We start from the raw sequence: 71,796 nt of genomic DNA, 5'->3' as shown, positions 1-71,796 counted from the left end.
TGAAAACACTTACCGTGCTTTTGATTCCTTATGAAAACGAAATGATGGCTATGCATAATAAGAAGCAGCCACATGTCTCGTGCGTGATAAAACATCTTAACGTTGAATCCAAAATAATGATTACACAGTGGCTGGATGTGATTACTTGATATGATACGCTTTATTTCTGGATTGCTAATTTCTGTTTTTTAATCATTAACGGCACATCGACAAATTCATGAATCTCATTAAGCTGCCGCATTTCCACATCGCTAATGTTTGTAAGTGATTGTCTTTGCGAGTGGGTGTGTGTGTGCACAACGGATGAGTGTGTGTGTCTAAGTGTTTCTCCAACTGGACATCTCAGTGTGCAGCAGGCACGTGTCCCTGTGTGTGAGGTTGAGAACAGGATGGACGTCAGCAGCTCAGTAGGCTAGTTACAACGTAGCTTTCATGTGCTCCACAGAATGTTTTACTCCGGGTGTGTGTGATGTGAAGCACCCAGCCTGCTACAAGGTCCGTCCTCTGGTTTTGTATTCGGGCACTCTGCGAGGAGGATGATTCACAGGAGCTATCACTATAATCACCTGTTGTAAATGCTGCAGGGTTCCATTTGCATATTTGTTAGTTAAATGGTGTTTTCATCCAGTCTGAGAGGCTGCTCGCACGCTTCCCAGGCAATATGGTGATACAGGGTGATTGCAAACATTCAGTTTTACAAAATGTTCCCAACCCAATATCCTTTTTACAATGTGTTTCACTAAGTGGTGAACCTCAACCCATCCTTAGATCGGACAGCTGAGCCTTTTGAGGATGCACCTTTTATACCCATTCATGGTACTATCACCTATTACCAGTTAACCCATCTACATGTGGAACGTTCAAGAGCAGGTGTTTTATGAACGTTTCTCAGTCTTTTCTTTCCCCTGTTGCAATATGTCTGAAACCTGTTGCTGGCATCAAATTCAGAATGCGCATATACTTACAAAAATCAATAATTTTTATAGTAAAACATTAAATATATTGTCTTCGTACTGTTTTCAAATGAGTATTTGTCAAAAAGGATTTGCACATTTTCGCATTCTCTTTCATTTATGTCTTGAACCAACCCAATCGCCAGGATAAATGTTTGCTGAGTACATTTCTGCAAAACCACAGATAAGTTCAACAGTTAGGTTTCTTTATTTTGCAACTTTGTATGTTTAGGTTGAATTTTCCATTTCTCTCTTATCATAAAGCTGTGCTCGTGCTCTGTTTAGGTTTAGACACCAAAAAACACACACTGGGGTTAGAATACCTGTTTTGGCAACCACAAAAAAAGCCTTGAAATGATTATCATTACTAATGTGGCTGCAGTATCATGACGAAGCATGTAATGCACATGCTGATCCACAAAAGGATCCCGTGTCACTGTCACATTTTGCCTCATTTAGGCGTGAGAAGTACACAGGTGACTGGCGTGTGTCTTAATAGCGGCCAGAAGATATTGTAATCATAATGTGCGCGTCCAAAACTAATCATGAGAAGTGAGCACTGAATAAGCATGACGCCTACAGTTGTTTCTCAAGTCAGCTGACAATATTCGTCAGTCAGCATAACCATGGAATAATGGCTTTAATAAACCAGTTAATCCTTGTTTGTGATTATTAAATGAGAATACGCTTTCATGAATATGTTTTAAGAGGCCATGTGCTGAAAAACTTCCATTGCTCTAACAATGTGGAACTTTACCAGAACTCCAAAAACCACAAACAGCCTCACGTGGCATCAGCAGGCTGTTCAGTCACTCATAATGAACTCAGCATGAAGTCATTGTCCAAAGACTATGAAAAATCATTCACAGCACTGTAAAAAAACTGAAAAATGGACTAACAACCCTTGGAACACTTTCTTCTCAGAAAATGATCTAGACTGTCAATGGAAATGTCTCATAAATGAGAGTTAATCTACTTCAAGAACTTGTCTCGCAGTGTTATAAAAAAGCACAGTGGGTCTGTGGGCCCAATCCACAGCTCACTGATGTACAAGGTCGTATCCCCATGTGCACCTAAACATGCATGAAAATGGACTGAAACAAATTGTCAAGCTGCGTCTTCACATTTTCTGATCAATACCTCAGCTGTCACATTGGTTAAGTGGGAGTACGGTGCTTTGAAAACTTTTGAAAGTCTTTAGTCAAAACCTGTAAAACCAAATCTGCATCATCGCTTCGGTCTGTTGCACCGCCCGGTTCGTCAGCTTATAGCAAACAACAATCAGCGCACATTTGTGATGATTAGTGAGAGGGAACATTGCATCCAAACATTGTCGTTCTCTTCCACTGAACTCATTTGTCAGGGGATTTAAACCAACATCCTTCCACTTCATCATATCTGATTTTTTTCAGATGTGGTGATTATTCTAACAATGACTCTCTCACATGTTGTCACATGTGTGTACAGAGAAATGGGCCACATTCGCGGAAACATTTTTCTTTTGTTCTGATCCTCCTGTGACTGATTTTCTGTGGCTTCGTTCTGGACAGGAGCTGTGTGACATGAAGTGAAAAATCATCAGACATAAAGGGAAAGAAAGTTTTTTAAATATTTCACTCCCAATTCTATGATTTTTGAGGGTAGGATTTAGCTCTATGTGGGGAATTAGTTTAACATAAGAGGGAAAAAAATACATGCATTGGATTTACATTTCAGATGAACTTTTCACCTCATTACATGTCTGTTGGCTGTAATAAATTAAAGCTATACACTTTGAGCAGGAATGTGAAGGAGTTTTCCTTCAATAGTTCTCTTTTAACATGAGAGTAGCTGGTAAATACCTATGTATGATGGAGTAATGAGCCCGACCTTTTAAAAATGTTGTATAAATGTTTATACATCAGTTATTTCAAACCTGCAGTGCGAGATTTTAACATATAAATGAATGTTTGTTTTAACAAACTTCCATCTGAATTGATTTTTACTTCATAATCTGATATCAGGCCATTTATCATAAAATGTTAATACAAAATGTAAAATGCTCATGTATAAGTGAGGATTTAAATATTTTTAGAATGGCAAGAAATAATGAGGGGGGATGCACACCCAGCTTTGGCCCCCCTGATGTTGACTCCATGGCTACGGCCCTGCTTTATTATTTTCATTTATGAAATACTTTCTAGAAAACTGCTAACTACCAACCTGATGATGAAAGACGGAAAAAAGAGCCAAGGTTGTGATAAGATGTAAAGAAACCAACAAGAATATGTTGTTGTTGTTATTATTAAAAAGAAAATTGATTAAATGATGCCCAGTGTCAGAGGCTGATGCTTCTTCTGCCGTTAGCAATCTCAGACAAGACGACAAGATGTAATGAATGAGCAAAAAATAATAAGAAAAATTATAAATATATACAGTAATCTGTAAGAGGAACAATAGTACAATGTGTGTTTTTCTGAAATTAGCTTTTTTCTATTCCATGCCACCCACCACTAACTCATCTACACTTCAACAAGATTAGCTAATATAATGCACACTGAAGCAGAAGAGGAGCATGTTTTTATACACAGATGGAAGGTTTTTATCATCGGATCCTTCGAAACCCTCCTCCTCTCCCTAATGGGAAGGACAGAAACATCGTGATTAAAGATGCTACCTGTCCCTGCATATTACTGACGGGGATTAAAAGAGATCTGACTGTGCAGTCTGGGGAAAAGTACGTGTCCTGAGCGGCGAGAAGAGGGGAGATCACAGTTTTCCTTTTCTGTCTAAATAATGGAAAAAAGGATTCCGTCTGTGCTAAATGCAAACAAGAACAGTATGTGTATGGTGTGTGTGTGTGTGTGTGTGTGGGTGGGTGTGTGTGTGTGTGTGTGTGTGTGTGTGTGTGTGTGTGTGTGTGTGTGTGTGTGTGTGGCTCAGCTGTTCTGACTGGGAGACACAAGAGGGGGAAAAAAAAGCAAAAGCTGAAAACAGGAATCATCAAGGTGTAAAGATGTGCACAACAAGAGTGCGTGCACACACACACACACACACACACACACACACACACAGTCAGGCTGTGTTTGTCAGAGAACAGCTTGTCCAGTGTGTGTGTGTGTGTGTGTGTGTGTGTGTGTGTGTGTGTGTGTGTGTGTGGGTGGGTGGATGTGTGTTCGCGAGCCAGATCTAGCCGTCCTCTCCTCCTAACCTTTTCCACTACAGGCTCTACTTTTGGTCTGGGCCGTGCTAAGCGCCTGGGATAATGTTCTGCTCTTTTGATTGCACTTTTACTGCGAAGGCCTCAGCATGATGGTTTTGTGATACGGCCCCCAGGCTTATGAAAGTCAGCACTTTTTCTCATTTGTTTGCGTCTCTTTATGCTTTATTCCGCTTCCCTCTTGAAAGAACAGAGTGTGATGTGAAGGTGATTGTAATTTTCATGGTATTTCCCTCTCTACTTGTTGTGAAAGAGATTCATCATGAGTGTCTGCTTCAAACGTTTTCACCCTGTGAGAGTATTATATACAGTAAATAGCCTACCTAATAATGAGATAAGGGCTGAGAACAATCTGTTCGTGATTGAGCTGGATAAACAGTTTTTCAGAGACAAGCACGTTGTGTTATGTTCTTTTTCCAGTTAAACCGTGTTACGTACAGAACGTATTCAGACCCCTTCACTTCTTTCACACTTTGTTCTGTTGCAGCCTGCTATGCTAAGATCATTGAAATGATTTTTTTTCCTCATCAACCTACATTCAATACACCATAATGACAAAGTGAAGAATTTTTGAAATTTTCGCAAATTTATTAAAAAGGAAAAACTGAAATATCAAATCGCTTTAGCTTTTTTTATTCTTATTTTTTACTTTTTTAACCATGGCTTAAAGTTTAATGTATAGACAGCTCATCATGCGTAAAGGGAGATAAAGTTTGGCACATTTAAAATACAAACAAGAAAAAGATTTTTTTCAGACTTACTATATTTTTTTTATATGTTTTATATCATATTATAGTTTATTTTATTTACTTATTTATTTTTTCCCTATTTCTAACCTTGTCATGTCTTGTCTTGCATCACTTAGTGTATGTCTTGCTCAAGTATTTAAGGAAAAAGAAACACACTTTGACAGACACATGCATGCTCAGACACAGCAGTCTCAAAGATACACAATACACTAATAATAATAATAATTTTATTGAAATAGAGAGTTAATGTTAAGAAGACAGTTGAGGTTAACATCCTTTCATCACTCATCAAACTTTCATAACAAGGAGGTGAAGCATGGTGCACATTCTGGCTCCAATGCAACGACTACTAATCCTCTTACACACTAGTGAAATTCTCTATATTCACTTGTTATGTGACCCAGTTATTGTCACCAGGTCCAACAATAACACATATACCAGTGGGGGTATATATGAGGGCAGGTGTGCCCTTGTCTCTAGCTGTACTGAGGGTGTCCATGTCTTGGATAACCCTCCCAGCTGCCGCAGTGGCTGAAACTCCTGCGTATGTTCCAGCACTGTCCTACTTAGTCCTTGTTAATGTTAATAACACCACAAAAATGTTGTGTTCTTGATTATATAAATAGATTTGAAGGTGAGTGTCACAGTGGGAATGGGGCAAAATGATAACCAAGGACAGAAATAAGTACAGCCAACACTAAAAACTAACAGGTTTCGTGATTTCTTTTCTCCTTTTCTCATAGAATATCAATTATACTTCTGTTTAGACACAAATTTTTATATTACTTCCCATTTTTCTTACGATAACAAGTAATGAAAATTAATGCAAATTGTTATAAAAGTATGAAATGATGTTTTGCTCGCGTGATTTCATCTGCAGATGTGCCAGAAACGCAGTCTGTGGTCAGGGAGTGATCATGCATGTCATTATGATGATTTGAACGATCTCTCATCGCATTTATGGTGCATGATTACAGCTCATTATGAACCCAGGCTGCTAATTGTTATGGTACATCTTGTACGTACATTTAAGAACACATTTTAACTCTCTCATGCTCTAGAGACGGGCAGTGGGTAGATGGATGAGTGTTTAATTGTATGTGTGTTTGCATTAATATTTGTTATGCATTTGTACAAGGGCACCATGAGTATGAGTGACTGCGTGTGCATGCAGTCTTTACAGTATACCACTGTAAAAATCATGTATTCAAACATTATACTGTTGGATATTTGCTTTGGATAATGTTAATACTAAGGCTCACATTTTGTTCATGGCCATGTGCCGGAAAAGGCTTAAAGGGGCATTGTGTAGTTTTGATGAATTGATTCAAAGTCAGAATTGTATTTATTTTTATTAATGAGGAAATATTTAATTTCTTTCTATAACTGAACTAATTCAAAAAACACAATCAGTTCATTTGTATTCTTTTTGTCTATTCTTCAATTACTTTTAAACTCTGTTGTTTTGTGGCACCGGCTGCTCGTCACACACACCTGTCTCCATAGAAGTCCCTGCAATCACTTCCTGAGAAACTTTGGTTCATCTATGTGTTGAACATGCATAAAGCAGACATCATAAAGGCTGTCTGACATCAGCTTCAAAGTTTGTCTAACCTTGATATAGGCATACACATAGGCTGTAATACCTGGGTTGGGAAAAGAAGACCAGCCCTCTTCTTTACATTCAAGCGACAAACCCCCATAGCAGCTGTAATTATAATGATGGGAGCAGAGGAGGAAGCCATGCGATATTGTTACAGAGCGACTAATTAAAGATCAAGATGAGGTCGGGAATGGCTCATCTTACTTTAAGATGACTTACCACTGTTCGTTCCCCCGTTTCCCACCTGTCAACCACATCAGTTACATTTAACATAGACATCTGTACTTTCTACACCTTACGTTTTCAAAACAGGCTTGTTACTTAAGTTTTAATGCATTTGAGAGGAATTATTGATTATTTTTAGATTGCGTCATTGCACACTGCCTTCCAGACATCCCAACATCCCAACACGGCGGACGTAGCGAGGCCAAAATGACGTGAAAGATGTAACGAGACGGAAACAGACAGAGAGGGAGACTGGAATGGGGAGAAAAGTTGAATCAGTACTTCTATTTTTACCTTTCTACAGTATCTGTCATCTACTTGAGTAAAGAATGTGTGTACTTTTGCCACCTCTGCTAAACCTCAGCAAACATTAACCATAGCATTGTCATGACCAATCAAAAAACAATTATATATTTGAAAATAATATTCATAAAATACTGTGATGTGTGGCAGTGAGGCAGTCAGTGACGTTAGTGTGCGGGATGTTGGATGGGGAGCGTGGAGCGTCTGGATGATGTCACTGGGAACACTAGGCCCAGGTGTTCTCAGTGAATGATGACAGAACCACACTCACTGGCACCTGCGACCCAAAACAAAGACAGAAGATGCGGGGCTGTCACAGTCGTCACATCATAAAACAGATTCCTCATGTGAGATACGACATGTTTTGTGTGGACTCGTTGCATAAACAGAGATACTAATTAAAATCTGAAGCGTCCAATCAGGTGGCAAAGGTGTTACAACTGCAGCAGCTATTTCTTTCTTTGATTACAGTCGGCAAAATCAACATACATCTGAAGGCCAACCTGCAACTGCTGTGAACTTTCTTTCTAACAAGTGGTGCGTTGTTCATTTGCAGTCCGTCCCTGCAGAGTACAGACAGTCCCTGGAAAAACGCTCCTCTCAGGGTCAGAGCAACAAAGTGTAATAACTGTGAGAACTTTGCTAGCAGGGACACAAAATATGCAATAAGCAGCACAGTGTGTGTTGATATGTTATGGTTGCAGAACAGTGAACGAATGGGAACAGTACGTACACGATGCATGTATAAGCAATGTGAAACACACAGCGACAAGCGAGTGTTGACTTGTGCAGCCCTCAAAATAAAAATTTATTTATCATGCATGCTGGAGGTGTTATTCAATTTTGTGGTCTAATAAAGCAGCAGGGGCTGGTTTTTTATTGAATTGTTATGTAATCTTCTTTTCAGCGTGTAGCTGACAATCAAACAATGCTTTCAAAGACTCTTCAAAGACGCTGCGTGAAAAATGAAAGCAGACGGAGGCGTGACACAGACAGTTTCGATTACCTGTTACAGGACGGCCCCGCTAATCGCATCCGAGTGTAAGATAAAACACATCCTCTCTCCGACTAATCCACATAAACATGCTTCTCCGGGCATTGCTAAGCAACACATATCAACTGTTGCCATTGTAACACAAAAATGCTGAATGAGGTACCTGCCACCTCTCCTCCAGTTCGATTACACAACATCTGACACATTATAAATGCACTGACAGATGTTAAACCACTCAATATGTGAGCAGGGTCCAGGGTGACTGTGGGAGGCCAATTCCTTTTCGCCATACACATTACATGTATGCTGTATATACTCAACTAAAAAAAATATATATGACCATGCATACATGAAGGTGTCAACAAGGTGGCCACACTCAACGCGGTGAGGGAACACTGCGTTATTCAAACCATCTCACCATCTGCCTTGCATCACCCGGCTGCCTGTCGCGGTCTGTGCTTGCGACAGAGGGAGAACACGCAGAGCGTAGTGTGAAAAAGAATTTTTTTCAGTGAAAGAAGATCTTAATTAAAGCTCAGTGACACATTCTCTTTTTTGTCATTTCTGTCAATGTAACTGATTTTCCAACAATTGAAAAAATTACCTTTGACAGAGCTTCGTCCAAGCGCTACAGATGTTTAGCGACGCTAAGATTGACGTCAGTAAGCGACAGTCACGAACATGATGTCGCCTTACCGCAAATTATCGGCATATGCTAAATGTTCTCGTTCGGTGGGTTACATAACATCTACTTCACAGCTGAGAGGAAACTGTGAAGGCAGCAGGAATACAAGCTCACAAATCAAATGGCTACTTACGGCTGTGTAGGTCTTTATACTGCTTCTGTGAATGCTATTGAAAATTGAGGAACAGCGCGTACTTGTGTCTGTAATTTGGCGCCCTGTGACCATTGACTTTGCCGCCGGGAGAGATGTCGACTTCAATAAATTGGTAAGTGTCAATAAGTGGACACTTCGAGGTCATGAATACCTAATTTATTTGCAAAATGACAAGATAACAAAGGGACAAAAGGTGGCACATCAGCCTCAAAGCTCCCCACATCTGTCAATGTGAAAGGACTTCTCTACAGGGCCATGAAAAGACCACTGTCCGTTTAGCCTCGTCTGTCAGTGAAAATAACAGCTACTCATTTTCACCTTAGTCAAAATCAATCCACTTAAAAAAAAAAAAGTTTAGAAATTGATGCGTTCACAAGAACTTTAGAAAGGAAAATGATTGGGAAGTTCTGGTTTAATAGAAGTCTCCACAGCCAATAAAATGACTCTGTGTTTAAGCATTTGTAAGTCTGACACCACTTGATATTTTTAAGGAGATATAGGGACAATTTCCAACTGCGTTTGTGGTGACAACAACAGGTATTTTAAAGGAGAGTTTTTTTTTTCCCTTCAGTGTTTTGTATTGGTTCTTGTGCATGTAAAAGGTCAAAGTCTGCACCAACAGAAGCTCCTCTCTCCCACAGAAAACACTGCTCCTGAATCTGAAAATGAGCATACATCTCCTTTAAGCCAAAACATGATGTTTTCCTTATGCCTAAACCTGACCAGAGCATAAGCACAGCATTGCAACATGAAGAAATGTAAACCCTTAACTTATCTATGATTTTGCAGAAACTTTGCCAACATTAATTCCGCCGACTGGGTTAGAAATAAACCTCCTCCTGGCAGCAACAGCAAGGTATTCCCAGGTAATACGCAGTGAAGTCAGATACTCACCACTGCACTTAATAAAGCATATTTAGCAGGCTAGGTTCCCTGAGGTCAGAGGGACAATGGGTGCACAGGGTTGCTCATCGCAGATGCTGATGACTATCTCCATAAACATGGTGGGTCAAATGAAGATATGAAGGATACCCTGGACACAAAAGTTGCCATGACGCAGAGCGAACTGAGATGGCTCATGGGTTCAAGTGAGAGCTCAGGTAAGAGACTGCAGCAAGGTTCAGTTTTTGCATGTGTGAATGAGCTAATACAGATCTGTGTGGGCATGTGTATGTACATCGACTGTATACCATTGCACCTGTTCACCTCCGCATCCACTCTCACCTTAACGAACTGTATAGCTCCTCCATAAGGTTCGTCCCCGCGGCCATGGTGGGCCATGAGCCTCTAATGCACTCGGAGAAGCCGGGAGAAATTACACATAATTAGCTTGTTGCAACAGGATGTCAGTATTGACCCAGAGTGTAATTTAGTCCGCTCTCTGTGTGCTCCCGCTGCACACAGATTGCAGGACGTGGCCTTGTGTTCCCTCATCTTGTCACATGGTCCAAGACGCTACCACACATTAGCCACATTTAGCAACAGGAACATGAGAAAATCTATTTTGGTCATTTCCACGTGGAACATTGGATCATTTTGGCTTTCCACACCTCCTAGCACCCGTACTCTCATGCATGTGTGCCCTCACTGGTGTTTACATAGAGTGTCCTTGCATTTATCAGCACACTGGATGGAGTAGGTGCCAGTCGAAGGGCAGAGGAAGTCATTCGCTCAGGGATGTCCTTGTCTTCTATCACTTTGCTCACTGCTGCTCACTCTCATCCTTCAGCATCCTGCACTTACCATGAAAAATAACTGAATTCCTTTATTTCGGTGCAACCTATCACTTTGTAAAAGCTGTTAGAAATGGACCTGTATCTCCAGGAAAAATGGTCGAAAGTTCTCATTTATAATTGCAGTGTATTTGTGTGCAATCATAACCATCAAGGTTTTTTACCTGAATTCACTGCGGCAGGCTAATTCACGGAAACAGTAGCCTTTGTGATTTGTATGAACTCCCTGTTCCTGACAATTGCCTTTGTACTCAGTCAACCCACACTATACTTAATAAAATCATGTGATTATAGATGCAACTTTTACAGAAACAGAAACCACACAGATAGTCTGTTCCCACCATGTCTGTGTTCTATACAGTAAGAACACTTCGGTCAGCGATTGATCTCCACTTTTCTGTTCTTCGCTTCCTTGCGTACGATCTGAATTCAGTCACTGCACATTCAGACACGGTACGACTTTACATAGAACCTTTTGTTTCTGAAGAATTGTTCACGGCTGGAAGAAAGCCTCGGGGATCATTTGGTGGGTAATGGCAGTAATTTTCTTCTCTAATAACTTTGAATTCAGCGCTTGTGTAACAATGTTCTGTTCTGCCAACTCTCGACCACCTTCTGCTGCCAGACAGCATTTCCACAGGATATGTTTTGACACATGCCAGTGAGAAAACCTCCCGTGTACATAATAAAATGAATGAAGGCCCTGGTATTTTGCATGCTGACTCCCTGAACAGAGCAGTCGTTAATGAGATCATAACACGTGTGCAGCCCAGTTGTCAGAACATGTACAAATTTAACACATCTGTCAGGACACATATGTTAAATTTGTATGTTTTATAGGTATCAGCGTAACATTTCTATAATATGTGTCATATCATGTTCAAACCTATGTATGAACTGGCTTTCTTGGCAGGAGATGGAAGGAATTTTCTGTTTCTTGACCTTCGATATTTTAGCTCAAACTATGTTTAAATGGTAATATTACAATATAAATGTTATCTAAATCAAATTTCAGTATCTTTTGTGGGCCCACCTGTGATGTTTCCTCCCTATCTGCTGTTACTCAAATGACCAGTTGCCCTCTTTCTGCCCAGCCGTTCTTTGTTCAGTCATTATACCCATCTACTATAAATAGAAGACTGTTTCCCCTCCTTGTTCCCCGGATTGTTAATGTTGCACGAGCGGACTCGCCTCTACAGCGTGCCACCTCACCATCTCTTCCCGTGACATTCAAAACTTCCTCACTCCTGTGTGTCAACTTGAGGGCCGTGATGTCCCCGAACAGTCACAGTTCAACAGGCTGATTGGCACAGCAAAATTAGAGCAAGGTAGTAACCATGGACCGCAGAAGTGGTTGGTATGCAGGGCTTCGGGCTGCTGTCTGCCGGGTACACTCGTCCGCTAATTGAAAGCTACACGTGTGTGGAAAGGAAAAGTACCACAAGAGGAGAGTGGCCTCGCATTATTATAATTACTACACATGCTTTTTTCATGAATAATATTTGGTTTCTACACGTCTGAATTATAATCGACATGTGAGAAAAACAAAATCATGTATGAATGAGTGTAATTCATGGTTATAAAGTGGTAATAAATATGAGATTTTACACACAACAAACTGAAGTTTAGCTTTGCAACCAGCGGGGGAACACAAAATGATTTATTGATGACATTTGGCAGGAACCCAGCGGCTGGATGGGGACAAGACTGAATCGGATAAGGAAGCCACACTCCCCCCAGCGGAGGCCTTCCACTGCCGGTGGTACAAAGGGAGGTACAAAGGTGAAGAGCCTGGCTGTGAACAGCAGGAGACAAGCTTTTCTCGCTGTGGACTAATTAGCTGGCCAGCTTTTTTTACCCGCCCACCATCAGCACCCACTGGCAGCCTCTAACGGTGAAAATGTTACGCTTGATGATGAAGGTGAGGTAATGACGATGCATTTCTTGAGAACATAAAAGGCGTTGTGGTGACTATTCAAAAAACAAAACTTGTCACCTGTGGTGGTTTGGGATGGTTCGTTCTTGACTCGACTCCAGAGCGAATAAAAAAGAAAAGTTGTAAAAGTAATATCTTTGGGTGAGGTTCCCGTTTATTTGAACAAAAAGGATAAGGTAAATTGACAGAACAAAAAGCGATTCTACTGTTTCTCTGGCTGCCGTGTAAAAACTGTGTGTGTCTTCCACCACCACTCCACTCAAACTAATCAACACTTCTGATCGACAACAGCTGGGGCAAGGTTTGGGGTAAAAGAAAGTAACTGAAATATACTTCCCCTAGTGGAAAAACAAATACCTGCACAACATAAAAAATGGCTCCTACAGGCGTGTTGCTCTGATCATGATTTTACAGCAGATAGCTGTTCAGATTCATTATATGTTTTGTCTTTTTAACCCCGTAGAAGTGACAAATCAATCACAATTAACCCTGCTCAGACTTTCCTCATATTATATACTGCTGCAGTGGAGGGGTGCTTCGTGAAGCTAGAGGGGTACCTACAGCGTCAAACTGAAGCGCTAGGGCCACTCACTGCAGTTTTTGACGCACTGGGAGTGAGAAAGGGCTAGATTTTGACTCTTATTTTACTATTCATGAGTCACACTTCATGTGGTTTCACAGTCACAAGACCTGTGATCCATATTCTTAATTTGCTCTATATGAAGACAAAGGCCTCTAGCACCAGCACTGAATGTCCTGAATGAATTACTATTCATTAAATACATTTTTAATTAATGATTTTCTTTCATTAGAGTCTTGTCATTGCAGTAACCTTGCAGGGATGACTGTTGATTGTTGTACAGATCACACAAACAGCATGACTTGCAATGTTCAGACATTTCTTAGAAAATAAATGTCATTCACTGTTTGTTTGGTTTTTTAAATTAGTGTGTGTTTGAGTTGTGCGTGTGTGTGTGTGTGTGGTATGTTGGGTCCATGTGATAGCTTCCTGTTTATATCGTTTCAAACACCAAAAGAGGACAAAGTCTGTCAAAGCAAAGCACCACACACACACACACACACACACACACAGAGAGAAGAGTTCATTAAGAGGGCTATCATGTGTTCAACTTGAAGACCACTGTACCAGCACAGAAAGCATGGCCGCGCATGCCGCCTATGTAATTACTTGAAAAGAACGTGCATATATCCGTTATTAGTCGAACAGTAGGAATGTCCGCGTTTACCGCTGAGAGCTAACCGGCCCGGCAGTCGGTGGGATTGGCATCACACTGAGCCAGAACGGGCGCTGGTTTCACAGAGTAGATGGAAACAAAAACAAATAAAATGGAAGTACAGGCCATGTGTGTGAAGGGGGCGTGCGTACGATGTGGTGTGGCTCATCATGTGTTACGAAATCCTGCTTTAGCCGCGTTGAAGAGATATTCTCTCATGCGGGAGTTGAATGTAAGAAATTTAAAAAGCGCCAACGGTTGGTGAAACTCTCACTCTTTGTAAATAAAACATGCCTATTGTAGTATGGTGACTGAAGCACCCTTTATTTGCTGATTTTTTTTTAATAAAATTGCATGGATCCTATTTTTCGCTGACAATATTTGAGTCTTACAGTTTTCACATCCAGCCCGAGGAGGTTTTCTCTGGTGCTTCATACAGCAGCTCAGGTGCCTGCTGGGGAGTTTATGTAATATTTGCTGGGTCGGTGCGACATCACTGCCTAGAGGGTGGTTCCACTGATGTTGTTAGTACGAGGTGTTGAAGGCGTGTGTGTGTGAATGTGTGTGTGTGAGGTGAAATTAAACATATCAGTCCGTGCCCAAGACTTGCCACCTTTCTCCCTCCTTTCTTCCACCCCTCCCTCTCTGTTTTCGTCTCTGCGTGAAGCTATTAGGGTTACGTAAACAGTGCTGCAAAGGGCAGCAGCTCACTGACGTCTAAGGTTAAGCATTTATAAGATCACTCAGTGGCGGCCGCATTTACCAACTACGCTGCTTGGTGAAGCAACAAACGTTTGGAATTGACCATTACCCCTGATCGAAGTCTCCAGTACGCCTCATGGAAACAGTCGAGCACGTACAGCCAATTTTCCGAACGTGTTTCACACTGAGCTCCTTTGTCTGCCGACTCACGGGGAAGAAAATCATCATGTTGGGCATCTATAGCATACAGTTCTGAATAACAGGCTGGTTATCCACCTTAAAGTGTTATTGTGTGTCTTGTTTTGACCCATTTGTTAAATGTCATATTGATATATAACAATTTTTGTAGACAAATCATTTTTTTTCATAATAATACATCTACAGAGCTTGTAGAAAGGTGCAGAATAAAGGTATGTTCTCCTTTAAAACATTATGATTGTGAATCAATAATATTACAATGTTTGCCTGGTCAAAAATGATTGTTTTGTTTACCTCTGTGTAAGAATTCTGACGGTTGTTTCCAGCTTCTAACAAGGTTTGTGAGCCGTTAGCATAACGCCGCTGGTATCACGTGGTATCTGTTTCGTCAGCGAGGGAGTCTCGGTACCAACTGTACTGCCACATGTTAGCTAGCTACTGTTAGCGACGTTAACATAAGCTAGTTGGCGTTAGACATGTTAGGCATTTTCGATAAACTGGCAGATGAGGGGGTAGATGATTCAAACAGCAGCGGCGATGATTCAAACAGCAGCGGCGGCTGAATGTTCTCGATAACACCTCAAAATATCACACCACTCCCACAGAGACAGTACAGGTGGGCATAAATTGAAGCTTAGCTCAGGGAATTATGGATCTTAGTAGACATTTTCTTTAAAAAACATAATTTTATTAGAATATAAAACATTTTAAAAAGGTGTGCTGTACATATCGTGACCGAAGACACTTGTTTGTCAATTGTTTTGTGAAACCACATTATTATTAAGTTTATTGTATTTATTTAGGAAAAAAATGCAAATTTGACAAAAAACAACAAAATGGAAAGTTACAAAGGTTTTTGAAGCGAGTACCTAATTTATGTTATATCATGACAGAAACTTGCCAGACTGATGAACTTATAGACTGGCTAGCTAGGCTATATTGACATAGGCTACTGTATCATCGCTTTTTAAATGTTACAAGGTGAACACGGCTGTGTATTCATGCATCCAGCAGTCATGTTTCTGGCCACCTGATGAAAGTTGGTCCAATATTCACTTTCTTTCTACCTCTGTTTTGTTCTCCAGTAACTCTTGAGGGAAACATTTGTCTCTTTAGCCGCTAAATGCTGCACCAAGCTAGCTCTGCCTGCCTGTTGTTTGATGCTAAGTTGTCGGTTTATAAAAACTTTTTTTGCTGAAAACATGTCTACAGCTGGCAGCTTGAGAGCGGAGAAAGTGAATCAAATCAATGAACTTTTAGTTGAAACATAATAAAGCTCCGCAGAGCAGAGCGGAGGCCTGAATGCTACTTGATAGTGTTGAGGATTAGCCTGTCCTTGTGGTTGTTTCAAGAGGGGAGCATGTTTATTGATCTGATTGACCTCCCTCTGTAAGGTGAGTCCAGGTCTCCAGGTTCACATAATCAGATGTGTTTGTCTGCGCGTTCCCTGCTCTCAGTCCATTAGGGAAATAACCATCTGTTCACAAGAGTCCTAGTTCAGACAGATCAGATGAGGGGAACCCTCTGAACCACCATGTTCGGTGTACATGGGGTTATCAGCCAGCGCCAAATCATTACCAATAACTCACACAAAGAGGCTGGAAATCTGAAAATACACTGCAGATAGTTCTAAGCTGTTCTGTCCAAGAGTCTGAAATTACATTGGTGTCTGAACATGGTGATTTTCTGGTTCTGTTTACCTTAGACTAAGATGAACTTGTGGCCCGACATCATCATCGACAGATCGGGAACATACAAAAACACAGGTGTGGTAGCTGCCATAGTCATGCAGGGTAATGTTTTGCTACACATATTTACAATCTCATGTTGTTTACGTCATGCAGGGGAGTACGGCATCATGATTGCATGTCACAGAGAATAACACAGTTGACAGATTGCTTGTTAATCAAAACATCCAGGTGGCTGGCAAACTGAACCTGGAGTAAAGCCAGGACCCTGATTGGCTCCGAAACCTGAAACCTTTGTATTGGAAACGGCACGCTCATGCTTCATTCAACAGATTCTCTGCAAGATGGCCCGGCCTGACACGCAACAGCCCCGGGTCTCACGCCATGTGGACACAGAATGACCCCCTCCTTCCCTCAGCATACACGGTCAGGTGGTGTCTTCTGCACCAGGAATTCATCAGACTGTTTTCCTCATAGTGGCAGGATTGAGCTCATTAAATTAAACTGCACTGTTCTGCAAAGTGAAAATGAATTCTTAGAATTTTCTTTGCTTGATTGTTCCAATAAAAACAGCTGGACATGCAGACCAGACACCTCATTATCACTTATAGTCGTCTTTGGTTTGAGCAAGGGCAGTAAAGTTGGCTTTAACAGCTTCTTTTTTTTGTTTTTTAACCTTAAATCTTGTGAGGTCAGAGAATTTGAATGGAATAAAACAAATCATGCAATGCAATAGACTTACTCTTTGCCACAGTGTACATTGTACAATGTACTGCACATTGCATGTGACTAGAAGGTCCCCCGGGGAGCACAAACCTCCCCGATGCTGCTCAAGACTTTTGAAAAATCAGAAAAGGCACCTTCGTGCTTTTACCATCATGTCAGCATGTATGCACCTGATGTAACTGGGACTCACACCTGTGCTGAATCAGGCGAAGTGTATGTTTGTTTTTTGCTGCACCTGATAAAACATTAGGAGGTGCATCAACTATTTTGTTACCATATACAGTACCGGTGAAAATAAACATTTTTATCTGCATTTAGATCTGAATGTATCATAATTCACACACTGCTTGTATGTTATTTTTGAAGAATGTGCATATTTCACTATATCACCTTGATTGCAATTGCACGAATAGACAAAATATAAAAATATAATGTAAAAATAAGTGATATCAGGGTGAACCATCAAGATGTAACCATGGTAACAAATGCTCCACAAAGTAGCACAAACTAAGTGCGTCAGCTGACAAATAGGGGGCAGCATATCACCAGAGTAACTGCTGACCACTGCTATCTGTAGTTGCTGTTAGCTAGTTAGCACAATTAGCCGTGCAGTTAGTGGTCCAGAGGGGCATTACGATGCAGGACTAGCCGAGGGTTAGTTGCTAAGCATGCCAACTTTAGTATATACCTCTGCAACACAATACATAGCCGTCTTTGACATAACTTCAAAGATGTTGATAATTGTAGAAGGTTTTTTTTTAATTCGTACACATTGCACCTTAAATTGCGTCACAGTCTCTGTGACTCACAATCACACAAATAAATACACCTTTAAACACACTTAACCACACACACACATATGCTCCCACTGAATGCAAATGTTTCTCAGCAGCTGATGATGTGTGAAACAGATGGCTCCTTGTGTGTTTCATGCCATCACAAGGAGCAGGGGTGATGGCGCCTTGCCAAAAGTGTCACTCTCCTGTTTTTTTTTTTTCCAGATTAATAGAAAATGTGCTTTCGTAGCAAATGTGTAACTGCTATCTGTCAGTGTGTTTCTTCTACCATTTTGCAAAATTAGAAGAAAAACAAAAAAAACAAATTATTTTAAAAAATCTCCGTAGCTCCTGTCAGCAAAAATACTCTCACACTGCTTCTCCACAGTCTGCCTCAGCTGCGTCCTCAGCCTTTTCACTGAGGGTTGGTTCCTTCACAATAAAACATGGCTTTGCCTGCACTAAAAACATCTAACATGTAGATTTATTGTCGCTGCGTGTCCAAATCAAAAACAAAGTTTTGTTTTCACACCAGCTGTGAAGCACCGTGTCCCCTCAGAGGGCCAAAACATCTTTTTTTTCTCCGGTCATTTCTGTCCTCTTTACTAATTGATGAAGGCAAACAATGGCTGAGAAGGAAATTAGTCTAATGCGTATGATTGGCCGTGGCCTGAGTGGGCTGCAGCTGGTGTGTTTACTCTGCTTGAGGGCCACGTTGCCAGAACAGAGCATGAGTCGAGGTCCGGTCATGTAACAGAACAGGCTGCAAACAGAGATTGGACACACAATACATAATACAAGACAAAAGACTTAACAGGAAAGTACATCAACAGATAAATTCTCCCTATACTGTACTGTATGCTTGTGCTGTCTGGGACTGACCATGAGCTGATTCTCAGGTGTGTATCTGTCATTGAGGTTAAGTGAAAGTGTTTCTCTTTCTCTGACCAAACAAACACAGGAACTCTGCTGGCCTTGCTTTTGCCATGACCTGTTCTCTGTCAGCTGTTTCCAAGAAATGTAATCATTTGTCAAATATCCATTAGCATCTAAAAACATGCTTTTGAATCAGCAATTTAACTTTTATGGAGTTGACTTTTGGATATCCTAAAATGCATGAGACAAGGGAACCGGAAGAGCAAAGATGCCAACTTATTTGGACTTACTGGACTGCTTTTAAAATGTGCTGTCTACATTACCCACATTGCAATTTAGCCACTGAGTGACATCACTGGAGGCCCATAACTAATTTATCAATTTATTTATAAGTTTCCTCTGGAGCCACAAAAGGCTCACATGTGCAGAAGTGCTCCTCAAGACATGTAAACACACTTTAATGTGTAAAATTGGCGGAGTTACCCTTTAAATCTGTGTAAAAAGAAGAAAAAAACGTCTTCTGATTACAGCTATACAATGCACAGACATACAGTACGTACAGACGGGCGAGAATATACCTGATATTCCCTCCATTATGTTTTGTGCGGGCAGTGTTATGGCAGCGCCTCGCTTTACAAGCCATTCTGCACGTGTCCTCTTATACGCATCACTGGGAACACACTGGCTTAGTTACTGACCAATAGTCAAGGGCGAAGCACTGGTCCACTCCACCCTGGTTACACAAACCCATCGTTGAAGCCTTGAACAACCGGGCTTAAGTACACCTATCTGATTTCATCCCCAATGCCCCACAGAGGGCTAAAAAGGTCATCAGTGTTGGCAAGTTTTAGGTTTCACACTAAGTCAAGTCTGCGACCTGTTGTGAATATTGTATGAAAAATGATTTTTTTTAATCATTATTTCAAACGTTGTTAGAGCAAGGGAGAGACGGAGGGAGCGATGAATAATTTAGATGTCAACCTTGTGAACCCCACTGACAGCTGTGTTGCTTTGACTTAATCCAGTGACGAGGAAAAACCTGACACACTGACAGAAACGATCAGAAGATCTTCAAAAAACTAGATAAACAAACTCTCTTCCTTTCCGTGACTGAATAAACAAACTGACCTTAAAGGTGCTATTTGTAAGAAAAGTTGATTTTTGAGTCTCATTCCCAACTCGTTAAAAATAATGACGCACTGGGTTTCCCAAATCGTCGAAAACTGACGCTTTGGGATGGCGGCGGACCCATCCTTTATCCCAAAGCATCAGTTTTTTGATGATTTCATACTGTTTTACTTTGTTTATATGTGGCGGACCCTGCCAACTTTCTAGCTTTAAACAATGTTCTGGGGAGCTTATTTTCCTCTGAGAACAGCTTGTTTATTCAGTTATGGGAAAGATAAATATTTCTGAGTTTGTATTATTGCCTCAATAATACTGTAAATATTAAAATTTTGATTTTGAATTCACACAGTGCCCCTTTAAAAGAACAGTTGATGGATATTATCTAATCTATTTTTAACCCTTTACTAACCATTATTTGTAAAGTACGCATAAAAACAAGGCAGGCATGATAAAGCGACAGTAAATGCCGAACGTAATATGAAAAAAAAGTTACTGAAATAATAATACTACAGTTCCAACACATTAGGCACAAGATTTTCTCTTTTCGGAGTCATTGTCTTCTTACGCTGGTTCACAGGTGAGAAGGTAAGTAATAGGTGATAAAGGTGGCAGAGTGGGTGAGCAGAGTTTGAGTCATAAACAGCGGGTGCTATCTTTAGACTGTCTGTGGGGTACTGCAATTAACGCTTACGAGAAAGTCAATAGAAATTGGATTGGATGGCTCGCAGGCACAAGCTACACCCAGCTGTTCCTCGGTTGTAGAGCTTTCTTTGTCTCATCCGTGCACATTGTGTCTTACATTCATGACAATCCGACCTTTTGTCTAACCCAGTTTCTATTTTTAAATGTATTAATGGAACTGTTTTCTTCTCACTTTCAGGAACTCATTTCTGTTTATTCCATCTTAAATGGATATTGTCTTCATTGTTACGGTGTGTGAAAGTTGCAGTTATCGTTGTAACAATGTTTTTGGTAAACGCTCTTGAAAAATAGCTTTTAATCCCAACAACACTTAACGTAATTCGTTTAATTGTCATTCTTCATCAGAGGGTTGTACAACAAAGTGCAAGTTGAAGTTTCCTTCTGCTACACAAGAAAAGTTTTTAGCAGAAACCTGTCCACCCTAAGGACAGACCACCCAGGTATAAGCAGAGTAATGTAGTTAATGCTGTTCAGTGCAGCCAGGACTGCACACATTTGTACACTGGGGAGACAAAACAACCTCTCCATAAATGAATGGCACAACACAGGAGGGCCAACTCCTCAGGTCAACACCCGGTCCACTTACACCTGAACAATGCTGTACTGAATTCTCTCCCCAGACAGCTTAACAACCATTCACACCTGGGCTCACCTAGCTCTAGCAACCCACACAAAGGCCAATTGGGTCAATGACTCACATGCGGCCCTAACGACTCTGAAACTCTTGGATGAGAGGTGAAACGTCTTCAAGAAACTGAAACACGTCCAGTTGCCTACGATACAGCGCTTAGAATCACCAGAGCACTGTTTGATGCTAGAAAGGTGGCAGGGTCCGCCAAATATAAACAAAGTGAAATAGCATTAAACTGCATTGTCCTTTAAGGTCAGTTTCTTTTTTCAGTTTATCCAGTCATGAAAACGAAGAGAGTTTGTTTATTCAGTTTGTTTAGGCATAAAACGTCAGTCAATAAAGATATTAGTGTCTTACCCAAAACTACATAGTGCACCTTTAAAAATAAATGGACAGAGGACAAGTAAAATCGACAGGAGGAAATAAAACATTAAAAAAAAAGAACATTAAAACAAAATGATAAATAAGCCCAGGAATGAATCAGTCTGTAACGTCTTAAAAGGCTGACATACAAAGTCACACATGTTGCCAACAGTTTGATGATTATAAAGGCGCACAGCACTTTCTTCCCCTTTAATGTGCCTTATTTGTGCTCAGTTGTGAGCCACTGCGCCCCCTCTTCTCTCCTAACCTCACTTATTCCAGCTGCTCTCTCCTCAGGGACGGTCTGTGTGTACTAATTGCTGGTGATTGAGTAAACAGATGAAGTCGATGTTCCACAGCAATCTGTTGCAGAAGGTGCAGCTGCAGAGAGAAGCCCAAAGGATGTTTCTAGTTTGTATGCACAGATTTTAATGCAAGGTACCTTTGGCTACAGCATTAAAACGTCGTGCTTTAATATGATGCACACACTCCAAACATTCGCGTGCAAACTGTGCGTAATTCTCATCTGACATGATCTCTAATTTGTGTTAATTGCGCGTGAAAACATTGTGAAATATTAAAACATTTCTGCACGGTTCTCTGTGGATGAGGGCTGGACAGAGCTGACGCACACACACAGCCATAGTAACATTATAATTTCGGGTCTTGCTCCAGCTCCCCCAAGCTGGATCGTGACGCATGACGCTTTGGGGAGGCGCGGCACACTTCCCCTATATAATCCCAGCCTGCTGCTACTCTCGCTTCAGAGAGCCAACGAGGTTAGACCCCTCACATCGCTGGGAAAGGATTTTAAAACCGTCACCACCTCTTACCACGGCACCGTCCACCTCTGGGTGTCAACAGCTGCAAGTATGATTAAGAAAATGCCGCCGTCCGAGAATGGGTTCGACATACCGGCCAAGAACTGCCACAGGATGGTGATCCTGGGCTCCACTAAAGTTGGGAAGACGGCCATCATCTCTCGGTTTCTGAACGAGAGGGTTGAAGACCAGTACACACCCACCATTGAGGACTTTCATAGGAAATTCTACAGCATCAGGGGAGACGTTTACCAGCTGGACATTTTGGACACATCTGGAAATCACCCCTTTCCTGCAATGAGGAGGCTTTCAATTCTTACCGGTGAGTTGAGCTTTAAAACCTTCCCGAACCTGCAGCAGTCGAGTTCGCTGACTTTTTAAAAAATATGATTATTATTTTAATTATTATTATTATTATGTGGCATTGACCCTGTCTTCTTCTCTTGTCTTCTCCAGGTGATGTGTTCATCCTTGTGTTCAGCCTGGATAACAGAGACTCCTTCCAGGAGGTGCAGCGCCTCAAGCGCCAGATCTACGAGACCAAGTCCTGCCTGAGAAACAAAACCAAGGAGAACGTGGACGTCCCGCTGGTCATCTGCGGCAACAAGTGCGACAATGGCTTTTACCGGGAGGTGCAAGAGGACGAGATCGAGCAGCTGGTCGGTGGAGACGAGCACTGCGCCTACTTTGAGATCTCGGCGAAGAAGAACACCAACGTGGACCAGATGTTTCAGACTCTCTTCACCATGGCCAAGCTGCCCGACGAGATGAGCCCCGATCGGCACTGCAAAGTGTCGGTGCAGTACTGCGAGGTGCTTCACAGAAAGTCCTTCAGGAGCAAGAAGTGCAAAGACGGCAACGCGTATGGGATTGTGGCGCCGTTTGCGCGCAGACCCAGCGTGCACAGTGACTTGATGTACATAAAGGAGAAAGCTGTAGGAGGCAGCCAGACCAAAGAGAAAGGCTGCGTAATATGCTGACACTTTCTTTGCCTGCGCGTGTGAGACTTTCTGAGACTTTTTCCAGAGCTGAGGAGGAGATCAGCCCCTCGGCGCACAGTGGCGCATGAGCCCATCACTGTAGACTTGAGCCGCTGAGGCCACAGAGACACATGGAAGAAGCTGCCTGATGGTGCCCTCTGAAAATGCTGTAAAATCTGCCTCTACAGAAAAAAAAATGTTTACACAAAAACTTGCTGGAACTTGAATGTTTGTTGCATTATGAACAAATTTGACTCTGAAAATGTATTTATTAAGTCTGCGTCGACTATTTTGTATAAAAGAGAATAAAACCACTTGTTACTTTCATAATCTGTCTTCCTCTTCTCTTTCCTTTGAAGCAAAACACCATGAAGTCACATTAAACACTGCACACTTCATCCCTGCAGTAGAAAATCCCCTCCATTTGTTAAAACACATCATTGCCCAGTAGGTCCTCCTGTCACCTAACGCTCATTCAGACAGACTATATTAAACTGCAACATCCTGACCCGAGGGTCGAAGCACAGCGCCTTCACTCAGATTTAACCAGAGCTGCAATGAGTAATCGATTAGCTGGAAACTACCACATTAATTGCTATCTAATTTGATAATTGATTAATCAGCCTGATCTTTTAAGAAGAAAACACAAAAATTCTCAAATACAGTTAATTTTTTCTAGTTTCCTAACCCCTCTATGACAGTGAGCTGAATATCTTTGGGTTATGGACAAAAAAAACATATTTTGGGATGTCATTCTGAGGCTTTGGTTGACATTTCTCACAATTTTCTGGCATTTAAAAGACCAAACAACTAGATTAATCAAGAAAATAATCAACAGATTTACCCACAAATCAATATAATTGTTATTTGATTGTTAATTTCCCTTTCTGCCACAAGCTATTAAAAATGGATGCACGTGTCCCACTATTTGATCTTTGGATACTGATAGAATCTTAATTAAAAAAGAAAGCTCAATTAATGTTGAAGGCCACAGACTTAAATTAAGGCTACCAGTTGTGGGCTAATTAAAACAGCTTTAAGCCAGTCAGTTCTTAATCTGTTACTTTTATTACAATATATCATAAGATAAGAAAATTAAACGATAAAAAAAACACTTTTATTACAAATACTTCATAATAAAGTTTCCATTCTCGCAAAGCAATACTAAAGGAGAGAAAGAGGATATTGTCTGGTGTACAAAAACATCTTGCATTGCGATGCAACTGAGGAAAATAAGTCCTTGTTCATTTGTTTAAACGTCCATCCTGTATTCTTGAGTCCCACATGTATCTGCTCCACAGGCGAGGGAGTCAACAAACACACAAACAGTCCTCCCTGCCCCAATCACAGCAGTAATCCGGCCTTCAGTTTCACGATGCTTTGGGCACGTCAAACATACACAAACTCTTGTATTTCTGCAGCAGCTGGTTCTTGGTTCGGACCTGCTCCCGCAGCGTGGCCAGCTGCTGCTGCTGCTCCGCCGGACTGCTGTCTATCCCGGGCATGTTAGATATCTGCTCCCGAGCCTCCTGGATCTTTGTCTTCAGCTTGGCCAGCTCTTGGTGGACATCCTGGCTGTCCTTGTCCATGCTTAAAGAGAGGAGGGCGTACAAGACAACGTGTTATTTCCATGACGTGATGTTATTTTGGACTTTTTTTTTTAAATCAGCCGAGCTCTAACTAAAGGCTAGCGTTAGCTTAGGCTAACAACAAGCTTAGCAACTCCGAGAAAACGGCTGTTAGCGACGGATAAAGATGAGTCCGCAGAGCCAAGAATAGAATTACAACACACAAGAACCTGCAGGTGGGCTTACCATTTGATAATATCATGCACTAAAGGCAGCAGAGAGCAGTCATCGCCCTCTTTCTCGAGCTTCGGTTGAGACACCGCCATCGCGCTCCCAGTTTAGCGTCGCAGATAGTTGACGTCAGGCGTCGCGTGATGACGTCGTTTGACAAGAACTTTAAACTGACAAAGTAGGATGAAGTTTTTCCTTGTCCTCAGCTGGTGTTCATGCTCGTGACAAAAAAATAAATGAATAAATAAAACTATTTCAACTTCATTAAATCCCTATCCCTATCCCAAATGTGTATATGCTTACATACTAAATATTTTACCAAATAAAGCAGATGAAAAGTAGTTATGGCACAACATGCTACGGCCTTGTTGGATTTATTTGTTTATTTTTTAATTTCGGTGCTAGGTCATTAAAAAAAGGTTGTCAGACAGGCTGAATTTCACTCTTATTTCACCACAAAAACTGACTGACACCTGGTAGAGGGCATACCTCCACCAAGGCCCCAAAACAGCCCCCTTTAATTCAATCAGGACTAATCCAATATCAAACTTGATAGCCCTGCCTCTATCACAATTTTAAACTACAACCACAGTCATAATCTCCATTGTGTTGAAGAAGTATATATTTTTATAAGGGTATGTTTTTTTTCCCCCCATTAATATCCATGCATTATTCTCTCGGAAATGAACCAAAATGTTTAAAAACGCCCTTTCTTGCTATGTTAAATCCAAGATCCATCCTTTTATCTGGATCCACACCATATGTAAATGGTGTCCATTCTAGGCCGAGACCCACCCTCCATCCAAGTTGCATGGAAATCTGTTCAGCAGTTTTTGTGTGATGCTGCTGACGAACCAACCAACCGAATTGGATAGCCTATATTTCACCCGAAATAGGCCACAGATAATCTATTAATACACAGAACAAACAAATGTGACCTGCGATGGCCGGAAACAAATGCTTCACGTGCCACTACCTAGCAACCTTATAAGCACCTATACCTTAACTCGACCTCCTGCGTCTGCTAGTGTGACACCACACGTGGTGTGCACGTTGGGCGAAACATGGCAACCTGTGCGATCACGGGTGTGAATGACGAGAGCAAATATGGTCTAATGGACTGCAGTGAGTCGTGCTATATGTCTATTCTGTAGATGAGTGAAGAGTTGTATTCAGGTCATGCGTTTCTATCTGGGTATCACCCGCTTGTTTGCACACATGGCTGCTCGGTGTTGAAATAATGGGCTTCATGATATGGGATGAAAGCAGGTAACTTGTACAAATGCATTGTGTTTTTGCAACCCAATACAATAAGCAAATGAAAAACCTCTTTCTCCCTCTTCATTGACCCATATTCCTGTGATATCAGGGCCACGGTCGCCCACAGGTCTCCATCCTCTTACAGCCACGTTTAAGACTCATTAGCCTGGCAACTTTAACGATGTTGCAAAGGGCTCACTTAGTGTTTGAACACTGATAAATCAGAGTGAGTTAATATTGGTTATGGCCAGGTGCAGTGTTTATTGAGTTGATTATCGTCTGCCTGCAGATGGGGGGATTATGTAGACACGTCACCACATCACAGATTACATACCGTGTTCATGACGTGGTAAATTCACCCGAAAGTGTCAGAGGTGCCTTTTTAAAATCACTAAACCACATACAGTAGCAGGGTCTCCGCTGTAGATGTCTTTCGATTTTTACCTCTCGATCTTCAGAGCCTCCCTGACCTATATATCCTTTCCCTGCTATATGTTTACATCAAAGGCTAGATTCGACCGTTAATCCCCTCTGCTCCCAACACACACACACACACACACACACACACACACACACACACACACACACACACACACACACACACACATCATTCACACCTGGTAAACACTGCAGAGACAAATTCTAATTAGCCGCTGCAGCAGAGAGACCACTGGCGTGACACAGCCAGTGAAGACCTAATTAAGAGTAGCTTCAGTGAGACTTCATTTAGATGTGAGGCTTATTGAACATTTGCTTTGGTCAACCCTCCCCACTGAGACCAAGTGTTGACGAAACTGCCAAAACCCTGATTTTCCAGGACGTTTGCTGCTGAAACTTACCCAGTGAGTGCGTGTGACCCAGATATGAGTTTGTAGGACATTTATGCAGCCAGTTGTTTTACCATTTGGGTCATGGGGAAAGCTCTGACACCTCATATTCATGAGTTATGAAAAGTGGGCCAAATCATGACCCAGCAATCTCATCCCACACAATCGAAAGCCTTCGACTTGACTAACAGGCACACCGCTAGCATAATTGGAATATCAGAACGTAACAGCTGTTTCATGGTCAAATGACGTGTGGGGGTGATAGTGAGGGGAGTAATACTTCCTGTCCAGGTAATAAAAGTGTCACAATTGTATATGCTTTAGCTTCATCCTGATGCATTCTGAATTACTGTGACCCATTTCCAGCTGGGGAATTGGCCACAAGAGAGGCAGGAGCTGTTGGCCATGATCACTGATCCTCTTTGATTGATTCAGGTGTGTTTTCTCTTTAATCCTTTCAAAGTGAAACTAATTATGAAAACCTGATGCTGTTATTTTTGTGATATTTATCTTGCATGCTGTTATATGAAAGGTGCACTATGTAGTTTTGAGAATAATTAATTTGAAAGAAAGGTCCCCAGAACACTGATTGAAGCTTGAAAGGTGGCAGGGTCCGCCACATATAAACAAAGTAAAGCAGTATGAAACTGTGTTGTCCTTTAAGGTCAGTATATTTATTCAGTTGATTCAGTCATGGTAACAAAGAGAGTTTGTTTATTTAGTTTGTTTAGGCATAACATTTATTTTAGTCAGTGAAGATCTTTCTCTTCTGATTAAAATGTCTTCCACAAAACTACAAATTGCACCTTTAATGTTTTAGTTTTACAGCCATTAGGCGATTTGAGGGGGAGAACTTGGTTGGGCCTATATAATAATAATCAAGCTGTCCCAATATAAAGTAGCCGTACAGAAGTGGATTTAGGCAGAAACAAGTCAGCATGATGTGCTCCCTTTGGGCTGTCCCCATGGTTAAACATTAACAAATCACAGTCTGTTTTTAGCCATAAAGTTCCAGTAAAAATCTAATGTGTTTATACTGTTTATTGGTTTAAACTGTGGAGTGTATACTAACATAGACCTAAAATATACAAATAGGGTTGGGAGGTTTCAGTGACATCACAACTTAGAATAAGTCATTTGATACTTTATGGCACTTTAAAGCACCACAGTGCTTTCAGCGGCTTGTTGCACGGCCTGAAGAGCCTGGCTGCCATCGATCTTGTCAAATTAGTTGTCCTCGTGATATAGGCTACAAATTAAAAGAAACATTGAATATATATTTTGAAGTACTTTCAAAGATAAATAATGAATTTCTTTCTTTCCTTTTCCCCGGGGATAACTGCAACCCACATGAAGGCCGGTTGGACCAACGACCCACATGTGGCCCTAACGACTCTGAAACTCAGAGCGTGTCCTTAACGATGCTGTAAGGTCACACCCACACAGAGTTTTAATGCCTGCAAACTCCCGTCCAGTTAGTTAGAACTGAAGAAGCCTCTTGGATGAGAGGTGAAACATCTTCAAGAAACTGAAGTCCAATTGCCTACAATACAGCACTTCATCAACATGCTAATCAACATGCTAATATGATGTTAAATAATCAATGACTCTCTAGTAAACTATTCCTGTTACTAAATTATTTCCTCAGTCTAATTCTTCACACAGGGATGTTCAGATCCTAAACAAAGCCTGCAGATTATTATCACCAATAAAAAAACAACAGTTCTTCCATTGAGCTTCCTTGACTTTTAAATATGGGCATTTAATTAAAATTCACCTTTTATTCACACACCCCGGCGCTCCTGCACTCCCTCAGCTCAGCAACAACGAGAGGAGGAAGGCAATTATTTTAATTGAGTTGTCTGAGGTTTAATGTCTACCCTTGATCTGCCAGATATGCAGTATCTGTTCACTGACTGAATTCCTTTCTTCTGCAAAAAAACAAAATAAAAACACAATAACGTGCACGGTACACGGTTAGTTTTATTTTGAGTCTGTATTAAATTGGTTCTCTGGTTTTGTGGAATAGATTAACATTAAAAGCATGTTGTTATCTGTTTTGGAAGAATTAGTCTCCTTCTGTGCTTCTTACAAAATTCAATGAAAAACTATAAATCACATTTTCCAAGTGAAAATCACTTGACATGAAGGCGATGTCAAGCAGGAGGATCTGTGAGAAAGGCCAAAGGTCCGCTGGTTTGTATAATCTCTGGCTCCGACAGAAGTTCTCATGTATGAAAAAGTCTTATCTTTGGTGCAGCTCAGAATAAACTAATGCTTTATTATCAACAAGGGAGTTCCGGATAACTTTTGGAGCTGGGTGACTTCAGGTCACTTCCAGCTGATCCCCCGTAAAGCACTCCCCGAGTGGCTCGCCTTTCCCCAGCCGGCCTCTGTGATGACGTGAAAGGGAGGCGGACAGCTTCCAACAGATGTGTCACCTCTGAGCTTCTCTGGCGGAGAGCTGGCAGGATGCAGATGTCCTGTCTGCTTATCTGATCTTAGCATGCTTATCAACGTGATCTCTAAAACTGTACCTCATTAAAACTGCCAATTTCTCCTAAGAGGACAAACTTTTCCTAATCAGATGTTGTGAATTTGTTAAATCTAATAAATACTGAGCAGGGCAGTTACAGACAGGTTTCCTTGTTCATTTGAGGGGGAATGTTTTTTCATCATGTGAGTCCTGATTCCAGAAGAGTTTCTTGGAAAGAAACTTAAAGAAGCTAAGTGTACCAGAAAGAATGAAGGCGGTCAGCTGCTGCTCATTTTTCATGCCAATGCTGTGATTGCTCAAATAAACAATGCTTACTAGTCATGCATGTTTGCGGTCATGAAATCAAATTTGTGTGTGAAATCGACCAAGAGCCGCAAAAGGGGTCAACATCCGTGTTCATGACTTGCACCATTTTTTTCTGTTTCGGTCAGTTCAGGCACAACTTGGGCGAAGGCGCAGCTCTCACTTTGTATCCAAAAAGACGGTAAACAAACAAATTGAATAGGGTTATTCAATTTGTTTGTTTACCTGCATGATTACTTACTTTTTACTGAGAACTGGCTCTGACATTACAAGATAATTACCGTGGAACGGGCTCAAACTTATTAATGTCTGTGAGGCCAGTCAATTTTCCTAGAAAGCCGAGGCTCAGTTCCATGGAGCCTTGATAATCTCCTGGTTTTTGGCAGGCCTCTCTGGTGCTGCAAATGCATTACAGCAGAGTCTACTCGCTCTCACGATGTCAAAATGTGGGCGATGTGAGTAATAAGCTTCAGTTTGAATAGTGATTTGCTTATCAAGGCTGTATTTCTGACCCGTGTTGTCACAAGTAATGTGTGTATTTACATTGCTTACTGCCTCTCATGTGAATCTCCATTAAGACTCTAGTCTGACCCAGGAGTCCCTCAACATTTAAAGAAATAATATGTAACATTTGTGCATTAAAATATCTGAAAACAACTCGACCTTTTGTTGAGTTGCGTGCTGACATTATCCCAAATATTTCCAAAATTGTTCAACCCCCAGAAAATGTAATTTCACATAAGGTAATAGCGTGTTTCATTTACTCGCCAGTTGCTGTGACTTCTGGGAGACAGTCAGGTTGTACTGAAGGAATTTGACGAATGTGACTAAATGCAACGTGAATAAAACTTCAATGCACCTGACTACGTTGCCCGTGAACATTCCTGCCTGAGTCACATATACAGAAATTCATCAGCAATGGTGGATGTCTAACAATGATGACGACGACTCCCATGATCCCACGATACTCACGTCTTTATTTTCGTTTCTCTCTCGTTTTATTTTGATTGAGAGACCCCTAGTGGCGGAAAATACAAACTGTGCCTTTAACTGCAGCTGGTGGATTCTGAATGGATTCACAAGCAGCGGCAACTTCTTTTACTTGCTGTGTCCACATACACTACAGGAAAGACATGTATGTGCATACATCATTCCCAGTTCTCCAAATAAAAGCCCCCAGATAAAAAATGAGCTCATTGGGGAACCATAAAGGACACTTGATTTTCAAAATAAAAGCTCAGAAGATAATACAAGCTTCAAGCACACCAGACTTTCAAAATAAAAATCTTAAGGACTTTTTTTTTTTACACACACATATTCCAACCAAGACAGCTGAATGGTACCTCAGCTCCTTCTTGGTACACTCAAATTCCCTATAGGCTATAGGCTATCTGTCTCTGGTACACTCATGCATTCACTGTAACTCTCACTTCAACACCTTTCATTGCTTACACTATCATTTCCTACTATTCCAACTCTACATGCTCCTTCAGCAGCTCCTTCGTAAACAGGGTTTCAGAGACCCCTGCCCTGCATGTTTTAGAAGTTTCCCTGCCGCAACACACCTGATTCAAATGAATGGGTTGTTATCAGGCTTCGGCAGAGCTTGATGTCGAGCTGATCAGGTGTGTTAGGTGTATAAATGTACCCGTTATCAATGATTTTACGTATTCTGCATGCCTTGGATAATTGAAAAATAAGTGATATTAATATTTTCCTGAACACTGTTGAGTTGTTTACTGTACTGTGAACTGACTCCATGGAAATAGACGTTGAAATGTGAACAAGCTGTTCCCTCGCTGGGAGATATCCACCAATATGCTGAGTGCCTGTCCCTAAAAACCATTCCAACCGTCTGAGACAAGAACATGTGTTTTTATTTTCTATTCAGTCCAATAATAAACAGAGTCATCTGAGACACACTGATTCTTCTGTTAAGCAGGCAGCTGACTGAAGCTTACAATTCAGAGACATTCCAGGCTCTGTTGTGATGGTCAGTTGACTTTTGTTTCTGATTAAACCGATTTAATTAATTATATTTCCCCGTACTCCCAGTCTAATACCTAATACCAGACACCCGGTGTCAATGCAAACATCTAAAATATACACTCCTCTATTCCTCTATATATCTACCTCTATACATACCACATCACTAGAGGCAAAGTAGGTTTTTTTTTTTTTTCCACAGAGAAATAGAAGAAATTAAATTAACAGAAGCAGTCTGTGCAGGAGAAGTAATACACAACTCAAACCTAAATGTAAGATTATTCTAAGAAATGACAAATTATAAATCCTGAGGGATGGAGAAGCAAGGAATATAGAAATTAACATCAGTAGAAGAAGCCAAACTTCTTCCTGGGAGCTACGAAGTTTAACCATGAAGATATGTAGACCTACACTGCCCCCAAGTGAACGATCGAAGGAAGTAACACATTTGCTAAAGTATCATTACTTGTCCTTTCCTTGAGTTGCAGTTTTCTGCAACTTTTTACTTTAACTCCACTGCATTTCAAGGGAAATATTGTCCTCTTTACTCTACACTTGTTTTAAAGCTTTAGATACAAGTCACCAGGGCTCAAAATTAGCACCGCCCACCAAATGCTGGTAAAATATGCAAGTGGCTAATAAATTTGCTTCCCTTACCAGCCAAAAACAAACAAGACAAACAAAAAAACAACGGTAATCTATTGATTGTATGATACAATTTGAACATTCACTAGCTACTTGGTTGGTGGACATAAACTACTTACTTTGCAGAGTCCAATAATTAATACAAAACATAATCAACAAATACATAATGGTGTTTTATTTTTGTAAATTTAGCTAAAACTACCAAGCAGGATATTTAAAATTAGCCCCACCTTTACCTGTAATATAACAATAGGATTATACTTGAACGCATCAGTAATTATAATTCTGATACATGAGTATGAGGGGACCACTTGGAATAGTGTTGTATGTCGTATCCCATTTAAATGATCTATTGACCAGAATACATCTTTGAAAAAAGCAAGTAATGGTTCACATACTGTATCTTAAATTATCACAACTAATTATCTTACACGGCCCCCCACTGTGATCACAAAGTTTATTTAGGCTATTTCTTTAATTAAAAAAAATGCAAGTTACCAAAGCTTGTTAGATGAGGACAGCTCTTGCCAAATCTCGCAGGAATGGTCAGTAAATGGTTAATCCAGTGGCGAGGGTTCCTCACATCATGCCTAACTTATAATTTAAGCATTCTGATTCACACAAACTTAGATGTAATATTCAACCCTGCGCCACGGGAGTCTTAACACCAAGGGCCTTGACTTCATGTCAACCAAAGCTGAGGTCACAGTGAACATATGTGAGACTCCCTGGCTCCTCATTCATCAATGCTGTCACATAATTAATGGAACTAAGTTGACTGTGTAGTTGAGTGTAGTACGGGTTACTTTATATCAGTGACAACATACACACACCACATCACCACTAGGTGGTAGCCTTTAATTGATGATACTGAAAGGATTGAACTTATACAGCCTAAAGTGTGTATTAATTAAGTGAGTAAAGGGGGATTTAGCTCATTTTTAAATGAAACTATTTAATTTATGCTCAACTAAATTGCAACCATGTGCTGACCCTTCTGTATATGTGATGTATATGAAACAGTGAAAGTCAACAATAACAATCAACAATGATTGACATGAAGAAAATACAGTATTTCAGAAAAGGCACAGCTTTGCAGCATTCAGAACAACATTCTCGTAAATGTTGTGTTGTTGTTAATTCCAGACTACATTGAATAGGACGTGTATTTGTTCAGGCAACGTCATCGATGCATCCTGTGGTTAAAAAAAAATCCACGTTTTAACCCCGTACGGTGCGCGCAGGGTTCCAAATCAAGCGCACCCAGCGTGCTGTAAAACCAACGTGGTGACGTCACGTCTTTGTGTTGGCAAATCACGGTGTACGCTGGGCGGGCATTGTGAAGCTGTAGTTGAGTGTTAGCAGGCTAACTAGAGAAAGAAAGCTAACTAATCGTGAGAGTGGAAGTGGAGCTAACGTTAATGGAAAAGGCAACTGTCAAAACAGCCAGGGGAGCAGAATCTCTAGTGAAGTGATACTTCTGTTAGTTGACTACATGAACAGATTTGTAGGAAGTTGATCAAAGAGCGTGTTTGTCAGATGCCCGAGGAGCATTTTGGATACTACATCGATTGTCCCATTTCCAAACGGAAACCATTTCTGGACAGACAGTTTCGTGCTAGCTAGCTAGCTAGCTAAGTGAATCATCCAGGAGACTTTTCATTGTCACCTATAAACCCAAACTGAATGTTTTGTCTGTCATGAGTCCGGCCGGGTGCTCCCATGTGAACGGTTATAAGGTGGATAATTGGAAACAAAATCTTCGAGTCATATACCAATGCTTTGTTTGGAGTGGTACTGCTGAGACGAGGAGACGCAAGGTAAAAACACAGGAACTGCAACGCTAGCTTCAGAAACAAAAGTGAAATGATTGTAATGTGGCACGGACAGACACAGAACTGGGGTGTAAATGATGTCCCACATGAAGCACAACCAATGAACGTGTCGACGAGAAAAAAACCGGTCTTAGTGAAAGTGTACTCTTTGCAGCAGTAGTGTTGCTAACACTCGGGTTAGCCTGCTAGGTTATCACCGGTAACGCAAGTTAGCTAGCAGGACTCTCTGCCTGGTGAACTGCAGGGACTGGTTGCTCCTTCGCCGCCTTAAGTGCAACATTGAACGCGTCTTTATTAGCTTAAGCGAGGTTTAGTCAACCTTTTCGACGCGAGGCAGCGGGCTGCGTTAGCTGTGCGGTTCTTGTCTGGTAGATGCTGAACAGTTAGCTTCATGGCTAAAGTTGGGTTCGAGGGAGAGTTGTGGCTATGGGCTAACATTACCACACCAAATGGACCCATTGTGTCTCTCCACACGCAGACACTGGGTCCACTAGGTTAGCGGTTCTCCCCTGGGCATCCCAGATCAGGGTGTTTTTTTTTGTTTTTCCCCGCAACTGGTCAACCCCTCACGAGTTTGGATGCTGGGACGTCAGCTGATTTACTTTATTGCCAATTTGTTCTCGGGCTCATCCCACACCTGCTCGGCCTACACAGCTCCGAATAGCTCCATACATAATGATGTCATCACTGGACTGTGAACTGTGTTGCAGTTTCTCTCAGTTTCCCACCTTTTCTCGACCTCTATTTCAGTCATCAGAAACTTGCCTTTTGTTTGTTTTTGTGCCATTATGTTCATTTTGAAAAAAGCATCCTAGAAGCTTCATTTTTTATTTATATTTTTACTGTGAATTAGCACCAGTTTATAGGTTGCTTGACTGTTCTCTAGAAATCCATGCTTCTCTTATATATGTCATACATTTTTATGTCGTTTTGATGAAATAGGTGCTTCAGAGTGATGCAGGATGGACAGAGCTGGTGAGTTGACGCTTATCCCCCCCCCTCCCTCCTCATCTTCACTGACATACTGTAGATAGTTCAGATGAATAAGAGCTGGCTTGCTTTCTCTCCTCTCGCTCACCTACGAGTCCTTTCATTAAACGGGCTGAATATTGTAAGATGTAACCCTTTGTGGTGGAATAACTGGGCCCTGTTCTTGTGTCTGCTGTGATGCACAGTTAAAGCCGGTACAGTCACTGTGTGGGAGGGCCGAGCAACCACAAGCATAGCTCAGTTACATTGCAAATAGCTTGTGCAAAACGGTTAATGATCCCTTTGTTTATACAGTGCTTTGGTTTAGGCACACCGTTCACGTTATCTTTATTTACAATTTAAAAAGTGCTACAGAGCATCTCAAAATGTATGATACAGTCCCAAAGGGCTAACAGACCGTGCTGTGATGATTATGCTGCAACAATTTTACCGACATTTAATGAATGTTAATTTTGACTGTCTAGTTTGTTTCTCACACTCTGCCTGACGAGAATGCAATCGGCAGGAACTCAGTCAGTCTGTCATGGGAATGAAACTGGTCAGAGGTGCTCACTTCCTAATGTTTCCCAATGTTTTGCTCATATTTGGCCCCGTTGTTTACTTTTGGGAGACACATTTTTGTAACCATGTCTTCCACAACCGATGCATCAACATCAACCAAGATTTCCCTCTGACAAAAACTCTTAACGCCTTTGCCGCGGTTGAGAGAATCAACACAGTGCCAGTATTTAATTTCTCTTCCCTGTTTTCTAACAATGCTACTTGGTGGCGCGCTGCATGAATACCAGTCCTTCAGGTTTGAAGCCCGCCAGCTGTCAAAGATGTCAAGGTTACACGGCATTCAAAGACGATGTCTTATTGAACGATGCTGTCGCGCCATTGGCGGTTTCAGACTTGATTGCATTGTGTTTTTGTGCTCTGTCGGTCCATGACATCCGTCAGTGCAGTTCTCACAAATGAGCACCATAGCACTGGTGGCCATGACATCTTAAAATAATCTTATGTGTCTAGGCCTGGCTGTGTTTCTGTCAAAAATTGCTGTGTAATATCAGCCCTGTATCTAATAGTGAAATCATAGATATTTAGTTGCTTTTACAGATACGTTTTTATCTGCAATGCAAGCGTAACGAGAAGGGCTGTCCTCTGATTTTATTCATTTATATGAGAAATGCAGCTATATATTTATTTTTTTCAATTTTCTGTGCGCTGAAGCCTAGAAAGCGGTCGTGCTGTTGCGCAAACGAACACATTTGTTGAGTCAGTTTCCCCCGTGAGATCCATCCTTTAAGCTTTGCATCTAATTTTGTTTGTTTAACATCTGTCTAACATCTGTTAAGGTGTGCGCCCATTGCTTCCGCTCTGCCCATCTGCTCCCGGACACTGATTGTACCGCCGACTGATAACACAGAGAAAGGAGGCAACAGTGGCTTTGTGTTTTGTCTCACACCCCCTTCACGAGGCTCTAACTAATCTGACATGCAGAGCAGGTGTAGTGCTGCTCCAGCGGCACACAGGCAGTGCATTCTCTTGAGGTGCGGCAGTGTTGGTTTTTGTTTGGCGCCGAATTACGAGCGAGAAGACGAGGTGCTTTTAACATCACGTCCTGCGTCTGTCCTTGCTTTGCTGAAATGTTTAGTTGGATAGATGACAGTGGCATTGAGGGGTAATCTGAATGTTGGCATGGTTGATAAAACACAAGCTCATCACTGTAGTGCTTATTGCATGTTTTGTCTTACAGTAGTGGCAACAACACGACAAGCTTTGTAGTAAAAGAGGCACCCTCTGTGTAGAAGAAGTAACTTAAAAGACATGGTCAGTCAGAGACGAGACCTGTTTTTAATAGCTAGTGTCTGTAATCCTGAATTCCTGTTTTTCCCCGTCATTTCTTTTTTTTTTGCCCATTTCTGTAGTCTGTCCTCAGCAGCCTTCCCCGCAAGCTGTCAGCCTCGCTACCTCGGGCTAAAATCAATACCCAGGCAATGTGCAGGAACACTGGCGGAAAATCTGTCACCTGCTCTGCATGCACAATCTCAACCCACATGGGTAACAACTGGCAGAATGAGTGACACAGAGAGGAGTTTGCAGAGATGACATCACGGCCCAGAGTGGCTCGGTAGCTGCTACCATTCACTAGAAAACACGAGGATAATAATTCTTCTGGCATGCTGGCTCTAGAGGAAATGCACCATTAGTTGGGATGAGCATGTAGATTCATACTGTGTGTCGGCTACAAATTCTGGATTTAACTTGGTGACATTTTTGATATCGTTGTGGACTCCTTCAGGCTTTGTGTCTGATGTCCTTTTGCGTAAACATGACTTAATTGTCCTCAAAAGCTTCCTATACCTAAATAATTTAATATGCTCCAGAGAGAAAACAATTAAATCCAAATTGAGCAGTGTGTTAAAGATGCTCCACTAAGGGAGATGGCAAGAATGAACAAGTATGCATTTTCTCTGTGATGTTAATAGACATTAAATCAAGATTTATCTTTTGTGCGTCTGAGCTTCGTTATACTTCTGTTCTGGTCGAGGCGTGCCGCGTGTCCTGTCAGACAACACCCGCTGTCAGTTTGTGTCGCATAACAAAAACCAGTTCAGTTTCAGATTGCAAAGGAGGAACTCTTTTTCTAATGTGCTTCCAGTTTTTACCGCCCGGGTCTTTGCTCTGACCTGTCTCTTAATCTATCATTACTGTGTTTGTTTAGTAAGCGATTGCTCAAGTACGGTACGTGAGCTTTAGTGCGCCCTTGTATGAACAGATTTCTTCTGCTTCCTTTGCTAATTGAGATTCATGTTCCACCAGATTGTCAAGTGCCATTCGGGCATGACTCTCACAGAAGGATTTCGAAGATAGAAACCTGCACGCCCCTTGCTTTTAACAGTTAAAATTCACTCTTCTTCTTCAGTCATATTCATAATTTATAGTTTGTGAATGACTGTTGGTGTGAGTATTCATGAAGGTCACGTTTGTAGGGTGGACTGTTTTTACTGTTTTTTATCGGTAAGGAGTAGTTCAGTGTTGACTAATGTAGAAAATTTGCCGTGCAGTTAAACCGGAGCTATTATCTTAGGTGGAGTGGAAATTGAACGCGATGAAAGCAGGGTGGGCGGGGTGGGCAGATTTTTTTTTTTACAGCCATAGCCGCTTTGAAGAATTTGCTGTCACTTTGATTAAAGGGGGTAAGGGTCGTGATTAAAGAGCTGATTGAACTCAACTTTTTTTTTTCATCTTGTAGTTTTGATAAATCATAAATGATCAGAGGAACCGTAACACCCCCCCCGTCCTCTTTCCCACAAGTGCAAAAGCCCCTCTCTGCTTGTGATGAGGGAAGATGAGAGAGAAAGCGTTTGCTAGATGTTTCTGGGAATCTCAGAGGTAGAAGAATGGATCTATTTTCAATGATGACACATTTACTTCCTTCTGTCACTCTTCTCCCCCCACCCTCTCCTGTTCTTTCACCTCACACGCAAACACACAAAACGCACCGAGGCTCAGCCAATCCCAGAGAGCGGCTCATTCCTGTGCTGTGAGCAGATCTCTTTGTCAGATCAGTCTCCCATCAACATCACAGGCCCGCTCCCTGACTCATCAGCATACGTTTGTAGCATCAGGATCTGTTCCTCCAGCCTCTTGCTTGTTCCTCTTCTGCGCTCACTCCCACGCTTTTTCTTCCCCCTTTTCTCTCGCTTTCGCTTTCTTTTTTTTCTATTTGCAAACCTCTCTCAGCCTACGACTCTCATTGCATCTTGATTATCCCATTAAATTTGTGCAAATAAATGCTCGCATTGTGTAATCTTCTGATTATCATAATAGGGTGGTTGACACAATTTAAAAATTACACAAATTATTCACTGCACCGTTAAACCGCCATGCTCAAATATAATTTTCTATTCGCATTGATCGTGTGAAATTCATAGCCAAGCCTCTAATCCTGCCATTTCCTCCTCTTTCCATTGTTTCCTTCTCCCCTCAGCCCACTGCCTCATAGACTCGACTCAGTGGGTCTGGTGATGTCAGACGTTGGTTTCTGGCCCCCGTCCAGCCCTATTTCTTCCATGTCTGTGTTCTCTGTCACTCCCAGGTCTTGTCTAATGTGGCTTTCCGTCTGCCAGTCACTGTGGCTGTGGCCCAGTGACTCAGACTGAACAAATGGCACAAGGTCTGTAACCTCCTCTCAGAGTAATCTTGTGTCACCTTGTGGTGTTCCTTTCTCGTGCTTTTAACTCCCCAATATTTTCCACCTCAAAGAATCCTGCCTCTAGTAGATATTTAGCATCTTATTTAACAGTACGTTGGCAATATAATGGATGTGAAGTCTTCCTCATTGTGCTGGATGTGCTCTGCCCTCAGCGCTTTCATCTTGGCTTTTTATTTCAGATCAGAGATGATTTGGTTTTTTTTTTGACATTGAACAACAAACTCACTAAAATCTGGCTTTTCTCTTCAATTGGAAAGGGTACAATTTGCATTAATTCCTTCGTCAAATGACTCTGCAGTAGTCACAGGTATCCATGAATAGAGCTAAGTGTCAAATTTCATTACTTTTATGGCACCAGCCGAATTGCCTCGGAGTGTCAACAATTGTCTTGTCATTCGATACCAAATACCGAAGGAGTTAATATCTCACCAGTGTCAGTGAGCCAAAAAGCATGCAGCATGCTTGTTGTAGTTGGTGCTAGTTGGCTGTCTCGTAGCATGCAGGAAAAACACTTGGTTACGCCCAGAGACGTTGCTCATCACGTGTATGTGTAATGTAATCTTTTGTTTGATTCATGATTCATTCAGTACCTAGTATCAAAGTCAATGGATCGGTACCAGTATCAATGTTTTTTTATGATACCCAGCTCTACCTATTGGCTCCAGCTTCAGTTGACTGTGATGAAAATATGACACATGGGTGTACACACTAATTTCTTTTTTTTTTTTTTGGTGCTTTTGTGATGTCAAACATGACAAACCAGAAAACAAAACAACAAGGATGCAGGATGCAGCTTAGAGCAACAAAACAAAAAGGCAAACTCATCTACTGGCTCCACTAGCACTTAGAATTACCATGACCTGGATGACTGAGAACCTTCATCATCATCTACTAATTTTGTAGTAAAACTGGAAGGCACATGAGTGAAACTGGTGGTAAAGGAGGAGGATGGGCTGCTGCATGAGGCTGGTAATTGACAGTTTTAAGTTTTGCCCTCAGAGCAGCAGTGGAGAGAAGACTCATGAAAAATGCATCGTATGCGCAGTGACCATGTAAGCTTATAAGGCTCGGTAAGGGTTATATTCGAAAGTGTGTGTGTGTGACTGTGACTGAGGACGAGCGTGACTTTGCGTTTTGATTAAGCTCATCTCTCTAAGCTGCATCCTGCTCTCGTCTCATTCGACTGTCCAACAGCTTCTGGAAAGACATCACTGCTACAAAGCATGCTGGTCATGGCCTGAGCCAGCCAATGAGGCTGCTGTCCAGCCCCTCCCTTAGTACCACCATCTGGCTAATGAGCTGTCAATCACTCTCCAGGGGCCGGCCAAGCCCAAAACCAAGAAGCAATCAATCTCTTCGAGTGCGGACACTCAATTATTCCCTATTGTTAAAAGCTTGGGCCCAAGTGACAGCTTTTCTTGGAACTAGGGGTTTTGTGTGGCAATGGTTTTCTGTCCTCGTAAAGAAAAAAAGTAAAGATTGTGGCTTTAGACCTCAGGTAATTTATTACTTAGGTCTGCTCTATATATACTACCTTTTAAAGACTCCGTGGTGCAGTAATAGCCCCACTGTGCCTCTATTATATAGGCAGTGCTCAGAGATTTTCCTGGAGGTAATGCCTCAAGGCGCTGTGCATTTTGATTGGTGCTGTGGGGATAAATCAACTTCCGATCTGATGAGAGTCCAATGGGACCATACAGAAGCTCTGTGCATTGGGCGCAAGTCACGTCACCACCCCCTCTTCAGTGTGCGTGTTTTCTTTCGGTGGAGCAGGATGGTTGTGGGCATCTGGTAGCTGCGAGGTTTGACAAATGATCACCAGGCCTTTTGTTAAGCTAGAGCGAGACTGTTAACCATCTGTGCAGACAAACACAAACACACTGCCTTCTGCGTGATCTTGCCTCTTTGCCGTACATGTTTGTCAGTGTTTTTGCTTGTGGATTTTTCTGTCAGCCTTGGTCAGTCTACACACTATGAACTAGGCAGATGTTGGATTGGTGCTGTCTTGTGTGAGGGCGTGTCTGCGAGTATTTACGACTCCTTTATCTGGAATTTTTCCAAGCATGCGTGTTCGGTGTGAATTCCACTTGTCCTGATCTAATCATGTACACAGATCGGCCACAACACCAACCACCTGCTTAATATTGTGCAGGTTTCCCTTTTGCAGCTAAAACAGCTCTGACGCGTTGAGGCATTGCCATAAGACCTCTGAGGGTGTCCAGTGGTGTCTGGCTTGGGACGTTTGTAGTAGATCCTTTGGGTCTTATGGGTTGGGGGGGGTGGGGCAGGATTTGGACCTAGGGAATTTGGAGGCCGGGTCAACACCTTGGGCTCTTTGTTGTGTTCCTGAGCAGTTTTTGTGGTGTGGCAGGGTGCATTGTCCTGCTGGGGGTGGCCACCTCCATTGGGGAGTACCATTGCCATGGGGGGGAGTACTTCGTCCACAACGGTGTTTGGGTGGATGGTGCGTGTCAAGTGCCAAGGTTTAGCAGCATAGCATTGCATTGTTACGAAATTATCAATGTTACTCGCATCACTTGTCAGGAGTTCTGATGTTGTGGCCAATTGGTGTATATATGTTCATGGGTAACCAGTCTTTTGGTCCACATGATTCTTTCACACCATACTATTAGTATAACAAACCTTTTTTACTCTACCTTTGTGAGTAGAAACCCTTCTGTCGCCTCCCCTTTTTTCTCCCACACCCTCTGATCTCTGAAAGCACAACTCTCTGTAATCGAGTGATCCTAATCGGATTCACACATGTATCCTGTGTGCTGCAAACCCTCCTTTATCAAACCAACTTTCACAACCTCCACAAACTCCTACGAGAAGCATTGAACAACATTTTGGATCCTTGCATCGAAGCTACCCCACCATGAGAATCTCAGTTTAGTTCCACTCCATCCACATTTTTATCACGTTTTATTTCGTTTCCTGGAGATGGCAGGAAGCCAGTCTCCATAGGCTTTGGGTTTAGCTATAATGTCCTTATAGCAGCATGTGACAGTATGAGGCCAAACTACACACTCCAACAATCCCTCAACTCGGAATCATTTGGATGAGGTGGGAATACGTTCTCACGCGTACCCCACGCTGCATGTCACTGTCAACAGAGGTTACAATGAGCCAGCTCAGAACGGAAGTGAAAAAAGAAGAGTGGGAATCATATTGCGACCGTCTCTCTAGGGCTGCTTACTGAAACTGCATTTCGCAGGCTGGGCATTGTCATGTGGAGATTGTGTGGAGCGAGGAAGGGAGGGGGGGGAGGGGGTAACAACATCATCCTGCCAAGGCACTGACAGGCTGCAGCCCCACGGGGTCAGTCGGCAGCACGGCTCTGGAGCATCACCATCAGTCTTCTTCCCCAGCCTCTCTCGGCTTGTTCATATTAGATACAGAATCAGAAAGAGAGAGTACGTGTGTCTGAGTCCTCGAAGCAAATGTCTAACAATGTCCATGTGTTTATATGCTTGTGGAAAGCGTTTCTTTGTATGCAAGTATGATATCCAGTGTGCAGCATGCATGTCAACCATCATCAATTTTGTTGGCGTATGAGCATGTGTGCATATAGAAGCATGCACATGCTTATGAGCTTATGATTGTGAGGCAGCATGGTGAGTCACTGCTCTCTACTCCGTATTGACTCGCTCTCCCCTTCCCCGCCCCGGTCTGTTCTTTGCAGCAGCAGAGGCGTGCTCAGTAGAGCCAGACCTTTGTCCACATCATAATCGCCGTCGTCCGTCTCTCTCCTCCACAGTTACAGCTCATCACATTACTGGCTCATTTTGAATATATGAATGCATTAACCTAAATGCTGAGGGCGGAGTAATGCAGGAGGAGATGGAGAAACATGGATGTTACTTGATGTAGATTTATGTATGCAGCTACATCTGGGGTGTTGGACTTTGAGTAGGGCTGGGTCAATACTTTTATGGCACCCACCAAATTGCCTTGATACTATCGAGTATCAAAATATTTCTTGTCATTTGATTCCACATTTCAAGACCTAAGAACGAAATCTCGTCAGCGGGGGCCAATAAGCATGCAGCTTGCTTGTTGTGCCAAGATCTAATAGTGCTGGTGATTGGCTTATTGGCTTGTTAAAACCTATTTAATAAAATTGGTATTAAATAAAAGTAGCTTTCAGGAGCTGGTATCAAAGTCAAGGTATGTTGCTATTTTATAACCACTTTATATCAGTGGCATAAAATGGTTAAAGTAACAATGATATTGTTTATTGTATTTATTTCTGGGGCAGTGTATCTGCTCGCAGACTCAGTGGACCCACAGAACATGTCATGCTACCTTCACATTAAAGATGCATCGGAGAACTATTCATCCGGCTAATGCCTTTCTGCATCTGCTCTTCCATCAATCAACAGCTTTCTATGTGTTGGGCATTCTCCTGGACACGGAGCCCCAGCCTAACTCGCCTCAAAGAGCGCATCCCATATGGGAGATGCAGCCGAGGGCAGCATGAATGCGAGCGTTGCTACCTGTCCGACACTTGTTCCAGTCATATGAGCCTGCGGCTGATCAATAGCTGATCTAATAGAACATTAAAAGCCCCGGGAGCAGAAAGATGCTGGATTGCTGACACTGAGGAATAGACAGCCTGTGAACCCCGGTGCATGGGGGAAGAGCACAGAGAAGCCAAGGGAGGGTTGGAGAGGAGATAGATTTTCTGCCCCACTAAAGGGGTGTTGAGGCAAGGGGAGGGTGAGGAGGAGGGCAAGGCGTGGCATTGGCAGGGCTTCTTGTTTTTGACTTGGAGTCCTGGTGCAAAGGAGGAGGTGGAGGAGTGGGGACAAACAACATAACGGCTTAGGTAGGACGGGGCTTGAATAGGCAACTAAAAGATATATTCAATAATTCAGTTGAACTCATTTGTTTCCTCTTCATGCAGGGCACACAGGGTTTTATCTAGACTCTGCAAACACAAGGCCTGCTTCACACTTTATCCCTTTCTATATCTGCCGTGCCTTCTCTTCTTTTTAGCATGTCAGTGACACAAACTCTACCTTAAAGAGACTGCTGTAGATGTCTGTCCTGATCTTGGCTTTCCTCGTCACGCATTCCTCTGGGAGACACACACCCATTCAGAGCTGGCCGTCTAACACACCAATATGAATAAAAACAGAGCTTAGGGTCTGCGACCCTGAATATCCCCTCTACTGCAATGTCATCACAATCCAGCCCACGCCTACTAATGCTCAGCCAAAACACAGACCTGACTGTGAGTTTTGCGGCCTATCTCTGCGGCGGTGCACAGTAGCATGTGTCTGGCGCTTTGTATTAACACCCATAGGCCTATATCCCCAGCATACCATGACACAAGCAAATGAATATTACATTTCTTCGACTCGCTCATACAAATAGAGGTCTACATGGGACTGTTATTTCAATCTTGCGCCCACCTGCTCGTGCAGAATTTCCAACCATTTCCGCCCACTCCCACAGATGAGCTACCCAGGGAGATTCAGAGCTTTTCTATTGCAACATTTTTATTTTTTTTTTTGGTTAAAAATCTGTTGATCTTTTCCCACAGGGAACATAAGATGAGTTTGTTTTTTAACTAAGGAAATACACATAGTTACTCAACAGTTTATTAAGACACCTTATTACGGCTCCTCGATCATGGCAAAAAGTCATAATCAAAATATTTAGGCCATTATTGGGATCACTTTTTTGTAGCTCAGTTACTTGTCTTTGGAAACATCATTCATTTATTTGATTTTTCAAAAAATAAATAAAGAAGAAGTTTTTTGAAAGTGGATTTCCTTAAGCTTTAATCGATTAATGTCTTAAAACCTTAATAATATATGATAATAAATAATCTAAATTCTAATTTAATAAATGTTAATGTATATTAAAATGTTGTTTTTATTTTGAAATGCCACTCTCTCTTCCTTCGTGGCTGCTCCAAGCACCAGTACCATAACAGCACGATTAGACGCGCACCAACATTCAAGCAGTGGCTGGCTTGGACAGGTTTTCACAAACAATGGCTTACTTGCCCGCAGTAAGCTGAACTAAACATGCCACAGCCTGGCTGAAGTGAGTTTAGGCTTTATGGAGGGGAATGTGCACAGCTGTAAACGAAAGGTGAGTCCCATTTATAACGGTCGACAAATGGAAAGTATCATTGCGAAACAGAATGCGATGCAGTAAGCGTTTATCTTTGTTATATGCTTTCCATAATCGCTGGAAGCCAAAGTTGTAATTGACAATAAAATTTGATTAATTGTGAATATGATGTAGATTAAGAATTGAAAGCTTATTTAGTCTTTTCTACTTGACTAGAGAAAGAGAGTGACGGATAGAAAAATAATTTTATTTGGCAATGCATTTAGATTAAGACCAATATCCGAATATTGGCCTCATTAGACTGTATGCCCACTCCCAACCACAATAGAATATAGTTACTTGTTCACTATAAGATTAACCTTTTGAGTCATCCTGTGAGTTTAGTGATCATTGCTTTATTATTAGTTTATTGGTTTGAGTTGTGTAGTCTTCGCATTCTTCTGTATTGTGTGTTAAGAGAAAGAACTGAAACTGACTGGCACAACCTATTTTATTGCTCTACAACAATACACTCGACTGTTGCTCAGATGGTGTCAGGTGATACTATTGTATCTCCAGTCAAAGGACGGCGTCAGGCAGACAATACACTTCAGGGCTGCTGAGATCATGTCCAATAGCTTAAGCTATGTGTGTAGGAGTGTCTTCAGAGCTAGCTCTCACAGTGTACCAGAAACCGAAAACTGGTGAATCTCTCCAGCCAATAGTTTCTTTCTCATGTAGTTTCTCTTCACCTCAGCTTCTCACCTCCTTTTACCTCTGCCTTCTCTCAGTGAGTGGGCGACTCACTGCGGCAGGTCTGCGCCCTGAAAGCCTTTGATTAGATCGCTCTGTCTTTCCTCTCTTATTCAATTTCTCCAAAGCTGGCTTGCAGACTACTTTTCTGCTGCGCTTTCACTTACATTAGCAACATCACTGTTCCGGGAAAGCATTGAGAGCATCCCTCACTGAAATATTTTACATTAGCTCATGTATGTATTGTTTTTAACGTGGCATTTTAGTATACAATCTGCATGTATACTTTTAACCCTGTATAGATGTTATGTTATGGATGTGCTTAAGTTAAACAAGCTGCTTGCCATTTATAGATATTGGCTACATGTGTAGTAAAAACAAAGTTGCATACTGGTGTTACCCTGCAACTTTCCTGATCAATGCGTACATAGACCAGTATGTTCGTTGATACTATAGGCAGTATCAGAAGCACTTCTATCAGAAGCACTTCTGATACTGCAGGTAAAGCTACCAAAACTGACATTCCTTCTCTATATTATCATGTTGTTCATCACAGACTTTGGGTAGCATCACCTCAGACAGTTTGACCACAACCGAGGCTCCAGGTTCAGTTAGTCCGACGCGCCAGATGGTTTGTTTACAGAAACATCCCCCTTGAAGACCCCATTCAAAACAATTTGGCGAAGGGCAGACACTTAAGAAAATACTTGGCAGGTTATTCGACAAACTGTCCGTCTGTCACTGTCCTACAGGGGTAACTTCAAGGCGTGCAGACTTCAGTATTTTACAAATGTCAGTAGACTGGACTTGTAGAACGAAAGCAGATTGTCCACTAGTTAACTGATGGCAGCTAGCGACGGTCTCCCTGACGATAAAAGAAATACGAAAAATGAGAAAATGCTGAAATGGGTCACCAATTATACCTGGGTGGGGTGGCCAAGTAAAGTCTATGTGTGGGAAACACCGATGGCCACACTTGTCGACCACCTTTTGTTCAGCTCATCTTTTCTCTCCCCTTATCTTAATAAATGTTCCTTCTTAGTTGATGATGGTCTCCTCTTTCTCATGGTTGTTGTTAAATGTTAACATGTAAACAGTCAAGCCATCCTGTGCGCCTGTGAATCCCGCTGTAGGGCTCGTTTTAGCTGGTTTGCCAAAGATGTCAGGCACTCTAATGTACAATTCTTCAAGTTACCTCAGGGTGCCATAGTCGAACCAATTACACAAACTCCAGCTGCTGTCAGTGTGTGCTTTCAGACAGATTCCCCTTGCCTTCTCCAGTGTGCCTGCCAAGCATTAAATCCCATCATGCTCTGCATGTGTTAAAGAGTGCAAGATTCAGTGTGGAAATATGTTGTTATTCAACTGCATTGGATTTGTCAACGGGCCCAGCAAATCTTAAGCCCGTCCTCATATCAGGCTTATTCAAGCGTTGGTCCTCCAGAGTGTTTGTGTGACTGACTGCTAGATAGAAATCTAATTCATCTGGCAGGGAGTTCCACTCTCTCTGCCTACGCCACTCTACATTATAGCTCAGGGCTATGTCCTGCTGCAGAGGATTCTCTCACCGCACTGACTCTCCTCTTCTTTCTTCCCCGTTGTCCTCCCCCACCCCGCTTCCTTCCCTTGTGTGTTTCCTCTCCAGGCCAAGTCGTGTATCTGTCACATGTGTGGCGCCCACCTGAACCGGCTCCACTCTTGTCTCTACTGCGTCTTTTTCGGCTGCTTTACGAAGAAACACATCCACGAGCACGCGAAAAACAAGAGACACAATCTAGGTAAGCCACGCAACTCACTCACAAGCGCATTTTCCCTCCATACGTCCGAGCCCTCAGTCCCATCACGTCAGTCCCCACATTCACATGCGCCCCTGTGGCCCACTGCAGCATCAGCTATTATCAGTGAGGGATTACAGCATTACTTGGGGCAACTTCCTCCACTCCTTTCTGAGCAGCACATTACCATTCTGGTGGGAGCGCCTTATCCAGTCAAATGTCATGGTTTTAAGTTGGTACACCCCCTCTTCATGCAGCAGCAAGGGAAGGGTCGACATTGCTAATCCACAGCTACCAGAAAGCCTAGCTTCAGCCTTACATGCTAATTATGCTAAATAACACAATGACACTAATGAGCAAGATTTTGATATTACCCTGACGTGGACAACTAAATATGGAAGCGGGGGAGACTGTAGGGTGGCTAGGTAGTTGTCTGAATGGCTTTAATTGATTTAATGCATTTCAACAGTTTGGTTACACACACACATTTGCACACGCACACATACATATACCCCAAGTGCATGGCTACAGTGTTAATTAGCTTTGAGCTTTCCACAGGAGCCTCTCTGACACGGGCGCTCTGTTCTCCTCCACCTCTAATCAACTTAATCCTAACTCCCCTGTCTCCTAGATAGCAAGCTCCCTTCTCAGGACTCCTTTTACGTCTTTTTCATCTCCTTTTCCTTAACAACCTCACTCCTCAGGACTCCTTTTGTATCTTCTTCCTGTTCTTTTTTTTCTTTCTTGCTACCTCCCTCTCTGGATGCCTTTCAAGCCTTCTACCCCTCCTTTGCTTTCAGGTCCCCATCCTCTCATTCTTTGCTCTCGTCCTTCACTCAAGAATGAAAATAATGAAATGCGTACCTTGTGCATTACTTTTAGTCTGGTGTGTCTTCTTCCTATCGCAGCCACAGTGTTGCTCTCATTTTTCTCTCAACGGGGTTGCTATTGTAGGACAGGAGCATCCAATCCACACACAGTTACCGAATGCGGCCGCAGAAAATAAATAATTTTAAAGTAACATAATTTTTTTCTGCATGATTTAATCTAACATACACGCAAACACAAATAATGTCACTGTGATGACAGCATAACATATAGCACTCAGGTTTTTTCTACGTGATGTATTAACTCACTTTCTCAGTATGGGTAGCGCCGAAAACAAAAGAAATGTCCGGCGAAGCTATAAATAGGTTGTCACGGCAACAGAGCTGAGGTATTGTTGCGCTGGAGTTTTAGGATGGAAGAGGACGGTGTGTTAGTTGAAAGCCCATGTGGGGCGGGGGGTGGGAGACGAATACACCTATTCCATCACCACTCCGCTCACATCATCTTATAATTGTTCAGTGCAGCCGATGAGATGGAAACATACCGCAGTCAATGGAAAATGCCGGGCGGAGCGGAGAAAGCAATTGTCTTGAGGCTGACTGTGCCGGCGAGGTTGGACAGTAAAATAAAACTCACTGTGTGTTGGAAAAATCTATTTGTAATTATGGTTCAATCTCTCTCTCCCTCTCTTTCCCTCCCTCCCTCCAGCGATAGACTTATTATACGGCGGAATATATTGTTTTGTGTGTCAAGACTACATATACGACAAAGACATGGAGCAGATTGCCAAAGAGGAACAGAGGAAAGCCTGGAAATTGCAAGGTACACCACTTTGTTTTTGTGCCAGAGAACTTAATGCAGCTTTTCGAAACGAGGCCGCCGTCACACTTTGTGTTTCTTTTGTGTCCGCAGGCATCGGGGAGAAATACACAACGTGGGAGCCGACCAAGAGGGAGCTAGAGTTATTACGACACAATCCAAAGCGGAGGAAAATCACTACGAACTGTACCATAGGTGGGCAATAGACTGTACTGTTCAGTCTGCACAGCTTTTCATCCTGAGACAGTGTGTGTGTCCTCTGTGGAGACGCTTTAAAGCTGTTTGTGTCTCTACATGTGCCAATAGTGCAAGTGTGCTTTGGATCACACGCATTTAACTGTGATACCCGAGGTCAACCGTACTGGGGCAGCCCCACAGACGAGAGGCAGAACACGGTGTTCCCTCTGTGATGGATGCACACCACAGCGGGCCTGAATTTGTCTCTGTGTCGCTCCACAAGTTGTTTTCCCAGTGTTCTGTTCTGTTCTCTCAGTGGTCTGCTGCATTGTTTTTTTCCTGCCATCGTTTCTCTGATTTTGTACATGCACTTTGGTGATTTTTTTACTTTCCCTCTGCCAATCCCTTGGCCAGTAGACTGTGGGTCTGTTTATGTGTGTGTGCACACCCAGGACCAGTCTGAAGTCTCAGCGCCCCTTGCTGAGCGCTCTCTTCCAGAACCAAACCTTGTTCAATTGGATTAGACTCAAGACCTCGCTGTGTCTCACCTGTTCTGCTGGAGGACTGTAGCTTTACATTCTCACTCTAAATGAATCCATTCACAGCTTTGGGGTCTGTTCCAATATACACATGGTTTTGATGGCAGACCAGACCCAACACCATATTGTTAAATTTCCAGACACACACACACAAAAAAACTAAATCCATTGCCAGTGGCATTATGTTCATGTGTGGTTCCATACATGGCTGCAACTACTAAATTTAGAGCACGGAAGGCACGGTGTTTTTTTTTTTTTTTAGGCTAACCCGGAAATTAGCATCACCATGGTTCCCTTGACAAAAAGCCAATGGGATTTTTCCACTAGACTTTGGATAATTGCTGAAAAAAAGCTTTGTGGAAAACACTTATGATACTTAGATGTTCTCGGCCAATCTGAGTTGAAAATCTCTCCACTTTTCAGAAAGGCGCTGGTGACGTCACCATTGCTCTTCTTCTAGGAAGAGGTGATGATAGTCACTGTATTTTTGTCTCCTACGGATCATGTCATGCACCCACATCTTCCTTGCTCCGCAGCTGATGGCTGGAGCTGTGACACCAGGGACATCATCATTAATAAGCTAATTGCCCATGCAAAGTATGAGGGCAAGCATCCTCCATTTGGTACTCATGGTAAAAAAAATAAATAAAAATAAAACAATGTCAAATAGAAAACGAACAGATGGTAAAAAGCATACAGTGGCAGTTGTCAAGATATAGTTGTATTTTATGGCGTAGAACAAAACGTGAAAGTCTCTTGAGCTCGTGTTAACCACAGACCTTATTTCAAGCTGAAAACTCATTTTAAAAACAGCCCAATATTTCACACGTGGGAGCAAGAAGTGCAAAAAAATGCCAAGTCGCCTCCAGGTCTCAGGACTCATTCCTGCAGCACTCTTCTGAGATGATCAGTTAAGCTGCCAGTTGTTTTTCTGATTAAAAGTTTGGCTTATAAGATGGGATATCCTAAAGATCAATGTGTTGTTTTTTAGATGCTTGTTTTGTCTGACCAATGAGCAAAACCCAAAGATGTCCAGTCTACTATCACATAAGACAAAGAAAAGGGGCAGAGTCTGTTTTGTTTGTTATTTTTACTCAATAAATACCTTGGAGTTCTGACTACCTAATCGGTTAGGCTCTCTGATTTTGTTAAGTCATTACATAAAACACAGATCATTCCCTTAGTGGTGATTCAAACTCCCTCCACTGCCTGCTCTATGAATCACAACACGTTTAATCCTCTTTTCCAGTGCTGTTCTCACTCCTTCTTTGTCTCTTCTTCTCGTCCCGCAGGTTTACGAGGGTTAATAAACCTGGGCAACACGTGTTTCATGAACTGTATCGTCCAGGCCCTCACACACACACCGCTGCTGCGAGACTTCTTTCTCTCCGACAGACACAAGTGCGAGATGCAATCAAACTCCTGTCTGGTGTGTGAGATGTCGCAGCTCTTTCAGGAGGTATGCTGCACAGGTCTGCATGTGTAAACTTGATACATAGGATGGTTTTAATCCCACAGAAAAGAAGAAAAGCTTATAATTAAAAATGAGCCAACAAACGGGCATATGATACAGAATGTTCTCTCGCAGCGTAAGCCGTCGCCGAACGCTGAGTCACTGTTGTCTGAGTCCAAAGAAGGGAGGCAGAGAGGAGGGAAAATCCTGCTTGAAAGGAATGTACAGAGCCATATACAAATGAATAAGCAGAACATAGTAATTATACCTTTTATTGAACCTGATCAGTCAACGTGAAAGATGTCGCAGAGCCATTTATAGCCTTTAAAACCCCGGCTCTTTGACACAGAAGTTTAGCATCCAGCATCTAACAAACTCATCGGCCTTGGATGTTATGTAATTTCTGCCTAGTCCGCTCCCACACTGCCTCGCTGTTTTTTTTTTTCTTTCTTACACCCTCTCACTTCCCAGTATATATGGGCCCACAGATGGCAAGTGGTGCTATAATGAGTTGAGTCATCACCCCCCCTCCACAACACGCAAGCACAGCCCTGCCCTGTCTCCGTTGGCTACATAACACATGAAGGAGATAATGGCTCACCTCTAACACCCAGGGAGGCAGACATTGATTGAGTATTCAGCTGTGTTTGAGACAAAAAAAAATTCAGTCAGTCATGCAGGAAAAATCATTAAACACTCCCCAGCACACACACACACACACAGTATCACTCTACCTCCACGCCTTGTCCCCGACTCTCTAATTTCATTCCCTACTTCCATCCCCTACCTCTGTTCCTTTTTTAACCCGCCTCCATATCGTCATCAAAAGCTGTCTTCTGACTCTGCTGACACACATACACTTACTCACACGTACGTACACACACACACACACACCTTTTTAGATATGAAGGTGAGAGGCGCAGCCCGCTTTGATCATCACTCTCCCTCCTCTCTCTCTTTCCTCCGTTCCCTACTCCTCATGTAGAGCCTTTCGTTTGTCAGCTACCTTCAAACTGCCGAAAAGGAGCGGAGTTTGTAAGGTTCAAGAGACGTCGGCGTGGCATGTTTTTCCCCCTCTCACAGCTCAATCAGATTTCACAGAGGAGTGCGGAGAATAAAGTGTGTGTATGCGACGGAGCCCCCGTCTGGCATTAATGAGCTCTGGGTGGAACTTCGTTGTAGGTGTTCGCACCCTACCGACAGCTCTGTTGCTTTCTTACCCGCATTTCCTGACCCTGACCGGGATTGTCACTCACTCGAAAATCCCCATGGCGACCAAAAGACTCTGCAGCACTTCACAGATGGATGTTTTTGCGGCAAACACTCCTATTCTCCGGCCACTATGTCTTCTCACCTCTCCTCTCTATGGACAGGCTGTCAATAGCGCTGACGCTGTTAGCTGATGTGGTAGAGTTAATTCATATCTAATGAAAGTTAAGAGTCAGAAAATCACCTCAGCAGAGACGGGACATTTGTGTTGTGGTTCAGCAATGAATTATAGATGACTGTGAGCAATGTGGCCATTAGATTGGCAAGAAGGTGATGAAGCATCGTGTACCCATTAACACGTGGAAAAATAGGCTAACCACCCTCTCCTCCTCTTCCTCGCCCATCCTTCTTTCCTCTCTCGCAGTTCTACTCGGGTCACCGTTCGCCTCACATTCCCTTCCGGCTGCTGCACCTGGTGTGGACTCATGCACGTCACCTCGCAGGCTACGAGCAGCAAGACGCCCACGAGTTCCTCATCGCAGCGTTGGATGTACTACACAGGCACTGCAAAGGGGACACCATCAGTAAGCTATATATGCAATCAAAATATCACCCCCAGTGTGTGCACCGCATTTAGAGTCAGAAAAATCTGCAAGTGCGAAGGGGTTATTCTAGATGTCTGATTATTTTCTGTCAAGTCTGAGTATGCCAGGAACTCTGCCAGAGCCAGACATGGAATTTTATACTTCAGATTTATAGAGCATGGTTCCTTACTGAAGGAGACTGACAATAGTGTGTACCAAAGGGACAGCAGGCGAGCAAGCAGCGTGAGGAATGTCAATAGGCGCCGCTGCAGTGCAATGACGGGCTGACCACAGACCCGCAGTGAGGCTTGTTTCGATTAGCTTTAGAGAATCCAGAGGCCTGTGAAGTGTCAGGGAAGCTCCGCTGCAGGGGGATGGTAAAGTGAGAAAGAGGACAGGCAGAGGTGCTAAAGAGGCTGTCGGTGTTATCTGTGCGTGTATTTATGCTCTCTGCTCTTTGCGGTCCGCAGGAGACGACAACGGGAAGAAGGCCAACAATCCAAACCACTGTAACTGCATCATTGACCAAATCTTCACTGGGGGCCTGCAATCAGATGTGACCTGTCAAGTTTGTCAGTAAGTTCGTGTGTCTGACTTTAGAAAGTGTAAAGAAAAAAAACGTTCCACCTGAGATGTGTGCTGCCCATTCATCACCACCTTTGCCCCTCCTCCCCCCTTTTCCTACATTTACCCATTCATCCGTCATCCCTGCATCCGCCTCTGTCCTCCGACGCTGTAGTCGCCTCTTTCACCGCTGGGGCTGATCGATGTGGACACCACCCATCCTCCCGGAGTGGCTGAACCACTGCTCGTGTCCTCTCCGCTGCTCTTATTTAAAGGCCTGGTCCCTGCAGAGCCGCTGTAAGGGGGGGGGGGTTGTCTAGACAGCGGCACAAGCCAAGCGTTGCCTGCCTGCCCCCTAGAGCTGTCCTGTCACATTAACACCAGCACGCTGCACTGAACTGCAAAGCACCTCTCCCAGACTAGCAGGCAAGCCCAGCTCAGCTCAGCTCAGCGCCATGATGCCTGCCTCCACAATGAAGAGAGAGAGGGATGCCGTCTTGTGTATCATTCTGCCATAAATTAAACCCCTTTGTAATCACTACAAATATCCTGTTGACTACTTATGGGTAAAGCCTCAAGCAACAGAAAATGCCCCCCCCAGGCTTTTTGAACAGCGGTGGTACCATATTGGTGCCATATTACTGCAGGGTTGCTCCCTCCAAACCATAATAGCCACCTGCTGATACCACTGGGTATTACAGCACCTGAACTGATCTAATCAACAGTGATGATGTGCAGCAGCCCCATCCCCTGTGCACATATATTTGTATGCATTCTACGCTAGAAGCCTGCATTTTGCCCAGGCTGCAGTCCATCATAGTCACAAGGCTCTAATAATACAAATTCCTTATGTAAAGCCAATTTTCTCTGATGTAACACTTCATTGAATTGCAAATGACCCTGGAAGAACAGTGTGGATATTATGCACATGCACGCACTCAATCTTGCAGCAGGCTTAAACAAAAGCATGATCAGAATCTACAGGGGCCGTGTGAGTTTAAGCTCATGTGTTGCCGTCGGTGTCATCATCCTTTCATCACGACCTGCGAGAAGTGACACAGAAAGCGTACACACAACCACGCGCAAGTTGTTAAACGTTTTAATCGGACGCCCTTCTCTCTCTCTGTCTGTATCTCTTTTTTTTTTTTTTTTGTCTAGTGGGGTTTCCACGACGATAGATCCATTCTGGGACATCAGTCTGGACCTTCCTGGCTCATCGACGCCTTTCTGGCCCCTCAGTCCTGGAGGGGATGGCAGCACAGTGAACGGAGAGAGCCACCTGTCAGGGTCCACCACGCTCACAGACTGCCTACGCAGGTACAGCTTCGGTCTCGACTGACACCGATCGGTTGTTTGTCTTCTGCCTGTCTGGTTTCTTTTTGTTTTGTTGTTGTTTTTTTTTTTTTTTTTTTTTATCTAAACCAACCAAACTAAACTCCAAATAATCTAGATTGTAAAAGATTTAATGGTGCACAGTAATACTCATAGTGTTCCAACTTTGTTGGGTTAAAAATAAATTGCATTCAAAACATTTGGAACTCTCCAAATTCATGTGTATCAATAATCTCCACTAGTAGTCAAATACATTTCATTCATTCCTCCACTTGTTCGAGGGCTCACATGTTGCCTCTGCTCAGGCACAACAACCCTGTTATCTCCAGATTTTGTCTTCAGCAGGTGTGACCTCTCACGTCTCCTCTGCCGCCTCTTCATTCTTGCAATTTCTTTTCCCTTTCCTCCTTATCTTATTTCATTCCCTCCCCTCTCCACCTAATTCCCTTTCCCCCGTGCCCTCACTCTCTACCTCTCGCATTCGTCTCATCCTCCCCCTCTCTTTCTCTCGCCTCCTCTCCTTCTGACTTTTTTTTTTTTTTACTGCAGCTCCTCACACACCCCTAGTTGCTGCAGCAAGTCTCTTAAAGGTACAGAACTGGTTGGTGCTGTTGCCGTGGTAATAGAGGTGTTGGCAATACCAGCAGGGCTCTGGGTTGGGTGGGCTGATGTACAGAGTGGCTGCACCAAAACTCTGCAGGCAGACATCATGCACAAGCCCTCATATATCTTCTGTTTAAAGGCTAATTCTGGTATTTTTAAACTTTGGCCCTATTGTAACATGTTTTGGGTTGTTGGTCACTAAAAGTTTTAGATTTGGTCCAAAAGATCGCCCTCAGCAGGCAGCAGTGTAACGGGGCTGCAGCGGTTGTAATTGTAATCCTTTGGGGCAGCCTTGTTTGTCAGAGTCTGTGTCTGACAACATTATGGAAGCAATCCCTATAGAGGAGGAGCTTTGTGTTCAAGAGTAAGATCCTTTTTATTCAACCAGAATCAGCTATTTGCTATCCTCAAAGCCACCAGACTCCATTGGCAAAAACAAGCACTTTGACAGGCGGAGTTGGCCTCAAAGATCACACTGCATCCATTGCAGCCCATTTCACGATTGCTGGCTGAGCTCATCTACTGAACAAATTCCCAAACTTTTTGTATCTATTAGTCATTTAAACACCAAAATATGTTAGCCTCCGTGTTCAAAAATACCAGAATTACCCCTCAACTTGATACCACAGTCGGCTATATGACTAGAACACTGTGCAAAAGGCGAGATCAAGAAAATCTAAACCAAAATAGTCCTCTTCCTCTCTTTCCCAGTTTTCACTTCCTGGTTGCTCACATGTCCTCTGCTGTCACTCACCCACCCTCTCATCTCCTCTTTTATTTCCATCCCTCTTGCTGCAGGTTTACCCGGCCTGAGCATCTAGGAAGCAGTGCCAAAATCAAGTGCGGCGGTTGCCATAGTTACCAGGAGTCCACCAAACAGCTGACAATGAAGAAGCTCCCCATCGTAGCATGTTTCCATCTCAAAGTGAGTCAGCCAGCGACGACGGTCGCTGCCAATTATCACTTGTTTGGTTATCTGTCGGCTGCCTGACTTGTCCATTCTTTAAGGTTACATCGAGTTTTTATCATTCACACGTCTAATTTTGTCATTACTCCTGGACAGAAGCTGCACTTGTGTCTTGTAAATAGGGCTGTGGGATGTGGCTTTAATTGTTTATTTTTTAAATATATTTAATGTTGATATAGGTATTGCACTACATAGATTTATTTATATGCCGTTTTATGTTTGATCCATTTCAGCCTGTGTATACGCAGCATTCTATCCGACAGAGACAAAGTTCAGATTTTGCAGTGGCGCGTGCGTGGGTGTGTTCATAATTCGATTCAGTTGTTGGTGCATTACCTCCTACTGTATAGCCCCTTTCACACAGCGTCCCGGGACACTTCAGATTTTAATGACTCGTACAGTTTTCCACTGTCCATGTTTTATTTATCATCACAGTATCGAAGGCCCCATAATGTATTTATGATATTCATAGGAACAGGCTGCAAAGAAGATTGTCTTAGATCAATCCGGGCCTGTTATCTTGTTATGAATGCTAAAATTTGTCACAGCCAGGGTGGAAAACATGCATTTTCACTTTTCACTGGCTGTGTTTAATTTTCTATATTGTATTAATGACGCCTGTTATTTCTAAATGTGTCCTCTCCCTTCCCCCACTCCCTCTCTCTCTCTCTCTCTCCATTTTTATGCCCCTTCCCCCCCTCTCTCCTCTCTCATCCTCCCTCTCTGGCCATCCCCAGCGGTTTGAGCACTCTGCTAAACTGCGGAGGAAGATCACTACATATGTTTCCTTCCCTCTAGAGTTGGACATGACCCCATTCATGGCATCCAGGTAAGCCTCCGCCCAGCAGCTCCTTTGCTTCTGTCCCATGTAGTGGGTCTTGTCTTGCCAGTGTAACATCCAGATGAAATGAACAGATTGTCTAAAAACCTGTAGCAGCTTATTTGTTACATTTCAATGTTTGCATATGTGCACACTGTAAGCTGCACTACTCGCACTGCAATTACACTACACAGAAACATATAAAAAATATATACTAGTGTCAGTAGAGCATGCAGCAGCAGTCTTGCCCCACCCCTGGCTGTAGCATCCATTCAACTCTGTTCAGAGACAGAAAGATCATTAAGAGGTACAGGCAGGCGAGATATCATATTTCATAGATAGGATAATTCTGCCACCTAGTGGACGTTTGTGGCAGTGTAGCATGTTTACACATCTTGTTGTTTTCTTTCCGTTCCCTGCAGTAAAGAGAGCAGAATGAACGGGCAGTATCAACAGACGGTTGATGTATTAAACAACGACAATAAGTGAGTATGTTTGGAAAACACGTATCACAGCAAACTGATTTTGTTTCTTAACACCCTGTCGCTTCACAGCAGCACTGACATCATAGCAGAAATTTCCAATCCTGCACAGCAGCACATGCTAATGGCCTGAAGCATCCGGCTGTGACTTCCCCAAATGAAATCAATTTGAAGCCTATTAAAAGCTGCTTAGTTTTCTCCAACCATGACGGGTACAATGGCTTTCATTTTCCAGGACATTTATTGGAAATTTACTGTCTTAATACCATTGACAGGTTGCTTGTCGTGGAGACAATGGTTTGCACGCAAGGTGCTCCTTGATGAGGCCTTGAATACACAAAAAAAGACCTCAAACAGCAACAGTTGGGGGTTTAAGGCACCCATGTATGAGGAGTATAATGCGGCTTTACGAGGTTAGAGGGAATTCAGAGGAGAAAAACTCACTTCTCTTTTGTCTTTTATTTCCAGGTATTCCTTGTTTGCGGTGGTGAACCACCAAGGCACATTAGAGAGTGGCCACTACACCAGCTTCATCCGCCAGCACAAAGACCAGTGGTTCAAATGTGATGACGCCATAATCACCAAGGCCAGCATTAAGGATGTACTCGATAGTGAAGGGTAAGAATGCAAGCGAGACGTTGGCAGTGCTACAAAAATGTTACACAGTCTGCATCTTGAACGGGTCCGCGACCCCTTTAAACCAAACTAAATGGTATTTTACCATCTTGACGACAAACTGTAACCTTTTGGACTTGCAACATTATCTTTCAAATTGATAAACATACGTGTAATTCATGGCACAATTCAAACTGGATCAAAAATGTACTTGTCTCTCGCCATTGGGAAAAAAAGGTCCCATGAGCCTGGACTTCTGGACGCCTCTCTGTCAGTGATAGGCTACCCATGATTCCTCCTGCAGTTATATGAGCAAGCTTACCTCATTAGCCTATGCTTAATCACTGTGCGGCACCTATTCATAACTTGCGAACTACATATAATGGAAATATATTGGCCAGTTAGCTGTATTATTATTATCCCAAGTGTTTGGACGATGGACCACTTGAGACGGTGTAGAGGCTAACGCGCCGAACATTAACCTACAGCTACCTAAGCTCCAGCTGCTGCTACTGATGAGCGCAAACAATAGAAGACCTGAAAATATTCAGATAATTTTCTCAAGTTTAATTTATCTTGCACACACTGAACGTTGTTTTAGGCCCAGTTTAATATAAAGCACTGTTTTATACAAAATATGTAGTAGGAGGGTCTCTGCTCAGTCTTTCTATCAACTGAAGGGTGCTTGGCCTGAAAAACACTGAATCTTTCTTTTTCTCTGCCCTCTCCTCAGGTATCTCTTATTCTACCATAAACAGTTCCTCGAGTACGAGTAGTCTTTGTGACCACTGACCACGGAGAACCACTGCTTCTAAATGCGAGAGTCAAGGGACTTGGGGACAGGATGAAACACAAACACACAAACCTACCTGAAACTCTTTGACTTAACCAGTCTGCTCCTCCGGCTCTGGAGGAACAAAAATAAAAAAGACGTGTGAAATCATGCAACCTTTTCAAAAGAGAGAGAGAGAGAGAAAGAGAGAAAAAACAAGCACTGAGCTACTTCTTGGCATCTACTTGACTAAACCGAATGAAGAGGAGAGGAGGAGGAGGAGGAGGAGGGAGGAGGAAGAGTCGGGCGTCGTCAGTTCCAGGCTTGGGCGGAGAGAAGAGGCCCCCCCACACCCCCCTCGCTCTCTCTCTCTCCACCCCTTCCCCCTTCCTGCTGCAGGGCCAGAGTCTGAGTAACCGACTGTCATGTCGATTGGGCACATCTGGATTTTTTTCTTACAGTATTCTGACCCCCACTCCCCCCTCCTTCCCTCCCCCACCACCACCACACACACCCTCCATCTCTCTCCCATGGTGCTCTCGTTTCAACTGACCAAGCATTTAACTTAGTCATGGCGGAAGACAAGTTGTCATATGCATAAACGGGACTGAACGCAAAAAAAAAACAAAAAACGAATAGAATCAACGTATTATGAACTTTGCAAGAACATTTTTAAAGGTATGGTTATGATTCTTATCATTTGTGACTTTAGTTATGAAATACTGTATGAATCTAGTATACATCTATTTTTTAAGAGCAAAGAAACACATGGGAGAACTCAGAGACGCTGCCTTTGCCAGTGGCTGGGGAAGCGCTGCCATGGAAACTAAAGCAGATTTGGACCTGAGTGTGCTCATGTTCCATTATTTACTGTGTTGATTGTTTTATTTTTAAGTCTGGTTGAGGGCAGGGAATATCTATTTTTTTTAGCAACTCATTGAATTTTTGAGTTTTTTGTTTACTGTGTCTTTATTTTTTTAAGTTTTCAGTACAGTCATATGTCCCCTCGCTGTCCTGGTACTGGAAATGTTTTTTGGACGTATTATACTTTCATTCTTGTGGAATTGTTGGTATAATGATGGTGATGATTAAATTGGCTCACCTTTTTTGCTGTTTATGAATTGTATGTTGAATGTGAGCTTTGGGTTTCTGAAGAGAACACTCGATAACTCCAGATGAGGGTCCTTATAATATGCGAGAATTGCTGTGGTCTCTTCCTCAGCGAACACCTCGAATGCTCTGTGCAAAAAAAAAAAAAAGAAGAAGAAGAAAAAAAGCCCGTTTAACAACACTGCATGCGACTGGGCTCTCATGATCTTCTAATTTGTGAAAATTGCCCTCAGTAATGCCTCAAGGCCAGCTGCCCATCATGATTTTTGTTCTGTAGTTTGGGGCTGGACAGACGATCATGCCAGATATATAGAGGTTGAAACACATTGCACGTTATATGGGCACTGTGCGACCACAGGCTGGCTCTGAATCCATCAGTGTTAATCTTCTCCATGGCAACTGTGTGGCTGGTGTAGACCGGTGTGGTGCGTCTTGCCTCTGCAGTGCAGTAAACCCAGTGCTCTATTCAATCAGTATGCTGTCAAGTCAAGACTTTAGAAAATGCACATACACATCAGGGTGTTGTGGTCTGTTTTGTTTGAATATCACTGATTGTGTATGTATTAAAAAATAAAAAAAATATTCACTCATGTAAAAGATGAGGGCTCTAACCTATCACAAAGTTAACGCCACATAAAAACCACAACCCCTGGTTGTTTAGCTGCTCTGTAATTAAATAAAACAAACATGCATATCCTTTGGTCTGCTGCAGAACCTCAGCTCGAAGGCAACGGTGGGTTTCTGAACAGTGAAATCAAAGACTTGTAAAAAAAGAAAAAAAAATGGTCGCACTATGGTTTTGATGTATCATGGAGCAGTTCAGGCCACCCAAGGACATTCAGGGACGCAGCTGAAACGAAAAGGAAGAGGAGAGCTTCATTATCCGTTTCAGTGATTAAACTCGGAACAAAACTGGAATGTGTATTCGGTGTCTTTTGTCTCATTCCTCCATTCACATTTCCCTCCGTCGATACATTTGTAGTGACCCACACCAACTCCATGAGTGGTGTAGTAAGTTCTCTCTTTGTTACTGGCAGAACAGGAAAGAACTCCCAAAAGACACAGGAGCTTTTATTTGAAAAGAGTTGAAAGGCTGAATTCGGTGAAACACATATAGAACAGCTTGATCACCTTTCTTCTAAAGCAGCTGTGTGTCTGGCCTTGTGGAAGCTTTTAGTCATGCATTGAATAGTGGCGCCACTCTGTGGTCAGACCGAGAAGCTCAGCTGAGGTCTGAAAATCAATTCTGCATTCGGGACAGTGCTGTGCAGGTATGTGAACACATTCCAGAGTCAAAACACCTGAAGGAAAGGAATTCAAGGAACCTCAATGAGAAGATGAACACGGTAATCATATCTGTGTTGTAACATGCTGCACATTTCTACAGTGGCAGCCTAAAAGATTGCATGTGACAAGCGTATAATCCAAACTTTAATTAAATGTAAACATATTTTACCATTGATCTAAAAAAGTAATTAAGCTTTTTTAAAAAAGAAAGAAAGCATTGTTTCTTCTTACTGAGGGCATTCCACAATGTTGCGCAAAAAGACAAAAAATGCTGCATGTCATGTTTTACTTACTTTATTTAACTTCAGCACAAGTATACACAGCCTTCGTTTGCTCCATATTAGTATCAACAGTATCGGTGTTTCAGTAAAATCGAACCGCGCAGAGACTAGAAGAACATACATGATGCAAACTTCCTACAGGAATAGTAAAACCAATACTGGGGTTTCCAAAGACAAAGAGCATTTGAGTAATATACAAATAAGGCTCATCATAAAAACCACACCAAACTACCAAAACACCGATGGAACAAAAGTAGAAAATCGGCAGTATAGTCCACAGGAATGCAGCTGTTAAAAAAAAAAAAGAAAGACTACAAGCATTGTTGTATGAAAAGTCTTTGCCAGTAACAGAACTACAACAACGACAGCTGGGTGATATTGTACAACGTATGCATGTCCAGTCGAGGTTAAAGGCACACTATGCAGGATTTGTCAAACAAACCAGTTGCGGCAAGCGATTCTGGAGAAAGAGAGAGTTGATTGCTGAGTCTTGTTTCCAAGTCTTCAAATACTCGCTTGGATTAGGCGAGACACCGACCCAAGGCGTTTAATCTCAAATCTTTTAATTTAATTACATTTTTTATCTCATGAGGTCAAAAAAGTGCATCACTCCGGGAGAGGATTAGGGCCACTGTAAAAAAAAAAAGTGTTTTGACTTTTTTTCTTCTCAGAATTCTGACAAAAAAAGGCCAAACTTTTTTTTAATTTTATTTTTTACAGTGGCCCTCATCCTCTTACGTACATTTATAGAAACAGAGGACAATACAAGACAACACTTCAGAGGAATAAAATGCAAAGATAACCCAAAAAACAGACAATAACAGCGAGAAAAAGTAGTCGGTTTAAACAATCCTGTCAATATTAATGGAGTACATTACAAGGCCTTAGTTATATTAGTACTCATATCTATCAACACACACTTAAAATAACACTTGTCTACACACATGTGCTGTACCTTGTACATATAGATGTATTCACACTCCCATACATTAAGCATTGTTATTCGATGACACAAGAATGAGACAATCAACTCTCCTTCTCCAGAATCTCTGACGCCCAATAACATTCTGAACACAGTCGATTACTAAGAAAAAAATATATAGCTATAATTTATTTTAGGGAAATCTTGCATAGTATACCTTTAACAAACAGTAAACAGTGACGTCGTGTTCTCTAATATCTGCTCTGATGATGCAGTGAGCAGGGTGTTACATTTTGTTCCGCACACCAACACAAACTATACATCTTAACCAGCTTTGACGTTAACTGAGGTGTTTGGTTTCACAGCTCGGCGGTGGACGGTGGTCTGAGTGCTTCGGCCATCTGAGCAACGTCTACATTCATAATTCATGTCCAGAGTCATCTCTCTGTTATTATTATGCTAATTAATGTAACCATGGGACCAATGCTCTTGGTCACTGTTGCTATGGAAATATAGTACACCCGAGGTGTGCCGTGTCTCTCGTTACAGTCCAGGTAAGAAACTCTGCAGAGACAGAGATTAGACGTGGAATTTGATTAGTCACAAAGTGTGTGTGTGTGTGTGTGTGTGTGTGTGTGTGTGTGTGTGTGTGTGTGTGTGTGTGTATGTGTGTGTGTATGATGCAGACACATGAAGAAGTTATATGCACATAATCGAACATGCTTAGTGTTAAATACATATGTTTAAATATCAATATCAACATATTTTACCTCATATTTCTGCTGGAGGACACACACACTGGGATTCTTTGCACATTAATCACAATCAATCACTGGCTTTGGTGTGTATGAGGGAACCCGCACACCTATGGTAAAGGTTGATTGAGTCATATAGCAACAGACAAAGAGTCGCAGGATGAACCGTGGACTCCTGGAGCAGCACGGTGGTGATGATAAAGGAACACCAGAGCCTCTCAAGGATAAGTGTTCTAGCCCTTCACAAATCCACGTCTCTCAGATACCCAGAGACAGAAAACAACACTCGAAAATGTGGCCTCTCAAAACCATAAGAGGAGGATGGGTCGGCCATCGGCATACAAAGTGTTTACAAGTAGCTCGCAAAGGGAGGCAGCATGAGACAAGCAGAGCCCCTCGTATTGAGTCATTGAGAAACAGACGGGGAAACAAAAAGACACAAGAGGCAGGTCGCAAATTGTGTTTTCTGTAATATAACACAGCAAAATAGGCGGAAAATACGAGTACTTATCCAGGACAATGAGCCGTTTGCTAGTGATGGGCAAAACTACCTGATCCAATACCAGGCGGGTACCATCGATACCAATACCATTCTGTTACTCAGCACAAAAGCTGAAAGGAACAGTTCATCCACAAAATGGAATTTCAGCCATTATCTGCTCACCCTCATGCCGATGGAAATGTCTGCTGAAGTTTCGTAGTCCGCAAATCATTTCTGGAGCTTCACAGCAAAACAGCGTTCTCCCAAACAACTGAAATAGATGGGGACTTGTTTTAAAACGGCTTAAAAAAACATACAATGGCTCCATGCAACTAATCTGGAAGCCCTGAGAGCCCAAATTAATTAAAGTGGAAATTATCACTGTATAGCTGCTAAGCTAAAAGTGTGAGCGTACACCCCATATGAGTGCACAAGCTCGACCACACTTCGAGGGTGTACATAAAGTTCTTTTTATTTATTTATTCTTTACATTTAAAACAAGCCCCCATCTACTTCAGTTGTTTAGGAGAATGTTGTAACGCTATTTTGCTGCGAAGCTCCAGAAATGTTTTGTTGACTACAAAACTTCACCCGACTTTCCATCGGCACAAGGACGAGTAGCTCATGACAGAATTTTCAATTTTGGGTGACCTTATCCTTTTAACAAGATGGCATGCTGTAGTTTTAAGAATGCTTGGAACGCCCGTTGTTTGAACAGCAACACACAAGCTGAAGTCTAGATGGACGAAAATCAATGCCAGTGTCAGTAATAAATGTCGGCAATAGCTCCAGTCCCTCTCTGTACCTTGATAATACCTGCTAGTGCCAAAGGACTAGTAGCACCTTTATTCTCCTCTTTAGACCACCACAGCACAACATAATCATATTTTGTGTTGTGATTCAATCTCAGATGCTTAACAAAGTTTGCGGTGTTACCACAGTACCTCACAGTCCTCCAACACACATCACATACAGCGTCTGAAAAGTGAAAAAAGCTCCACATATGACGTGTTTGCAGTCGGCCATCGTCGATGTCAACTCCCGCTGTAGTTCACGATACTATGACAGGCGGAAGGACAAAGTAGTTCCTATCATTCAGAATGGATGAAAGCATTGAAACTTTCTCCTATGTATCTGTTAATGATAAAATACACGTTCACCCCAAATTACAGAGTTTAGATATTGATCTTTGCGAGAACACAAACCTTTGTGATCATAAGTATCCTTATATCCGTATCGATCCACATACCAACTGCTCCTTGTAACTCAGGGAAACAGTGGCCAGTCTCCAAGACAGGCGGACAGGAAATAAGAGTAGAATAATCATTTGCGAAAAACATGAAGCCAAGTCACTACCCAGCATTCATATTGAATAATTTAGCATCACACAGTCATAAAAAGCAGTTACTCTCGCAACTGCGAACAATGACATCAACATTATTACATGTTATACATAAATAATGGTCCCCAGCTGAAGTTCAGTCCAGTACAAACAGGCATATACAGTGACATTACTTTATATATCACACTATACAACATTGTAGAAGAGTTTCTATACATCTTAGCAGCACTTTGGTTACGGGCTGGCTCTGTAATATCAACCAAACCAGTTCTATTAATGTGGTATAAATTATGCATTTAGCTATAACGAAGCAGCGAGTGACAAAGTACGAACACCGTTACTCATATTTATGTTGCACTCCTGTCACGAGTCAAAATTAGCCACACGTTAAATCAAATTGTTGTACAATAGAACACAAGAAACAGCGGTACATTCATTACTTTCTGTGTGGAAAAGCAATCAGCACTTGAAGCATCAGTTTCGAACCTAAATGACACGAAACATAAACTTTTCTCACAGTCTCTTTGACCCGTTTTCTGTACAGTTATCTACAGTCACATCGCGCTCCAGAGGAAATGACTTGGAACAGAAATAGCAGAACGATCAGGTTGCCAGTTTTAATAACAGTTTCTCATGTAACAGCTTACGAGCACACTGTTGTTGTTATTTTTACACAATAGGAGACTATGGAAACTTGGCACAGGCCCTCTGCTGTAAACTATGTATATAATCCTGGGTCTCCAGGGAAAACTCATGTCACCCGGGGGACCGTTTGCGAGTGGGTGTTCGTGTCCCTTCCACCTTACCTCAGAGTCAATACGCTGAACAAACAGTCGAACTGATTTCCTTTTCATTTACAGCAAAAAGCAAACAGCTGCAGGAACTTCTGGTTATGTTACACTGGATTTGTTTACAGCCAACAGTGTGCTGAAGACAGATAGAGGAACAGTGCAGTCTGACATGTTTTTATATTACATTTCCGTCCTCCTTAATCTGTGAACTCTGTTTAATATTTAATCATGCCCTCTCTCTGATGTGACCTGTTGATAAGAGCTGGCTGTTATTAGTTTCACACATGGCTGAGGCCTTTCTCCATCCTCTCAGATGCTGGTCTGCAGGTCGCCATTCAGCAGAGTACTTTGGGTCTCCGTGGGGTCGTTCATCATGCGGGACTTGTCCTGCCGGCTATCGCTGCGGTCAGCCTCATCCAGCCCACCCACCTTCTTCAGACACAGAACATTCTGAAAACTCTTCTTGAAGTTCTCCGACAGGAAGGCGTACAGGATGGGATTGGCGCAGCTGTTGGCGTATCCCAGAACCACCACGAAAGCAAAGGTGCTCCTCAGGATGGGAGTGGTGCTGATGGTTCCCGTCACCGAGGTGACGTTGAAGACGTAGAAAGGCAGCCAGCAGAAGACGAACACGGCCACCACGATGGACACCATCCGCGTCACCTTCCTTTCTGAGCGCTTCCTCCTGGAGCCTACACGGATGCCTGAGGACTTCACCTTAATGATGATGAAAAGGTAGCACAGGCAGATGACCATGAGGGGCAGGAAGAAGCCCAGGACGAAGGTGTAGAACATGAATGCTGTGTAGTAGGTCTCCTCTGGCTTAGGCCACACGATGGTGCAGTAGGGGCCGTCCGGCATCGTGATGATACCGCTGTATATCACGATGGGAAGGTTAACCATCAGTGACACCCCCCACACTGCGATGTTAATAGTCTTAGCCATGCGTGGCTTGCGCCACTTAGTGGACTTGATGGGATGCACCACAGCCAGATAGCGGTCGATGCTCATGACCATCAGGCAGAAGATGGACGTGAACTGGTTCAGGGAGTCGACGGTCATCACCACCCTGCAGAGCACAGGACCGAACGGCCAGTGGACCAGCGCCAGCTGGATGGCGATGAACGGCAGGCCTAGCATGAAGAGCACATCAGCCACCGCCAGGTTGAGGATATAGATGTTGGTCACCGTCTTCATCTTGGCGTAGCGCAGGATGACGTAGATGACGAGGGCGTTCCCGCAGAGCCCAACAGTGCAAACCAGGAAGTACATGCAGGTGATGACCACCGTGCTGGTTTTGTCGAGCCTGTGGTCGGTGATGTTCACCGGGAGATCGGACTCGTTGCCCTGCACGAAGCTGTCGTACATGAGGTGCTCCGACAGGTTTGGAGGGGACGACGGGAAGATCCAGGAGTCCATGATACCTCGCTGTCTCACGTGGATTATGGCATCTCACCTACACACATAAAAACGTATGTCAGTAACAGTGTTAAATACATTCTTATTATAAACGATTTAGCGGTTACAGTGTGGTTAACACGGGTTAAAAAGCCATCCCACTTGATATTGATTTTGAGATTGAAGTGAGATCCATAGTCGTCATCTTCATCAGATATTGAATGTGATTAGACCACTTGCTGACGGATGTTGAACCTTTTGAACTGAACGTGAAGAAACACCTTTCATGTGGCATTTTTTTCATCGCAGAGACACAATACAACAATATATTTGACATCATAAATCCATGTTATCAGAACAAAATCTTTTCTTCTCAGCACTTATTACAGCTTGTATACTTGTGTCCTCGGGCTCATTTCCAGCGGTGCTTATAGATTTTAAAGATTTAGCATCTGAAGCCACTTTCTTGAAGATGGACCTGATTGATAGCATGTGTGTAAAGGTGCACCCCAGGGTCTTTAGGTATCTGAGGAAGTGTGTTTACTTGGTCAGGCACTGCCACCAAGGGAAATCACTCTACACACCCTGCAGTTCATAAGCCCTCCCTGGGGGACAACGCTCGCCCTTCACATGATCAGCTGAGACGGAACGGATCCACTGAATCCGCTGCTGACACAATTTTGCAATTTATTAGGGGGTGGGCATGGATGTAAATTAGTCCCAGGCTAAGTAATTGAATGAGGGGAATCACTGAGCTGCCAATAGCCTTGATACGGCCAGATTGAAGTGCCTCTCACTGGCAACGCACAGAAGGCAAACATGGTTTGACGACTTCGTTTGGTGCCAATAACATAAGAGGTTTTATGATGCCAGTTTGTCATTTTCACCATGGCAGCAGGACGGGAGGGTGGTGGACACTGCTGCGAGGCTTGCTTTCGGGTAAACCAAATGTTTGAGCTCAGGGGAAAACAGAGCACGTCTGTCCATGAATGTGCATCGTGTGAGTCAGGTCAAAGGACAGTTTGTGTGTTTGTGTGCATGAGATAAACATAGGATTATTGATTATTCTTGGAGAAACAGACCCCGTTGAAGCACTCGGTAAAAGGGATTTATCACGAGATCAGTGTTAGTTATCAGATGTTCCTCTGTGAACGTTAACTCTGCATTTCAGGCATTGTGCATGCTGTGCAACAGGTATTCTTTGTATTAAGAACAGCCCAGAGCCAGCACAGTCAGAAGAAAGTGAGAACCACAAGAAAAAGATGCAGTAATACTATTCCTATCAAGAGGCTATTTTGAGTTCTCAGTTTGCTCATGTGGTGTTTTACTTCTTCACTACTCAAGGTCGTTAATTCACCTCTAACTTTAGCTTTTAGCTGTTCAGAGGAGGGTAGGAGGTGGATTCTCATCTGAATCAATTATAACATACTCAGGGTCAAGCATGCAGCTTGTGGGATTTAAAAGTGAATTCGAGTCAGGAATTGAATTTACAGTGTTGGCAAACTCTGCCAGCTGAGGCACATGCAAGAAAAATATTGTTTTAACCAGTTAACATGAAAAATGACACAACTGTACAGAGAATATTGGAATGGATGCATAAAAAATGTCAATTTAACATTTGGCAAACGTGTTCAACTTTATTATTATTATTAATAATAATATTATTATAAGATTCACCTTATTTTCGTGCAGTCATTCACTTTAAGTCTACAAAAGTCTCATCTTACCTGCAACTGGATCTAATCTCACTATTTCCAAAATGCGCCACTCCTGCACGCATCAAAGTATTTCAGTCTTTATGGCGAATTCATCTTCAAAATCTTCCTCAAGTTTCTCTCACCGCCATCGAAGTGGGAAAAAAAGAAAAAAAAAGAAGAAATTCTGCATTGTGGATTTCCCTGTTGAATAATCCCATAATGTTGCCTGCGCACCGCGCGAGGAGAGAAGGACTCCGACGCGCTCGCGGTGTGATGCGCGCAGTGACTGTCGGAGATGTTGAAGGCCGCACATGAGCAGCCGCCGAGGAGGTGCTGAGGAAAGTCACCTCTCAACGAAAGAGAGGCTGTTTCTGTGGACTACACACCCAGACCTGCGTGCAGACGGCACCGAGTTAAAAAAAAAAAAAAAAGAGCGCACGTTACTAATGGCATATTAAAGAGATAAAGTGAAAGGCGCACACGGCACACACGTTGATATGCTGAAAATTAAGACTTTAAGAAATCCATTTAAACTAAAAGCCATTAACAATGTGAAAACACAGCAGGCTGTTTGGGAACATCTGGATCAAGGTGCAATTTAACTTTTCTTTTGCAATAACGCAGCCACAATGACAACTCCGTGTTTTGGCTGAATAGTAGCTGATTAAAATGTTTTGTAAGTGAATGAATCAAACATCAAAACAATGACAAATCAATCAAACGTACCAGAGTAACGTTTTTACGCAGCCTCCAGGTCCATTCATCAGAGTTACACAGATGAAATCCCACTTCTGAACCAACTATCACATGTGTTTACTCATTATGTAACGTTTCCACAGTTGTGAAACTTCTGGGGTAAATTCCAAAGTTTGAAGTTGCACCCTGACCCAGGACAGTCACACCAGAGGGTGTCACGATGTCACTGAATACATAAAAAGCAAGCACTCTGATTGTATGCTGTGGAAACTCCTCACACTCTATCTGTGCACATAGTGTTTTCAATTCATCAGTAAGATTACAGTATTACTGACACAAAATCCCCAGGGGGCCCCTCCAACCGCCTTTCATCACCATTATGTCATAAATAATCTGACACCGACGAGAAATGAACAAAATCCAAACTTTTTTTTATTTCCAGTGTTCACATTCGTAGAATTCTTGAATGTAAATAACATGAAAAAACAGAACAATCAAAACTTAAATGAATAACTAAACAACTTCAGTATTGTCAGATTGTAAATAACCCTTATTTTAAGGCAAGTGATTTCATGAATAAAATTTATTTCTCAGGGACAGTGTTAATGAAAGGTAAATATGCCAGAATTAGCCGAGGGCAAAGTTGGCAAGTGAACCTGAACATCAGCACATAAGGTGTAAAACAAGGGAGTTTCTAGTTGTCAGTGCAAAATGTGCCGATATGAGCGGACATCGAGGACCCCTTTCCACAAACATTTGCCTGTTTTGCCTCTCCTGATGTTGCACCTCTGACTAGAGACCATCTTCGATAGGATCACAGCAGTCATGACTCCCGTCAACACGTTGCCGTTCCGACCCGAGACTACTCTGTAGTTATTACATGTTTGCTCAGCACTCACAAGAAGGACTGTAACCATCTTCAAACTTTCAACTACACAACTGTAAAATTTCACAACTATATTTTTCACGGTT

At 42.5% G+C, this 71,796-nt stretch overlaps 4 protein-coding genes across 7 annotated transcripts; 2 read left to right on the top strand and 2 right to left on the bottom strand.

The window, feature by feature from the left end:
* The first annotated feature begins 22,372 nt into the window (after nt 1-22,372).
* On the top strand, nt 22,373-23,360 carry LOC141020088 (dexamethasone-induced Ras-related protein 1-like). Its single transcript, XM_073495142.1, has 2 exons — nt 22,373-22,702; nt 22,837-23,360. Exons 1-2 carry the CDS (start codon nt 22,432-22,434, stop codon nt 23,358-23,360), a joined length of 795 nt encoding a protein of 264 aa, XP_073351243.1. The 5' UTR covers nt 22,373-22,431.
* Nucleotides 23,361-24,607: 1,247 nt separating this feature from the next.
* On the bottom strand, nt 24,608-25,297 carry med9 (mediator complex subunit 9). Its single transcript, XM_073494764.1, has 2 exons — nt 25,175-25,297; nt 24,608-24,950 (listed from the first exon to the last, which is right to left on the bottom strand). The coding sequence occupies exons 1-2, from the start codon at nt 25,252-25,254 to the stop codon at nt 24,731-24,733; spliced, it is 300 nt and encodes a 99-aa protein (XP_073350865.1). The 5' UTR covers nt 25,255-25,297; the 3' UTR covers nt 24,608-24,730.
* An 8,742-nt stretch (nt 25,298-34,039) lies between these two features.
* On the top strand, nt 34,040-62,092 carry LOC141020148 (ubiquitin carboxyl-terminal hydrolase 22-like). Of its 3 annotated transcripts, XM_073495211.1 has the most exons (14): nt 34,041-34,497; nt 35,455-35,487; nt 48,171-48,303; nt 49,837-49,950; nt 50,041-50,142; nt 51,956-52,122; nt 53,750-53,909; nt 54,380-54,485; nt 55,632-55,790; nt 57,207-57,333; nt 58,113-58,204; nt 58,618-58,680; nt 59,146-59,295; nt 60,026-62,092. In XM_073495211.1, the coding sequence occupies exons 1-14, from the start codon at nt 34,378-34,380 to the stop codon at nt 60,066-60,068; spliced, it is 1,569 nt and encodes a 522-aa protein (XP_073351312.1). In that variant the 5' UTR covers nt 34,041-34,377; the 3' UTR covers nt 60,069-62,092. The 3 variants fall into 3 exon arrangements, with proteins under 3 accessions (XP_073351311.1, XP_073351312.1, XP_073351313.1); XM_073495212.1 differs by lacking the exon at nt 35,455-35,487; XM_073495210.1 differs by lacking the exon at nt 35,455-35,487 and having other exon boundaries at nt 34,040-34,497; nt 49,837-50,142.
* A 647-nt stretch (nt 62,093-62,739) lies between these two features.
* LOC141019085 (somatostatin receptor type 2-like) lies at nt 62,740-70,925 on the bottom strand. Of its 2 annotated transcripts, XM_073493882.1 has the most exons (3): nt 70,855-70,902; nt 70,159-70,520; nt 62,740-68,489 (listed from the first exon to the last, which is right to left on the bottom strand). In XM_073493882.1, the coding sequence occupies exon 3, from the start codon at nt 68,450-68,452 to the stop codon at nt 67,343-67,345; it is 1,110 nt and encodes a 369-aa protein (XP_073349983.1). In that variant the 5' UTR covers nt 68,453-68,489; nt 70,159-70,520; nt 70,855-70,902; the 3' UTR covers nt 62,740-67,342. The 2 variants fall into 2 exon arrangements, with proteins under 2 accessions (XP_073349983.1, XP_073349984.1); XM_073493883.1 differs by lacking the exon at nt 70,159-70,520 and having other exon boundaries at nt 70,855-70,925.
* Nucleotides 70,926-71,796: the final 871 nt, after the last annotated feature.

The sequence above is a fragment of the Pagrus major genome, chromosome 23, assembly GCF_040436345.1.
Source record: "Pagrus major chromosome 23, Pma_NU_1.0".
Classification (NCBI taxonomy): domain Eukaryota; kingdom Metazoa; phylum Chordata; class Actinopteri; order Spariformes; family Sparidae; genus Pagrus; species Pagrus major.
This window is presented reverse-complemented; position numbering and strand designations above follow the sequence as displayed.

Excerpts from the sequence above, each read along its gene's own strand:
- LOC141020088 (XM_073495142.1), top strand. The coding sequence starts at position 22,432 with ATGATTAAGAAAATGCCGCCGTCCGAGAATGGGTTCGACATACCGGCC. Across the intron at positions 22,703-22,836 it reads GAGGCTTTCAATTCTTACCG|GTGATGTGTTCATCCTTGTG; the intron begins GTGAGTTGAGCT and ends TGTCTTCTCCAG.
- med9 (XM_073494764.1), bottom strand. The coding sequence starts at position 25,254 with ATGGCGGTGTCTCAACCGAAGCTCGAGAAAGAGGGCGATGACTGCTCT. Across the intron at positions 24,951-25,174 it reads GTGCATGATATTATCAAATG|CATGGACAAGGACAGCCAGG; the intron begins GTAAGCCCACCT and ends CCTCTCTTTAAG.
- LOC141020148 (XM_073495210.1), top strand. The coding sequence starts at position 34,378 with ATGAGTCCGGCCGGGTGCTCCCATGTGAACGGTTATAAGGTGGATAAT. Across the intron at positions 52,123-53,749 it reads TGTCGCAGCTCTTTCAGGAG|TTCTACTCGGGTCACCGTTC; the intron begins GTATGCTGCACA and ends CCTCTCTCGCAG. Across the intron at positions 54,486-55,631 it reads GTGACCTGTCAAGTTTGTCA|TGGGGTTTCCACGACGATAG; the intron begins GTAAGTTCGTGT and ends TTTTTTGTCTAG.
- LOC141019085 (XM_073493883.1), bottom strand. The coding sequence starts at position 68,452 with ATGGACTCCTGGATCTTCCCGTCGTCCCCTCCAAACCTGTCGGAGCAC.